Genomic DNA, 72,089 nt, shown 5'->3' on the forward strand with positions numbered 1-72,089 from the left:
TGCATTTTATCGAATGCCATTTCTGCATTTATTGATAAGATCATGTGGCTTTTGTTCTTTGTTTTGTTGATATGGTGTATTACATTAACCGTTTTACATATATTGAACCATCCTTGAGATTCTGGGATGAATCCTACTCGATCATGATGTATTATTTTTTTAATATGTTGTTGTATTCGATTTTCTAGTATTTTGTTTAGTATTTTAGCATCTGTATTCATTAGAGGTATTGTTCTGCAGTTCTTCTTTTTGTGCGATCTTTGCCTGGTTTCAGTATGAGGGTTATGTTGGCCTCATAAAATGTGTTTGGAAGTATTGCTTTTTTCTTCAATTTTTTGGAAGATTTTCAGTAGAATAGGAACCAAGTCTTCTTTGAATATTTGATAACATTCACTAGTATAGCCATCTGGACCTGGACTTTTATTTTTGGGGAGGTTTTTAATAGTTTTTTAAATTTCTTCTCTACTAATAGGTCTGTTTAGGCTTTCTGTTTCTTCTTGACTCAGTCTAGAAAGGTTGTATTCTTCTAGGAATTTATCCATTTCTTCTAGGTTGTTGAATTTAGTGGCATAAAGTTTTTCATAGTATTCTACAATAATTTTTTGTATATCTACGATGTCTGTGGTGATTTCTCTTTCATTTTGGATTTTGTTTATATGAGTTCTTTCTCTTTTTTCCTTGGGAAGTCTTGCTATGGGTTTGTCAATTTTGTTGATCTTTTCAAAGAACCAGCTTCTTGTTCTATTAATTTTTTCTATAGTTTTTCTGTTCTCTATTTCATTTATTTCTGCTCTGATTTTTATTTTCTCTTTTTTTTTGGCTGGTTTTGGGTTGTCTTTGTTCCTCTTTTTCCAGTTCCTTAAGGTGTGAAGTTAAGTGGTTCACTTGGGCTCTCTTTTGTTTGTTCATATAGGCCTGAAGTGGTATGAATTTCCCTCTTTTCACTGCTTTTACTGCATCCCATAGATTCTGATATGTCGTATTGTCATTTTCATTTGTCTGTATATATCTTTTGATCTCTGCACTTATTTCTTCTTTGACCCATTCATTTTTTAAAAATATGTTGTTTAGTTTCCACATATTTGTAGGGTATTTTTTCTTTTTTTTGTAGGTTAATTCTAGTTTCAAGGCTTTATGATCAGAAAATATGCTTGGTATGACTTCAATTTTTCAGAATTTGCTGATGTTGTTTTTGTGGCCCAACATATGGTCAATTCTTGAGAATGATCCATGTACACTGGAGAAAAATGTATACTCTTTCACTTTGGGATGAAATGTCCTGTAGATGTCTATCATATCCAGGTGCTCTAGTGTTTTGTTTAAGGCCACTATATCTTTATTGATTCTCTGTTTGGATGACCGATCTAGAGCCATCAGTGGTGTATTGAGGACTCCAAGTATGATTGTATTTTTGTCAGTTTTTGTTTTAAGGTCAATAATTAGCTGTCTTATGTATTTTGGTGCTCCTTGGTTTGGTACATATATATTAATAATTGTTATGTCTTCTTGATTCAGCATCACCTTAATCATTATGAAATGACTATTTTTGTCTCTGAGTACTTTTGCTGTCTTGTAGTCAGCATTATCAGATATGAGTATTGCTATGCCTGCTTTTTTTTGGATGTTATTTGCTTGGAGTATTGTTTTCCAGCCTTTCACTTTGAATTTGTTTTTATCCTTGTTGCTTAGATGAGTTTCTTGTAGGCAACATAGAGTTGGATTTTCCTTTTTAATCCATTCTGCTACTCTGTGTCTTTTTATTGGTGAGTTTAATCCGTTTATATTTAGTGTAATTATTGACACTTGTGAGGTCCCTATCGCCATTTTATAGATTGCTTTCTGTTAGTTTTGTGTCTTGTTTGATCCTTCTCTTTCGTTTTTCTATCTTTTGTTTTTATTTGGTTGTATTCCATACATCTTTTGTCTCTTGCTATCTATTTTAAATCATGTGCTTCTGTGGTGGTTTTTTCAATGGTGGTTACCATTAAGTAATGAAAAGGGTTCCTACCCTGTTCATTGTAGTGTACTATCTTGTGAGTACTTTTACACTCCATCGTCCTTTGCTACTGTTAATCTCCATCTTCTCCCCCCCCCCTTTTTTTGTTGTTGTCACAGTTTAAATTTTCTTTTATTGTGTTCTTCTTGGAGCTTTTACTTGTGGTTTTTTTTTTTTGTTCTTTGTATCTGATTGGAGAAACCTCTTTGGTAATTCCTGGAGTGGAGGTTTTCTGATGATAAATTTCCTCATCTTTTCTGTATCTGGGAATGTTTTTATTTCTCCTTCGTATTTGAAGAATAGCTTTGATGGGTATAGTATTCGTGGCTGAAAGTTCCTCTCTTTCAGGACTTTAAATATTGGGGTCCACTCTCTTCTAGCTTGTAGAGTTTCTGCTGAGAAATCTGATGATAATCTAATGGGCCTTCCTTTATATGTTGTATTCTTCTTTTCCCTGGCTGCCTTGAGAATTTTTTCATCGCCGTTGGTTTGTGCCAATTTTATTATGATGTGCCTTGGAGTAGGTTTGTTGGGGTTAAGAAAACTCGGAGTTCTGTTTACTTCTTGAATGTGAGGCTTTAATTTTTTCCACAGGCTTGGGAAGTTCTCATCTATTATTTGTTTGAATATGTTCTCCATTCCATTTTCTCTCTCTTCTCCCTCTGATATACCTATTATTCTTATGTTATTCTTTTTGATGGAGTCAGAGAATTCCTGTAGAGCTATCTCATTTTTTAAAATTTTTGATTCTGTTTCTTCTTCTCTTGTTGTGCCTCAAGTTCTTGTCTTCTATTTCACTAATTCTACCTTCTATCTTCACTGTTTTATTAGCTAAGCTTGTTACCTCTTTTTTCAGCTTGTGAATTGAGTTTTTCATCTCTGTTTGATTTGTTTTAATAGTTTAAATTTCCTTGGTAATATATTCTTTGTGGTCATTGAGTTGTTTTCTGAGCTCCCTAAATTGCCTTTCTGTGTTTTCTTGTATATCTCTGATTATTTTTAGGATTTCTATTTTAAATTCTCTGTTATTTAGCTCCAAGTTTTTTAATATATTAAATTTTTTCTCCATAGAGTTTTCCTTATCTATTTGTGCTACATCTTTGTCTTTTGTATCCATGATATTCAGTTTCCTCTTCCTTAATGGCATCTGAGGGTGGTTTTGTTGATCGTATTAATGAGAATTAATAAAGAATAAAAAGTTAAAAAAAAGAAAAAGAAAAAAGAAAAAAGAATTAAAAAAATAAAAATTAAAAAATAATTATTCCACCCCTCTTTTTTTTCTTCCCTCTGCTCTTCCTTCCTTCCTGGGAAAACCTTGTGGTGAACTGTGAATTATATTGTGCTAAATAGAACAAAAAATACCTATAATGGAGGGCCTGAGTTGGGTAGAATTAATAAAGGGGCAAAAAAAAAGGGTTTATGGACCCACAAAATGCAAATAAGGAAAAAATTTGGGTCAAGAATAAAATGATTTGTTTTTAGGTGTTGATTGACTAAGAGATATGATGAGAGGCATAAGAGGGAAACAGGAAAAAGGGAGCAAATTAAAAAATTACTATTGTATTTAGTGGAACAAGAACTAGATAAAATGGAGAGTCAGGGTTGGGAGCAGTGTGAGTGAGTTAAGAAAAAGCAAAGTAAAACCCCCCAAAATGCCACAAACATAAGTTTGAGTCCCAGATAAAATAATTTGTTGGTTATTGAGAATTGAATGAGAGGAGATGTAAAGGAGAAATAAAGAAACTAATATAGAGGGAGAAAAGAAAGAGAAAAAAAAGAGGGAATCAATAAAAGACAAAAAAAAAGGAGAGAGAGAGAGAGAGTTAAGGGTTTTGGAGTACAACCCTCATAGAGAGAAAGGAAGAAGAAAGAAAAGATAATGGGAGATGTAACACTTATGGGTAGTGTAGTTCAAAATAGGAGAGAGTAAGATCGGCAGAGAATTAAAGGACCAAATTGGAAGAGGAAAAAAATAATCAAGACATGAATATAAGCAAAACAAATGAACAAATATAGTAAAATGGGATAGGTTATAAAGTCTGCGGATTATTCTTGATTTTGAGAGGTTATCTTCTTGCTTTTTCTTTTCTCTCTCTCTTCTTGGTTGGTGACTCTGTACTCCGGGTTCTGCCCCTGTGGCATGCTTAGGTAGAGGTTTGCAGTTGATAAGTCCGTATGGTGATGTCATATATTGGGCTTCAGTCTCGTTGGCAGTTGAGGCTCATTAGCGTTTGTAGGCTCCAACAGTGAGAGTGTCCGTATTCCCGGAGCCTCTCTCCTAGTCTTTCCTTCCTGAATTAGTAGCCTGATGATGCAGCTATGGGGTTGCTGCTGCCTCTGCCTGGAGAGCAAGAGGTTCAAAGAGCTGGCAAATCCCCACTCTATTTCCACTCCACACAGGGTTCTGGGTAAGGCTCAATTAGTCAAAACTGCTAGCATATTCAGGCAGGGCTTCTGCCCACACAAAGACCTCTGACTCTGCCCCTCTGTTCGGTAACATGGGTGGGCACCCACTTCCAGGGTGCTCGGAGGAATCTCTTGCTTACTATCTGTGTGCACAGACCAGGATATGGAGCAGGCTTCCTCTCACTCTGAATGAGACCCCCGCCCACACGGAAAAGTTCCAGCGTTGGAATTAGCTCTTGGTCCCTCCTCATGCGTGGCTTTTTCAGGGCACTGGGGTGGCCCAAGATTCTGCTTTTGGCCCACACAAGGGCCCCTGACTCTGCCCCTATGTCCGGGAACATAGGCGCCCACTCCCAAGGTGCTCAGAGGAATCTCTTGCCCACTCTTTGTGCATGTGGACCAGGATATCAGGCCAGCTGCCTCTCACTCCTAGTGAGACCCCTGCCCACACAGAAAAGTTCCAGCATTGGAATTAGCTCTTGCTCCCTCCCCACACATGACTTTTTCAGGGTGTTGGGGCAGCCCCGAGATTCTGCTTTCGGCCCACACAAAGGCCTCTGCCTCTGCCCCTCTGTCCGGTAACACAGGCGCCCACTCCTGGGGCTCTAGGAGGAATCTCTCGCCCACTATCTGAGTGAGATGACCAGGAGATCAGGGCGGATGGTTGTCCCGAGTGCCTTTCTTTGTCTGGGTTTGGTGCAAGCGTTAGCTTGTATTGACTGGGTTGCCACAAGCACAGTTTTTCCTTGGCTTGGATCTCCGTGCCGTAGCCTGGTTCGGCCATTTGTGCTGTGGCCTGGGTGTATTCGCCCCCTTTGCCCGCCTTAGTTCCTATACTCTCAATTCCCAGTGAAAGCACCCCTTATTTAGGTTAGTGAGGAAGGCGGAGTGTTTCTTACTCCTTATTTCTTTCGTGGTTTGATTATATATTTAGCCAATTTTTCGCTCGACTGTACCTTCGGGTGTATTGCGGAACATCTGGAGACTCCAAGGATAGCTTTTTCTGTTTCTGGTTGAAGATCTTGTTGAGTTTTTGGGGAGATTTATTGGTATCGCTCCTTACAGTGCCATTACTCTGACGTCATTCTGCTGAGAGTTTTCATCATGAATGGGTGCTGGACTTTATCAAATGCTTTTTCTGCATCTACTGAAATTATCATGTGGTTTTTCTCCTTCCTTTTGTTTATGTGATGAATCACATGATTGATTTGCAAATATTGTACCAGCCTTGCCTCCCAAGAATAAACCCCACTTGATCATGGTGTATGATTTTTTTCATATATTGCTGGATCCGGTTTGCTAATATTTTGTTGAGGATTTTAGCATCTAAATTTATCAGGGATATTGGCCTATAATTTTTTTTCTTTGTGTTGACTTTGCCTGGTTTTGGAATCAGAATTATGCTCACCTCATAAAAGAAGCTTGGAAATCTTCCTTCCTCTTGAATTTTTTGAAATATCTTGAGAAGGATAGGAGTTAATTCTTCTTTGAATATTTGGTAGAATTTATTTGTGAAACCATCTGGCCCAGTACTTTTCTTTTTTGGGAGCTTTTTGATAACTGTTTCAATCTCATTTGTTGTAATTGGTCTGTTTAGGTTTTCTGATTCTTCCAGGTTAATTTTTGGAAGATTCTATGTTTCAAGGAATTTGCCCAATTCATCTAGGTTGTCTAGTTTTTTGGCATACAGTTCTTCATAGTATTTTCTTACAATATTTTGTATTTCTGTTGTGTCAGCTGTTATTTCTCCACTCTCGTTTCTAATTTTATTTATTTGAGTCCTCTTTCTTTTTTTCTTGGTGAGTCTGGTTAAAGGTTCATCGATCTTGTTTACCTTTTCAAAGAACCAGCTCCTGGTTTCATGGATCCTCTGTATTGTTTCTTTAGCCTCTATGTCATTTATTTCTGCTCTGATTATTATTTCCTTCCTTCTACTACATTTGGGCTTTACTTGCTGTTCTTTTTCTAGTTCTTTTAGATTTAGGCTCAAGTTGTTTATTTGAGCTTTTTCTAGCTTCTTGAGGTATGCCTGTAATGCTATGAACTTCCTTGTCAAGAATGCTTTTGCTGTGTCCCATAAATTTTGAGTTGATGTATGCTCATTATCGTTCATTTCTAAAATTTTTTTTATTTCTTCTTTGATCTCATTGTTTACCCATTTGTTATTTAATAATGTTCTATTTAGTTTCCACGTGTTTGAGTATTTTTCAGTTTTTCTGTTGTGGTTGATTTCTAGTTTTATGCCAGTGTGATCAGAGAAAGTGCTTGATATGATTTCAATCTTCTTAAATTTGTTGAGACTGCTTTTTTGTCCTAATATATGGTCTATTCTAGAGAATGTACCATGTGCACTTGAAAAGAATGTATATTCTGCTGCTTTAAGGTGAAAGGTTCTGAATATATCTATTAAATCAAGTTGATCTAGTATGTCCTTTAAGTCTGCTGTTTCTTTGTTAATTTTCTTTCTTGAGGATCTATCTAGTGATGTTAGTGGTGTATTAAAATCCCCTACTATTATAGTATTGCTGTTGATCTCTCCCTTTAAGTCTATCAACGTCTGCTTTATATATTTAGGTGCTCCTATATTAGGTGCATAAATATTTATAATAGTTATATCGTCCTGTTGGATTGCTCCCTGTATCATTATATAGTGACCTTCTTTATCTCTTACTATAGCCTTTGTTTTAAAGTCCATTTTGTCTGATATAAGTATTGCTACCCCAGCTTTTTTTTCATTTCTATTTGTGTGAAATATTTTTCCCATTCTTTTATCTTCAGTCTATGTGCATCTTTTGTTTTTTTCGTCTGTGTTTTTTTTTGTATTTTTCTGAAGCTGGAAATGGCGAGAGACAGTCAGACAGACTCCTGCATGCGACCGACCGGGATTCACCCAGTACGCCCACCAGGGGGTGACTCTCTACCCACCAGGGGGCGATGCTCTGCCCTTCCAGGGCATTGCTCTGTTGCGACCAGAGCCACTCTAGCGCCTGGGTCAGAGGCCAAACAGCCATCCCCAGGCCTGGGCCATCTTTGCTCCAATGGAGCCTCGCTGCGGGAGGGGAAGAGAGAGACAGAGAGGAAGGAGAGGGAGAGGGGTGGAGAAGCAGATGGGCGATTCTCCTGTGTGCCCTGGCCGGGAATTGAACCTGGGTCTTCTTCACGCCAGGCCAACGCTCTACTACTGAGGCAACTGGCCAGGGCCTGTGAATCTTTTGTTTTAAGGAGTGTCTCTTGTAAACAGCATATGTATGGGTCCTCTTTTCTTATCCACGCAGCTATCTTATGTCTTTTGATCAGATCATTTAATCCATTTACATTTAAGGTTATCATTGATATGTAATTGTTTATTGCCATTTTATTTTTAAAAATTTTATTCCTCCTTTGCTCTATTTTTTCTCCTTTGATCTGTTTACAACAGGCCCCTTAGCATTTCTTGCAGCCTTAGTTTGGTTGTAGTGAATTCCTTGAGTTTTTTTTGTCTGCAAAGCTTTTTATTTCTCCTTCAATTTTAAACAATACCCTTGCTGGATTAAGTAGTCTTGGTTATAGGCTCTTGTTCTGCATTACTTTGAATATTTCTTGCTATTCCCTTCTTGCCTCAAGTGTTTCTGTTGAAAAGTTGGAAGTCATCCTTATGGATGCTCCTTTGTAGGTGTTAGTTTTTTTTTCTCTAGCAGCTTTTAATATTTTCTCTTTATCACTTAGCTTTGGTATTTTAATTATGATGTGTCTTGGTGCTGATTTCTTTGGGTTTCTCTTTAATGGAATTCTCTGTGCTTTCTGAACATGTGAATTGTTTTCCTGCCTTAATTGAGGGAAGTTTTCAGCTATGATATGCTTGAACAAAGTCTCTATCCCTTGTTCTTTCTCTTCTTATTCATGAACCCCTAAGATGCAGTGTTATTTCTCTTCATGTTGTCACAGAGCTCTCTTAGAGTTTCCTCAGACTTTTTAAGTTTCTTTTCTTTTTTCTGCTCTGCTTTTGTGCTTTTATTTATTGTGTCCTCTAACTTGCTGATTCTATTCTCAGCTTTACCCATCCTGCTTTTAATTCCTTCCATTGTGTTCTTCATTTCTGATATTGTATTTGTCATTTCTGACTGATTCTTTTTTATTATTTCAATGTCCGTTTTTATATCTGCTATCTATTTAGGTGTTCGTAATGACCATCTATTGTTGTTCTAATATCTTCGAGCATCCTAATAATTGTTATTTTAAACTCTGCATCTTGTAATTTGGTAATATCTGATTCATGCAGGTTCTTTTCTGGGGATTTCTCTTGACTCATTTGTGTTGCATTTCTCTGTCTTCTCATCTTCTCTGTGGAAAAAAAGGTCTTGGCCACTGGAGTCCACTGGGTATGTCCTCTGTTCCCTAGGTGTGGTCTGTCTGCAGGCCCACCACCCCTTCTGCTGTTCCTGCCTAGGGCATTTGGGTATAGGTGTTGCTGGTGCCTTCCCACTTGGGCTGTTGCTGTGGTTTCTGCCTTTCCTGAACAGGGTGGCTGTGATCACATGCTCAGGTACACAAGCCTTGGTGGCTTTGATTTTTGCCCTACCCCCATGTGTGGTGTTATGCTTGGCCCTGAGGACAGTGGCGAGCACCTTTCTTCAACTGTGGGTCTCTGCCTGTTTTGGTGCTTTTGCCCTGCCCTTGTAGGAGGAGCCCACTCGTGGAACTGCTGCAAGCCTTGGCTTCACAGGCTGAGTGGGACTGCGTGCCCACGCTCAGTAGCAGGTCTCCACCTGTTCTGGGCTTTTGGCTCTACCCCTGTGGGAGGAGCCAGCTCCCAAGTCAGGCCACAAGCCTCAGTTCCCGAGCAGGGCAAGGCTGTGCTCCTGCACCCTTGCTCAAGGTCCGGTCTCCACCCCTTCCAGGGTTCCCGCCTTTCTCCTGCACGCTGGATTATAGGCGGCCCACAGCTGGGCTTGACCACTTTTGTACATCCCCTCCTCCCCAGCCAGGCAAGACTGAGCTCACACCTGAGCCCAGTGGTGGCCACCTGGCTTCCGCCCTTGCTGACAGAACCACACTTCCGCGTTCCACCACCTCCCACCCTCCGGCGACACTCAGCTGTGTGTGTGCGGGCGCTGCAGCTCAGACCCTAAGATTCACTACTGTCTTCCTGCTACTCTGGTCCTCTCCTCTCTCCCCATCCCCTGGAGCCCCAGGTGAGTGGTTGTGAGATAGGTTTTCTGCGTGTTCCCTTTAAGAAGAATCCTGGGCCTGAGAAACCAGTCTCTTTCTCACAAACAGTATCCTGACTTGTTTCCAGCTAAATACTCTCCATATGCCTCTTCTAGGCTCTGGGGCTGCAGGCTGGGGCTTTGTTCCTGGGATTCAGGACCCTCCCCTCTCTGCTAAACTCACTTCCTGCCACATGAGTCTCTCCCGGCTGCTGTTCTCTCCGGGGAGCTGGGCAGCCCTCTCCGCGTTTCCGCTTTTCCTACCAGTCTCAGTGTGGCTTCCTTGGTTGAAGAGTCTTGCCCATAGCTATTGATTTGTTAATCCTATTGCTGTAGTTTGTACTGTTTCTGCTTATGCAATGTACCCCACTCCTTGCACAGTGACCATCAAGGAAGATACCTGTGGTTTAGATTGCAAAGCAAGCAAAAGGGATGAACTGTTGATAAAATAAGTTTTTAAATATGACATATATGTTTGCTCACTTTGGGTGTGAGAGATAGGTTGTAAGCTGGCAAAATCATTATAGCCTAAGGCTTAGTTTTAAAACTAAGTTCTTGCCCAAACCCTTGACTGTTGCATGATAGCGGATGGTACACTTTTATGAGGAATCCCACTTATGCCTCACATAAGTGACTTTGTATCAGAGACTTCCTTATTTGCATATTAGATTAAAGAGTTTTTTTTTTTTTTTTTTACAGGGACAGAGAGAGAGTCAGAGAGAGGGATAGATAGGGACAGACACACAGGAATGAAGAGAGATGAGAAGCATCAATCATCAGTTTTTTGTTGCGACACCTTAGTTGTTCATTGATTGCTTTCTCATATGTGCCTTGACCATGGGCCTTCAGCAGACCGAGTAACCCCTTCCTCAAGCCAGCAACCTTGGGTCCAAGCTGGTGAGCTTTGCTCAAACCAGATGAGCCTGTGCTCAAGCTGGTGACCTCAGGGTCTCAAACCTGTGTCCTCGACATCCCAGTCCGATGCTCTATCCAGTGGATTAAAGGTTTTGATTTCTACAGTATAAAGTGGGGATAGACTGGGGGATTGCTCTCTCGGTTCCTGCTATCACCATTGCAGGGGCCTCCCTGATCCCTTGCCCTCTATGAGAAAAGTAGGTTTTCTGCTTTTCCCTTGGCTTTTTTTGTGGCTTGCCTGTCTTGGTGAGACACCAGTAAACAGAATGGCCCACCGTCCTTCGACTCTGCCGTTTGTTTTTCGTCTGGCTGAATTTAATGAGAACCTGCATGTGAATGACCACAATGGAGGCCCCTGGCCTTACACCACTGCTTTAGCCACAATGATCAAGAATTTTAAGCAAGAGTTCTCAGGGGATTACAAAGTTACTATGTCCCTGTCGAGAGTGAGAACCTTGTGTGAACTAGAATAGTCCACTTTTGGGATAAGATAGTCAGCAGAAGAAAGCTTGGATAAGTCTGTTGCATAGAAGGTGTGCAGATGGGTGGGGGTCTGTGGTAGAGGCCCTCCTGCACCAGGAAGCTTTTTATTCAGTTGTAGAGAAGCTCCAAGGACATTTTTTGTTGTGGGCAAAGTGTTCAGAGAAAGACAATGTGAAGGGCACCTTTGTAATTGTTGAAATTGTATGACTTGCACTGTTACTGTAATTTGTTTGTATAATGTTCCTCATTCCTTGGACAGGAATGCCTGTAGTCTTGATTGCAAAGTGAGCAAAAGGAATGGAATGTTGGTCAAGTAGGTTTGTAGAATGTGAGTTTTGTGTTTGTTGCTTATACAGTGGAACCTTGACCCACGAATTTAATTTGTTTCATGACTGAGCTTATGACTCAATCTGCTCATGTGTTAAATTGAATTCCCCATTTAAATAAATAAAAATGCAATTAATCCATCCCGGCCCCCAAAAACCACATGAATTTTTTGTTTTGTATGCTTTTAAATAAGAAAATGTACTTTAAAATAACAAATACATTCACACACACACATATATACATAATAAGAGAGAATAAAAAGAAACAAACTGGTTTATGAAGTGTATTTGTCTTCAAGGTCAGGCGAAGATGCTGGCAGAGGGGGAGGAGACTGGTGGAGGAGGTTTTCATTTTGTGCACTATTGCTTAACTTACTCTCTACACGCAACACTACATTTAATTGCACTTATTCTGTGTTGTTTTGTTGATGAGTGCCGTTCTGACTGGTGTGATGTGATATCTCATTGTGGTTTTAATTTGCATTTCTCTAATGCAGGCATCCCCAAACTGCAGACCACATGCGCCCACCTGAAGCCATTTATCCAGCCCCCTGCTGCATTTCCAGAAGGGGCACCTCTTTCATTGGTGGTCAGTGAGAGGAGCACTGTATGTGGTGGCCCTCCAACAGTCTGAGGGACAGTGAACTGGCCCCCTGTGTAAAAAGATTGAGGACCTCTGTGTAATGATTAGTGATGTTCAGCATTTTTTCATATGCCTATTGGCCATCTGTATGTCCTCCTTGGAGAAGTGTCTATTCATTTGTTTTGCCCATTTTTTAAAAAATTAATTTTAATTGGGTGACATTGATAAATCAGGGTACATATGTTCAGAGAAAACATCTCTAGGTTATTTTGACATTTGATTATGATGCATTCCCATCAACCAAAGTCAAATTGTCTTCCGTCACCTTCTAACTGGTTTTCTTTGTGCCCCTTTCCCCCAACCCTCTCCCTCTCCTCCCCCCACCTTGTAACCCCCACACTCTTGTCCATGTCTCTGAGTCTCATTTTTATGTCCCACCTATGTATGGAATCATATAGTTCTTAGTTTTTTCTGATTTACTTATGTAGCTCAGTATAATTTTATCAAGGTCCATCCATATTGTTGTAAATGATCCAATCTCATCATTTCTTATGGCTGAGTAGTATTCCATAGTATATATATATATATACCAAAGCTTTTTAATTCATTCATCCACGAACAGACACTTAGGCTGTTTCCAGATCTTTTCTATTGTGAACAATGCTGCCATAAACATGAAGGTGCATTTCTTCTTTTCAAACAGTGCTATGGTGTTCTTGGGGTGTATTCCTAACAATGGTATAGCTGGGTCAAAAGGCGGCTTGATTTTTAATTTCTTGAGGAATCTCCATACTGTTTTCCACAGTGGCTGCACAGGTCTGCATTCCCACCAGCAGGAGGGTTTCCTTTTCTCCACATCCTCTCCAGCACTTATTCTGTGTTGTTTTGTTGATGAGCACCATTCTGACTGGTGTGAAGTGATATCTCATTGTGGTTTTAATTTGCATTTCTCTAATGATTAGTGATGTTGAGCATTTTTTCATATGCCTACTGTCTTTGATAGGATGCCCATTTTTTGATTGGATTGTTTATCTTCCTTGTGTTGAGTTTTACAAGCTCTTTATAAATTTTAGTTATTAACCCCTTATCAGACATATTGTCAAATATGTTCTTCCATTGTGTAGTTTGTTTTTTATTCTGTTCTTATCGTCTTTAGCTATGTGAAAGCTTTTTAGTTTGATATAATCCCATTTGTTTATCCTCTTTTATTTCACTTGCCCTTGGAGATAAATCAGCAAATATATTGCTGCGAAGATGTTGGAGAGTTTACTGCCTATGTTTTCTTCTAAGATGATTTGGTTTCACAACTTATATTTAAGTCTTTTATCCATATTGAGTTTATTTTTGTGAATGGTGTATGTTGGTGGTCTAGTTTTATTTTTCTGCAGGTAGTTGTCCAATTTTTCCAACACCATTTATTACAGAGGCTGTCTTTACTCCATTGTTTGCTCTTACATCCTTTGTCAAATATCAGTTGTCCATAGAGCTGTGGGTTTATTTCTGGGTTCTCTGTTCTGTTCCATTGATCTATGCCTGTTTTTATGCCAGTACCAGGCTGTTTTGAGTACAATGGCCTTGTAGTATAACTTGATATTAGGAAGTGTGATATTTTCCCAATTTATTCTTCTTTTTTAAGATTGCTGAGGGTATTCATGTTTCCTTTTGGATTGATATAATTTTTTGGAATATGTTATCTATATCTTTAAAGTATGTCATTGGTATTTTAATTGGTATTACATTAAATTTATAAATTGCTTTGGGTAATATAGACATTTTAATGATGTTTATTCTTCCTAACCATGAGCACGGTATATGCTTCCACTTGTTTTATCTTTCTTGATTTCTTTTATCAATGTTTTATAATTTTCCGAGTACAAGTCTTTAGTCTCCTTGGTTAAATGCACTCCTAGGTACTTTATTTCTTTGGTTGTAATAGTGAAGGGGATTGTTTCCTTAATTTCTTTTTCTGATTGTTCATTGTTGATATATAAAAATGCCTTTAATTTCTGAGTATTAATTTTATATCCTGCCACTTTGCTGAATTCATTTATCAGGTCCAGTAGTTTTTTCAATGAGACTTTAGGGTTTTCTATATACCATATCATATCATCTGTGAATAATGATAGTTTTACTTCTTCTTTTCCAACTTGAATGCTTTTATTTCTTCTTGTTGTCTGATTGATGTGACTAGGACTTTCAGGAGTATGTTGAATAAGAGTGGTGGAAGGGGGTACCCCTGCCTTGTTCCTGATCTTAAGAGGATTTCTTTTCATTTTTGCCCATTGAGTATGGTGTCGGCTGTGGGTTTGTCATAGATGGCCTTTATCATGTTGAGGTATGTTCCCTGTATTCCCACTTTGTTGAGAGTTTTGATCATGAATGGGTGCTGGATTTTATCAAATGCGTTTTCTGCATCTATTGAAATTATCATATGGTTTTTCTCCTTCATTTAGTTTATGTGATGAATGACATTGATTGATTTAAAAATATTGTACTAGCCTTGCCCCTTCAGAATAAATCCCGCTTGATCATGGTATATAATTTTTCCATATATTGTTGGATCCGGTTTGCTAATAATTTGTTTAGAATTTTAGCATGTATATTCATCAGAGATATTGGCTTATAATTTTCTTTATTTGTGTTGTCTTTGCCTGGTTTTGGAATCAGAATTATGCTCGCCTCAAAAAATCAGCTTGGAAATTTTCCTTCCTCTTGAATATTTTGAAATAGCTTGAGAAGGATAGGAGTCAGTTCATCTTTGAATATTTGTAGAATTCACTTGTGAAGCCATCTGGCCCACGACTTTTCTTTTTTGGAAGTTTTTTGATAACTGTTTTGTTTTCATTTGCCATAATCAGTCTGTTTAGGTTTTCTGATTCTTCCAAATTGATTTTTGGAAGATTGTACATTTCAATGAATTTGTCCATTTTATCTAGGTTGTCTTGTTTTTTGGCATACAGTTCTTCATAATATTTTTTTTACAGTATTTTGTATTTCTGTTGTGTTAGTTGTTATTTCTCTACTCTCATTTTTAATTTTATTTATTTGAGTCTTCTTTCTTTTTTTCTTGGCGAGTCTAGATAAAGGTTCATCGATCTTGTTTACCTTTTCAAAGAACCAGCTCCTAGTTTCATTGATCCTCTGTATTGTTTCTTTAGCCTCTATGTCTTTTATTTCTGCTCTGATCTTTATTATTTTCTTCTTTCTACTACATTTGGGCTTTACTTGCTGTTCTTTTTCTAGTTCTCTTAGATGCAGGGTTAAATTATTTATTTGAGCTTTTTCTAGCTTTCTAAAGTGTGCCTGCAGTGCTTTGAACTTCCCTCTCTGCACTGCTTTTGCTGTGTTCCATAAATTTTGAGATGTTGTATGCTCATTATCATTCATTTCTAGGAATTTTTGTATTTCTTTTTTGATCTCATTCTTAATCCATTCTGTATTTAACAACCAGCTATTTAGTTTCCATGTGTTTGAGAATTTTTGAGCTTTTCTGTTGTGGTTGATTTCTAGTTTCATGCCATTGTGATCAGAGAAAGTGTTTGATATGATTTCAATCTTCTTAAATTTGTTGAGAACACTTTTGTGCCCTAACATGTGGTCTATCCTAGAGAATGTACCATGAGCACTTGAAAAGAATTTATGTTCTGCTGCTTCCGGGTGAAAGGTTCTGAAGATATCTATTAAATCGAGTTGATCTAGTGTGTCCAATAAGTATGCTGTTTCTTTGTTAATTTTCTTTCTTGAGGATCTATCTAGTGATGTTATTGGGGTTTTAAAATCCTTTACTATTATAGCGTTGCTGTTGATCTCGCCCTTTATATCCATCGAAGTCTCCTTTATATATTTAGGTGCTCCTATATTAGGTGAATAGATATTTATAATAGTTATATTTTTCTGTTGGATTGCTCCCTTTATCATTACGTAGTGGCCTTTTTTATCTCTTACTATATTTTTTTGTTTTAAAGTCCATTTTGTCTGATATAAGTATTGCTACCCCAGCTATTTTTTCATTTCCATCTGCATGAAATGTTTTTTTCCATCCTTTTACCTTCAGTCTATGTGCATCTTTTGTTTTAAGGTGTGTTTCTTGTAGACAGCATATGTATGGGCCCTGTTTTCTTATCTATACTGCTACCCTATGTCTTTTGATTGGATCATATATCCATTTACATTTAAGGTTATTATTGATATGTAATTGTTTATTGCCATTTTATTCTTTAAAGCTGTATTTTTTTTTTTTTTTTTTGCTATATTCTTTTCCCACTTTGATCTGTTTACACCATGCCCCTTAACATTTCTTGCAACCTTGGTTTGGTTGTAATGAATTCCTTGAGGGTTTTTTTGTCTGGGACGCTTTTTATTTCTCTTTCAATTTTAAATGATAGCCTTGCTGGATAAAGTAGTCTTGGTTTTAGGTTCTTGTTCTGCATTACTTTGAATATTTCTTGCCATTCCCTTCTGGCCTCAAGTGTTTATGTTGAGAAGTTGGATGTCATCTTTATGGTGGCTCTTTTGTAGGTGATAGTATTTTTTTCTCTAGCAGCTTTTAACATTTTCTCTTTATCACTTAGCTTTGGTATTTTAATTATAATGTGTCTTGATGTAGGTTTCTTTGGGGTTCTCTTTAATGAAGTTCTCTGTGCTTCTTAAACTTGTGAGAGTTTCTCCTACATTAATTTAGGGAAGTTATCAGCTATGATATGATTGAACAAAATCTCTATTCCTTGTTGTTTCTTTTCTTTTTCAGAAACCCCTATGATGGGGATATTATTTCTCCTTATGTTGTCACAGAGCTGTCTAAGAGTTTCCTCAGACTTTTTGAGTCTCTTTTCTTTTTTCTTCTCTGCTTTCATGCCTTCATTCAAGTTGTTCTCCAACTCGCTGATTTAATTCTCGGCTTTATGCATCCTGTTTTTAATATCTTTTATTGTGGTCTTTATTTCTGATATTGTATTTGTCATCTCTGACTGATTCTTTTTTAATATTTCAATATCCTTTTTTATAGTTGTTATTTCTTTAGGTGTTCATAATGACCATTCATTGTTGTTCTGAGATCCCTAAGCAACCTTACAATCATTATTTTGAACTCCGCATCCAGAAGTTTGGTTATTTTCATATCACTCAGTCCATACCATGGATGTTTCTCTTGTGGTTTCATTTGGATTGCACTTCTCTGTCTTGTCATTATATCTGTGTGTTTGGGTGTTTTGTTTGTAGAGCTGGTTGAGTCTAGGCTTGGTGTTGTCTGCCTCCAGTTTTTCAATTGTGTGATCTATATGTCTTCTTGAGTTGGCATCAGCTATTATTTGTAATCCACTTTTGGAGTGGGCTTCTTTGAAGTCTTGGGTTGTTTGTTTTCTTTTACTTTTTTTTTTGTAATAATTTTATTTTTTTAATGGGGTGACATCAATAAATCAGGATACATATATTCAAAGATAACAAGTCCAGGTTATCTTGTCGTTCAATTATGTTGCATACCCACCACCCAAAGTCAGATTGTCCTCTGTCACCTTCTATCTTGTTTTCTTTCTGACCCTCCCAACCCCCTTTCCCTCTCCCATTCCCCCCTCCCCCCTGTAACCACCACACTCTTATCAATGTCTCTTAGTTTCACTATTATGTCCCACCTACGTATGGAATAATACAGTTCCTGTTTTTTTCTGATTTACTTATTTCGCTTCGTATCATGTTATCAAGATCCCACCATTTTGCTGTAAATGTTCCGATGTCATCATTTCTTATGGCTGAGTAGTATTCCATAGTGTATATGTGCCACATCTTCTTTATCCAGTCATCTATTGATGGGCTTTTTGGTTGTTTCCATGTCCTGGCCACTGTGAACAATGCTGCAATAAACATGGGGCTGCATGTGTCTTGACGTAACAATGTTTCTGAGTTTTTGGGATATATACCCAGTAGAGGGATTGCTGGGTCATAAGGTAGTTCTATTTTCAGTTTTTTGAGGAACCACCATACTTTCTTCCATAATGGTTGTACTACTTTACATTCCCACCAACAGTGTATGAGGGTTCCTTTTTCTCCACAGCCTCTCCAACATTTGCTATTACCTGTCTTGCTAATGACAGCTAATCTAACAGGTGTGAGGTGGTATCTCATTGCAGTTGTGATTTGCATTTCTCTAATAGCTAAAGAAGATGAGCATCTTTTCATATATCTGTTGGCCTTTTGTATTTCTTCCTGGGAGAAGTGTCTGTTCATATCCTCTTCCCATTTTTTTTATTGGATTGTTTGTTTGTTTGTTGTTGAGTTTTATGAGTACTTTGTATATTTTGGATATTAGGCCCTTATCTGAGCTGTTGTTTGAAAATATCATTTCCCATTTAGTTGGCTTTCTGTTTATTTAGTTATCAGTTTCTCTTGCTGAGCAAAAACTTCTTAGTCTGATGTAGTCCCATTCATTAATTTTTGACTTCACTTCTCTTGCCTGTGGAGTCAAATTCATAAAATGCTCTTTAAAACCCAGGTCCATGAGTTGAGTACCTATGTCTTCTTCTATGTACTTAATTGTTTCAGGTCTTATGTTTAGATCTTTGATCCATTTTGAGTTAATTTTTGTACAGGGGGAGAGACTGTAGTCCAGTTTCATTCTTTTGCATGTGGCTTTCCAGTTTTCCCAGCACCATTTATTGAAGAGGCTTTCTTTTCTCCATTGTGTGTTGTTGTCCCCTTTATCAAAAATTATTTGACTATATATATGTGGTTTTATTTCTGGACTTTCTATTCTGTTCCATTGGTCTGATTGTCTATTTTTCTGCCAATACCATGCTGTTTTGATTGTCGTGGCCCTATAATATAGTTTGAAGTCAGGTATTGTAATGCCCCCAGCTTCATTCCTTTTCTTTAGGATTGCATTGGCTATTCGGGGTTTTTTATAGTTCCATATAAATCTGATGATTTTTTGCTCTATTTCTTTAAAAAACGTCATTGGAAGTTTGAAGGGAATTGCATTAAATTTGTATATTGCTTTGGGTAATATAGCCATCTTGATTATATTTATTCTTCCTAGCCAAGAACAAGGTATATTCTTCCATCTCATTATATGTTTTTTGATTTCCCTTAACAATGGTTTATAGTTTTCATTATATAAGTCCTTTATATTCTTTGTTATGCTTATTCCTAAGTATTTTATTTTTTTTGTTGCAATCGTAAAGGGGATTATTCTTTTGAGTTCCTTCTCAGTTGTTTCATTGTTGGAATATAGAAAGGCTATTGAATTCTGTATGTTAATTTTGTATCCTGCGACCTTACTGTATTGGCTTACTGTTTCTAGTAGTCTTTTTGTGGATTCTTTGGGGTTTTCGATGTATAGGATCATATCATCTGCAAAAAGTAATACCTTTACTTCCTCTTTTCCGATATGGATGCATTTTATTTCTTTGTCTTGTCTGATAGCTCTGGCTAGAACCTCTAGTACCACATTAAATAAGAGTGGAGAGAGTGGAAAACCCTGTCTTGTTCCTGATTTAAGGGGGAAAGCCTTCAGTTTAGTGCCATTTAATATGATGTTAGCTGATGGTTTATCATATATGGCCTTTATCATGTTGAGATACTTTCCTTCTATACCCATTTTGTTGAGAGTCTTAAACATAAAATTGTGTTGTATTTTATCGAAAGCCTTTTCTGCGTCTATTGATAAGATCATGTGGTTTTTGTTCTTTGTTTTGTTGATATGGTGTATTACATTAACCGTTTTCGTATGTTGAATCATCCTTGAGATTCTGGGATGAATCCCACTTGATCATGATGTATTATTTTTTTAATATGTTGTTGTATTCGATTTGCTAGTATTTTGTTTAGTATTTTAGCATCTGTATTCATTAGAGATATTGGTCTGTAGTTTTCTTTTTTTGTGCCATCCTTGCCTGGTTTTGGTATGAGGGTTATGTTGGCCTCATAAAATGTGTTTGGAAGTATTGCTTCTTCTTCAATTTTTTGGAAGACTTTCAGTAGAATAGGAACCAAGTCTTCTTTGAATGTTTGATAAAATTCGCTGTTATAGCCGTCAGGGCCTGGACTTTTATTTTTGGGGAGGTTTTTAATGTTTTTTTCTATTTCTTCTCTACTGATAGGTCTGTTTAGGCTTTCTGCTTCTTCTTGACTCAGTCTAGGAAGGTTGTATTGTTCTAGGAATTTATCCATTTCTTCTAGGTTGTTGAATTTAGTGGCATCAAGTTTTTCATAGTATTCTACAATAATTCTTTGTATATCTATAGTGTCCGTGGTGATTTCTCCTCTTTCATTTTGGATTTTGTTTATATGAGTTCTTTCTCTTTTTTCCTTGGTAAGTCCTGCCAAAGGTTTGTCAATTTTGTTGATCTTTTCAAAGAACCAGCTCCTTGTTCTATTAATTTTTTCTATAGTTTTTCTCCTCTCTAATTCATTTATTTCTGCTCTGATTTTTATTATCTCCTTTCCTCGGCTGGTTTTGGGTTGTCTTTGTTCTTCTTTTTCTAGTTCCTTAAGGTGGGAAGTTAAGTGGTTCATTTGGGCTCTCTCTTGTTTGTTCATATATGCCTGAAGTGATATGAACTTCCCTCTTATCACTGCTTTTGCTGCATCCCATAGATTCTGATATGTCGTATTGTCATTTTCATTAGTCTGTATATATCTTTTGATCTCTGCACTTATTTTTTCTTTGACACATTCATTTTTTAAAAGTATGTTGTTTAGTTTCCACATTTTTGTGGGATTTTTTCCTCTTTTTTGCAGTTGAATTCTAGTTTCAAGGCTTTATGATCAGAAAATATGCTTAGTACAACTTCAATTTTTCTGAATTTGCTGACTTTGTTTATGTGGCCCAACATAAGGTCAATTCTTGAGAATGATCCATGTACACTGGAGAAAAATGTATACTCAGTCACTTTGGGATGAAATGTCCTGTAGATGTCTATCATATCCAGGTCCTCTAGTGTTTTGTTTAAGGCCACTATGTCTTTATTGATTCTCTGTTTGGATGAGTGATCTAGAGCCATCAGCGGTGTATTGAGGTCTCCAAGTATGATTGTGTTTTTGTCAGTTTTTGTTTTAAGATCAATAAGTAGCTGTCTTATATATTTTGGTGCTCCTTGGTTTGGTGCATATATATTAAGAATTGTTATGTCTTCTTGATTCAGTGTCCCCTTAGCCATTATGAAATGGCCATTTTTGTCTCTGAGTACTCTTCCTGTTTTGTATTCAGCATTATCCGATATGAGTATTGCTACAACTGCTTTTTTTTATGTTATTTGCTTGTAGTATTGTTTTCCAGCCTTTCACTTTGAATTTGTTTTTATCCTTGTTACCTTAGATGAGTTTCCTGTAGGCAGCATACAATTGGATTTTCTTTTTTAATCCATTCTGCAACTCTGTGCCTTTTTATTTGTGAGTGTAATCCGTTTACATTTAGTGTAATTATTAATACTTGTGAGTTCCCTATTGCCATTTTTTATCTTGCTTTCTGTTAGTTTTGTGTCTTGTTTGATCCTTCTCTTTCGTTTTTCTATCTTTTGTTTTTATTTGGTTGTATTCCATACATCTTTCCTCTGTTGCTATCTTTTTTATCTCATGTGCTTCTGTGGTGGTTTTTTCAATGGTGGTTACCTTTGAGTAATGAAAAGGGTCCCTACCCTGTTCATTGTAGCGAACTATTTTGTGAGTACTTTTGCACTCCATCGTCCTTTGCTACTGTTAATCTCCATCTTCTCCCCCTCCTTCTTTTTGTTGTTGTCACAGTTTAAATTTGGTTTTATTGTGTTCTTCTTGGAGGTTTTACTTGTGGCTCTGTTTTTTTTTTTTGTTCTTTGTATCTGATTTGAGAACCCCCTTTAGTAATTCCTGGAGTGGGGGTTTTCTGATGATAAATTCCCTCATCTTTTCTGTATCTGTGAATGTTTTTATTTCTCCTTCATATTTGAAGGATAGCTTTGATGGGTATAGTATTCGTGGCTGAAAGTTCCTCTCTTTCAGGACTTTAAATATTGGGGTCCACTCTCTTCTAGCTTGTAGACTTTCTGCTGAGAAATCTGATGATAATCTAATGGGCCTTCCTTTATATGTTGTATTCTTCTTTTCCCTGGCTGCCTTGAGAATTTTTTCTTTGCTGTTGGTTTGTGTCAATTTCATTATGATATGCCTTGGAGTAGGTTTGTTGGGGTTAAGAAAACTCGGAGTTCTGTTTGCTTCTTGAGCTTGAGGTTTTAGTTCTTTCCACAGGCTTGGCAAGTTCTCATCTATTATTTGTTTGAGTATGTTCTCCATTCCATTTTCTCTCTCTTCTCCCTCTGATATACCTATTATTTTTATGTTATTCTTTTTGATGGAGTCAGATAATTGTTTTAGGGCTATCTCATTTTTTAAAATTTTTGAGTCTCTTTCTTCTTCTCTCTGTTGTGCCTCAAGTTGCTTGTCTTCTATTTCACTAATCCTCTCTTCTATCTGACCTGTTCTATTAGCTAAGCTTGTTACTTCGTTTTTCAGCTTGTGAATTGAGTTTTTCATCTCTGTTTGATTTGTTTTTATAATTTCAATTTCCTTGGACATATATTCTTTGTGTTCATTAAGTTGTTTTCTGAGCTCCCTAAATTGCCTTTCTGTGTTTTCTTGTATATCTCGGAGGATTTTTGGATTTCTATCTTGAATTCTCTGTCATTTAGCTCCAAGGTTTCCAATATATTAAATTTTTTCTCCATAGATTTTCCCTCATCTGGCTGTGTTACCTCTCTTTCTTTTGTATCCATGATATTCGATTTTCTCTTCCTTAATGGCATCTGAGGGTGGTTTTGTTGATAGTATTAATGAGATTTAATAAAGAATAAAAAGTTTAAAAAAATAATAAAAAAATCAAAAATTTTTTAAAAAAAAAATTAATAATGAATTAAAAAAATAAAATAAATTAAAAATTTAAAAAAAAGGAAATTATTCCCCCCCTCCTTTTTTCCTCTCTTCTCCTCTCCCCTCTTTCTTGAGAAAATCTTGTGGTGAAATGTGAATTATAACAAACAATGCCTGTGATGGAGGGCCTGAATTTGGGAAAAGTAATAAAGGGGCAAAAAAAAAAAAAAAAAAAAGGAAAAAAAGAAAAAAGAAAAAAGAAAAAAAAAGAGCGTATGGACCCACAAAAAGCAAATAAGAAAAAAATTTGGGTCAAGAATTAAATGATTTGCTTTTAGGTGTTGGTCGTCTAAGAGTTATGATGAGAGGAATAAGAGGAAAATGGAAAAATGGGGGTACAAATTAAAAAATTACTATTGTATTTAGTGGAACAAGAACTAGATAAAATGGAGAGCCAGGGATGGGAGCACTGCTAGTGAGTTTAAAAAGTGAAGTAAAAACCCCTCAAAATGCCAGAAACATATGTTTGAGTCCCAGATAAGATAATTTGTTTGTTATTGAAGTTTGAATGAGAGGAGATGTAAAGGAGAAAGAAAGAAACTAATATAGAGGGATAAAAGAAAGAGAGAGTGAGAAAAAAAGAGGGAACCACAAAAAGAAGTAAAAAGAAAGGAGAGAGAGAGAGAGAATTAAGGGTTTTGTAGTGCAACCCTCATAGAGAGAAAGGAAGAGAAGAGAAAAGATAATGGGAGATGTAACACTTATCGGTAGTGTAGTTCAAGGAGAGGAGAGAGTAAGACCAGCAGAGAGTTAATCGGCCAAATTGCAGGAGGAAAAAAAGTATCAAGAATGAAGATAAGAGAAACAAATGAACAAATATAATAAAATGGGATAGGTTATAAAGTCTTCAGATTATTCTTAATTTTGAGAGGTTATCTTCTTGCTTTTTCTTTTCTCTCCCTCTTCCTGGTCGGTGACTCTGTACCCCGGGTTCTGCCCCTTTGGCATGCTCAGGTAGAGGTTTGCAGTTGATAAGTCTCTATGGCAGTGTCATGTATTGTGCTTCAGTCTCATTGGCAGTCGAGGCTCATTAGCATTTATAGGCTTTGACAGTGAGAGAGTCTGTGTTCCTGGAGCCTTTCTCGTAGTCTTTCCTTCCTCAATTAGTAGCCTGATAATCCAGCTATGGGGTTGCTGCTGCCTCTGCCTGGATAGTAAGAGGCTCAAAGAGTTGGAAACTCCCCACTCTATTTCCACTCAGCACAGTGCTCTGGGTAAGGCTCAGTCAGTCAGAGCTGCTAGCATAATCAGGCGGGCTTTCCGCCCACTCAAAGACCTCTGGCTCTGCCACTCTGTCCGGTAACACAGGCGGGCGCCCACTTCCAGGATGCTTGGAGGAAACACTCACTGTCTGAGCACGCAGACCAGGATATCTGGCCAGCAGTCTCACGCTCTGAGTGAAATCCCCAACCACAGGGAAAAGTTGCAGCGTTGGAATTGAGTCTCGCTCTGTCCCTGTGCGCGGCTTTTGCAAGGCGCTGGGGCGGCCCGAGTTTTCGCTTTGGCCCACACAAAGGCCCCTGACTCTACCCCTCTGTGCGATAACACAGGTGCGCCCTGCCGAGGCACTCGGAGTAATCTCTCATTCAGTATCTGCGCGCGCAGACCAGGATATGAGGCCGGCCACATTTCCCTCTGAGTGAAACCCCCTCCAGCACGGAAAATCTCCACTGTTGGAATTAGTTCTCACTCCCTCCCGTGTGTGGCTTTCCCAGGGCACTGGGGCTGCCCAGAGACTCTTCCCTCGGCCCACAGAAAGGCCTTTGACCCTGCCTCTCCATGGGGCAACACGCGCACCCACTCTCAGGGCCTAGGAAGAAATCTCTCGCCCACTAACTGCGCGCACGCTGACCAGGAGACCAGGTAAAATGGCCGCCCCGCTTGTCTTTCTTTGTTTGGGTTTGGCGCGAGTGTTAGCTTGTATTGCCCAGGTTGCCACAGGATCAGTTTTTCCTCGGCTTGGATCTCCCTGCCACAGCCTGTTTCGGCCGTTTGTGCCGCGGCCTGGATCTATTCACCCCCTTTGCCCGCCTCAGTTTCTATATTCACAGTTACCAGAGAAAGCTGCCCTGTTTAGGTTAGTGAGGAAGGCGGAGCATTTCTTACTCCCTATTTCCTTCGGGGTTTGGTTATATATTTAGCCAATTTTTCACTCGACCATACCTTTGGGTGTATTGTGAAGCATCTGGAGGCTCCAAGTGTAGGTTTTTCTGTTTCTGGTTGAAGATCTTGTTGAGTTTTGGGGGAGATTTATCAGTACCGCTTCCTACTCCGCCATTACTCTGACGTCATCCTTGTTTGTTTTCTTAACAGGTGATTGTCTTGTTTGCTGATCTCAGCAGGGGGCTCATTTGAAACTGTATCCAGGAATGTGGTGGGTGTTACCTGAGCTCTGCCAATTAATTTCTCTGGGGGCGGTTTGCTTTCTCAGCTTCAGTAGGAGGAGGTGTATCTCAAATTTTCATGGAGAGCTCCCTTCCTCCCCACTGCTTTTTTTCAGCTGTGTCTTGTGCTGATTGGATCTGGAGAGATGTTTGGACATCTGTGACCTGGATGCATTTTGTATTTTGTTTTGTTGAAAGATCAGCCTCTCCCCCAGCTATGGCCCCTTCAAGCACTGAATGAATCAGCTTTTTAGGTTGTACCCTGCATTCCTATGCCCCTCATCGTCTGTCTCTCTCTTTCCCCTTTCATTTTGGAAGACAAGCCAGCCCATTCAACACACCTCATTCCCTGGTTGCGAGGCCAGTGGCTTTGAGCAATATTTACTGCTCTTTTCCTTGGAGTAAGATTCCATCTGGGCTCTCAGCCTCACCCCCTCTCTGTTCCTGTAAGCTGGGGAGAATCAGGTGCTCCCTACCAAGTTTGCTGTGGCTTTTTCTTTGCACCTTGGTTTTTGAGAGCTGTTTTTGTAGTCCAGATTCGATTTTTCATGCTGATTGTTCATAAATTAGTTTGAAATCCAGTTCTGTGGTGTGAGGTGGGAGTCTGTGTGTCTGCCTACTCCACTGCCATTTTCAGGTCTCTGCTGACTGATTGTTTTTTAATATTTCAATGTTTTTTTTATACTTTCTATTTCTTTATTTAGGTGTTTGTAATGACCATCCATTGTTGTTCTAAAATCCCTAAGCATTCTTAAAATCATTATTTTGAACTTTGCATCCCAAAGTTTGGTTATTTCCATATCACTCAGTTTATTTCCTGGAGGTTTCTTTTTGGTTTTATTTGGATTGCACTTCTCTGTCTTCTTATTATATCTGTGTGTTTTGGTGTATTGTTTGTAGAGCTGGTTGAGGCTAGGGTTGATGTTTTCTGCCTCCAGTTTTCAATTGTATTATTTCTAGGTCTTCTTGGGTTGGCCTCAGCTATTATTTGTAATCCACTTTTGGATTTGTGTCGCTTTGAAGTCTTGAGTTGTTTGTTTTCTTAACAGGTGATAGTGTTGTTTTCTCATCTCAGCAGGGAGCTTATTTAAAACTGTATCCTGGAATGCAGTGGTTGTAACCTGAGACTCTGAAGGCCTCATCTTCCAGTCACTCTTTCTGGAGGCAGGGTGTTTTCTCAGCTTCAGTAGGTGGAGGTATATCTCAGGTCTCCATGGAGACCTAAATTACTGCCACTTTTTTTCACTTCTTGTTTTCTGCTGTGTCTTGTTGCACTGATTAGACCTGGAGAGATGTCAGGAGATTGTGACCCAGAAGCATTTTAGTCTTTTGTTTTGTGGAAGGATCAGCCCCTCACCCAACTATGGCCACCTTCAGCACTGGATGAGTCAGCTTCTAAGGTCATCCCATGCATTCCTCTGCCCCTCACCATCTGTCTCTCTCTCTCCCTTTTTTTTTGAAAGACAAGTCAGGCCTTTCAACACACCTCATTTCCTAGTCACCAGGCAAGTGGCTGTGAGAAATATCTTCTGCTCTTTTCCTTAAAGTGAGATCCCTTCTGAGCTCTCAGCCTCACCTCCTCTCTTTTCCTGTAAGCAGGAAAGATTCAGGCACTCCTCACCAGGTTTGGTGTGTCTTCTTCTTTGCTCTTTGGATTTTCTGAGCTTTTCTTGTAGTCCAGATTTGGGTTTTCACACTGATTGTTCCTAAATTAATTTGTAATCCAGTTTGGTGGTGTGAGCTGGGAGTCTGTGCATCTGCCTACTCCGCTGACATCTTCAAGTCTCTCATCTTATTCTTTTCTTTTCATCTTGAACTTCATTGCCCATAGGTGTTACATTTACCATTTTTTTTCACTTTATTTCTCATTCAACCATCATTTAGAAGCAAATTATTTTATTCTTGATCCAATTTTTTTTCTTGTAGTATTATATGGGTCTTTACCTCCTTTTTTGTGTTCTTGTCACTTCTCCCCAATGTAGGCCCTCCATTCTAGGTAGTTTTTCTTCCATTTAGCACAATAAAATTCTCAGTTTTTCACGGTATTTTCTCAAAAATAATAACAATAATAATTTTTTCAAATAATTTATCAATTCTTATTAGTGTTATTAACAAAACCACCTTCAGATGTCATTAAAGAAAAGGAAATCAAATATCATGGATACAAAAGACAGAGGTATAGCACAGATAGATGAAAAATCTATAGAAAAAAATTTTAATAGATTGTAAACCTTGGGTTTAAATGACAGAATTTAAAATAGAAATCCTAAAATTATTCAGAGATATATAATAAAGCACAGAAAAGCAATTTAGGGAGCCAAAAACAACCCAACAAACAGAAAGAATATATTACCAAGAAAATTGAAACTATAAAAATGAATGAAACAGAGGTGAAAAACTCAATTTATGAACAGAAAAACGAGGTAACAAGCTTAGCTAAGAGAACAGGCCATACAGAAGAGAGAATTAGTGACATAGAAGACAGGCAACCAGAGGCACAACAGAGAGAAGAAGAGAGAGAGAGACTCATGAATTAAAAAAAATGAGAAAGCCCTACAGGAATTGTCTGACTTCATGAAAAAGAGCAACATAAGAATAATAGGTATATCAGGAGAAGAGAGAGAAAATAGAATGAAAAACATATTCAAACAAATAATAGACAAGAACTTCCCATGCCTTTGGAAAGAACTAAAGCCTTGAATTCAAGAAGTAAACAGAACACAAGTTATCTTAACCCCAACAAACCTACTCCAAGGCACATCATAATAAAATTGGCACAAAACAATGACAAAAAAAATTTCCAAGGCAGCCACGGAAAAAAATAAAACAACATATAAAGAAAGGCCTATTAGATTATCATCAGATTTCTCATCAGAAACTCTACAAGCTAGAAGAGAATGGACCCCAATATTTAAAGTTCTGAAGGAGAGGAACTTCCAGCCTAGAATACTATACCCATCAAAGCTATCCTTCAAGTATGAATGAGAAATAAAAATATTCACAGATACAGAAAAGATAAGAAAATTTATCACCAGAAAATCCCCACTTCAGGGAATACTAAAAGGGGTTTTCCAACCAGATACAAAGAACAAAACAAAACAAAACCACAAGTAAAAACTCCACCAAGAACACAGTAGACTCAAATTTAAACTGTGACAACAAAAACAAAAAAGGGGACAGGACAAAGATTAACAGTAGCAATGGAGGATGGAGTGTAGAAGCACCCCTGAGATAGTGTACTACAATGAACATGGCAGGTACGCTTTCTATTACTTAATGGTAACCACCACAGAAGCACATGACTTTAAAAAAGAAGTAACAGAGGAAAGAAGTATGGATTACAACCAAACAAAAACAAATGATAGAAAAACAAAAGAAAAGAACCAAACAAGATACAAAACTAACAAAAACCAAAATATAAAATGGCAATAAGAAACCCTCAAATGTCAATAATTACACCAAATGTAAATGAATTGAAGTCACCAATAAAAAGACACAGAGTAGTAGAATGGATTTAAAAAGAAAATCCAACTGTATGTTATTTACAAGAAACACATCTAAGCAACAAGAATAAAAACAAATTCAAAGTGAAAGGCTGGAAAACAATACTCCAAACTAATAACATCCCAAAGGTGTAGGTGCTGCACCCCAGGTATAGCAGTACTCATGTCTAACAATGCTGACTACAAGACAGCAAAGGTAATCAGAGACAAAAATGGTCATTTCATAATAATTAAGGGGACACTGAAGTAGGAATACATAACACTTCTTAATATATATGCACCAAACCAAGGAGCACCAAAATATATAAGACAGCTACTGACTGACCTAAAAATAAAAACTGATAAAAATACAATCATACTTGGAGACCTCAATACACTGTCGATGGCTTTATATAGTTCATCCAAACAAAAAATCAATAAAGAAATATTGGCTTTAAACGATACACCTTCTAGTGTTGGATATGATAGACATCTACAGGAAATTTTATCCCAAAGTGCCAGAGTATACATTTTTCTCTAGTGTACTTGAAACATTCTCAAAAATTGACCATATGTTTGGCCACAAAAATAACATCAGCAAATTCAAAAAAATTGAAATTATACCAAGCATATTTTCTGATCATAAAGCCTTGAAACTAGAATTCAACTGCAAAAAAGAGGTAAAAAACCCCACAATAATGTGGAAACTAAACAACATACTTTTAAAAAATGAATGGGTCAAAGAAGAAATAAGTGCAGAGATCAAAAGATACATACAGACCAACAAAAATTACAATACGACATATCAGAATCTCTGGGATGCAGCAAAAGCAGTAATAAGAGGGAAGTTCATATCATTACAGGCCTATATGAACAAACAAGAGAGAGCCCAAGTAAACCACTTAAGTTCACATCTTAAGGAACTAGAAAAAAGAACAAAGATAACCCAAAACCAGCAGAAGAAAGGAAATGATGAAAATCAGACCAGAGACATCACGGAAATGGTGCCGTGAGCAGAGCGTCCGACCGATCTCCCCAAAATTTCAACAAATTTATCAACTAGAAACAGAAAAATCTATCCTTGGAGCATTTGGGAGTTCCACACACACTGAAGGTGAAAGGGCTGCTTTCACTTGGAACTGAGAGTCGGGAGGGAGCTGAGGGTGTGGAGGAAGCTAACACAGACGTTTGTTCAAGCCGAGGACAGTGTGCTTGTGGTGAGTCAACCCACGCAAGCAACTGCCCACCCACACTCGGGGAGCAACAGCCCGCGTGCTGTGAGAAACTGCGTGTGCCCCGTGCCGCAGTTCGGTGCGCTGCGAGCATCCCCAGCGGCCTGCACACTGCGAGTGTCCCCAGCCGCCAGCGTGCACAGAGCACCCCATTTGCCCATGCGCCCAGAGCATCCCACTGGCCCGCGCGCCCAGAGCACCCCACTTGCCTGCGCACCCAGAGCACCCCATTCTCCCACATGCCCAGTGCACCCCAGCCACCAGTGGCAAGCGGGAAAGGTGCCAAAGTGATCTTCCCTACGCCTGAGCTTCTCTTCGTGGGCGGGGCACCTCCCCCAGCCATTCAAGTTAACAATCAAGCATTGGGGGAGGGGCACGTGGGCAGCTTGCATTCTTTTCTGGAGCACATCTGTGGATCCAAACACTGAAATTAGCTTAACCCACAGTCTGCACACCTCCCAACTGACCCATGGGGCTCTAATTGATAAGATCTCTCTCAGTTCAGCAATCCAAGACAAAAGATGTGATATTTTTTAGTGCCTCTTGCTAAAGGGGCGAGGGCAACTTCTGATTGACAGAGCTTTCATACTCAGGGATACACTCTAACAAGAGGGACTTGGCAGATGTTAAGACCTGTACTGCAAGCTGCGACTAGTGCATCTTTTTCCCAGCCAAAACAGGCTTCAAAGTGCGGAAAGCCTGGAGAGAGTGGTCCCACTGAGTGCTAGGTGCTGAACAAGCCTAAAGGCTTATTGAAAGTCACCTTGAGAACAATTGGCTCCCAGCCCCGCCTGATTACGCTGGTGGCTCTGACTGCCAGAGCCTTACCCAGAGCCCTGTGCTGAGTGGGGATAGAGTGGGGATTTCCCAGCTCTTTGAGCCTCTTATTCCCCAGGCAGAGGCAGTGGCAGCCTCATAGCTGGATCACCAGGCTGCTAATTCAGGAAGGGGAGACTAGGAGAGAGGGTCCGGGAAAGCAAACTTTCTCATTGTTGGATCCTGCAAACGCTAACAAGCCTTGCCTACCAACGAGACTGAAGCCAATTATATGACATTGCCATAGAATCTCATTGACTGCAAATTCCTACCTAAGCATGACACAGGGGCAGAGCCTGGGGTACAGAGTCACCAACCAGGAAGAGGGAGAGGAAAGAAAAAGGAAGAAGTTAACCTCTCAAAATAAAAAAAAATCCACGGACTTGATAACTTGTTCCACTATTTTTTTTGTTTATTTTATCTTCTTGCCTTTATTATTATTTCTATTTCCTCCACCTTGGTCCTTTTATTCTCTGCCCATCTTACTCTTCCCTTTTCTTGAACTACACTACCCATGAGTGTTACATTTTATTTCTTTCCTTCGTCTTTACTCTCCATGAGGGTTACACTCCAAAACCCTTAACTCTCTCTCTCCTTTTGTTTTTTTTCTTTTCCTTTTTTTCTTCCTTTGTTTTTTCCCTTTTTCTTATTTCTCCCTTTCTATTCGTTTCTTTTTTTCTCCTTTTACTTTTCCTCCCATTCAATCCTCAATCAAGAACAAATTATTTAATTTGGGAATCAAGTTTGTTGGTTTTTTTTGTGGCATTTTGGGTGCTTTTAATTTTTCTTTTTAACTCATTAGCATTCCTCCCAACCCAGGGTCTCCATTGTACTTAGTCTTTGCTCCACTTAATACAACAGATTTATTTTTCTCCATTTTTCTGTTTCCCTCTTATCCTTCTCATTAGATCTCTTAGTCGACCATCACTGACAAGCAAATCATTTTATACTTGACCAAAATTTTCTCCTTTTTTTGCATCTTGTAGGTCCCTACTCCCTTTTTGCCCCTTAAACAGTTCCCCCCATCTCAGGCCCTCTGTTATAGGCAGTTTTTGTTCCATTTAGCATAATATAATTCACAAGTCATCAAGATATTTCCCTAAGGAGGAGAGGAGAGAAGAGGAAGAGAAGAAAGAAAAGGGGGGGGGGAATAATAAATTATTACTGGGTTTTTTTGTGGGGTTTTTTTCTTTTCCCAAAAATTTTTTCCATTTTTTTTTACTTCTTTTACTTTTTTTAACTTTTTATTCTTTATTAATTCTCATTAGTGCTATCAACAAGACCACCCTCAGATGCCATTAAGAAAAAGGAAATAGAATATTATGGATACAAAAGATAGAGAAGTAACACAGATAGATGTGGAAAATTCTATGGGGAAAAAATTTAATATATTGGAAAACTTGGAGCTAAATGACAGAGAATTTAAAATAGAAATCCTAAAAATACTGAGATATACAAGAAAACACAGAAAGGCAATTTAGGGAGCTCAGAAAACAACTCAATGATCACAAAGAATATATTATCAAGGAAATTGAAATTATAAAAACAAATTAAACAGAAAGAAAAAACTCAATTCACAAGCTGAAAAACGAGGTAATAACCTTAGCTAATAGAACAGGCCAGATATAAGAGAGGATTAGTGAAATAGAAGACAAGCAACTTGAGGCACAACAGAGAGAAGAAGAAAGAGACTCAAAAATAAAGAAAACCGAGAAAGCCTTACAAAAATTGTCTGACTCCATCAAAAAGAATAACATAAAAATAATAGGTATATCAAAGGGAGAAGAGAGAAAATGGAATGTAGAATATACTCAAACAAATAATAGGTGAGAACTTCCCAAGCCTGTGGAAAGAACTAAAGCCTCAAATTCAAGAAGCAAACAGAACACCGAGTTTTCTTAACCACAACAAACCTACTCCAAGGCAAATCATAATGAAGATGGCACAAACCAACGACAAAGAAAAAATTCTCAAGGCAGCCAGGGAAAAGAAGAGTACAACATATAAAGGAAGGCCTATATATTACCATCAGATTTCTCAGCAGAAACTCTACAAGCTAGAAGAGAGTGGACCCCAATATTTAAAGCCCTGAAAGAGAGGAACTTTCAGCCAAGAATCCTATACACATCAAAGCTATCCTTCAAGTACGAAGGAGATATAAAAATATTCACAAATACAGAAAAGATGAGGGAACTTATCATCAGAAAGCCCCCACTCCAGGAAATACTAAAGGGGGTTTTCCAACCAGATTCAAAGAACAAAACAAAACAAAACCACAAGTAACAGCTCCACCAAGAACACAATAAAACCAAATTTAAACTGTGACAACAAAAGAAAATAAAGGGGGGGGGGAGGAGAGGATGGAGATTAACAGTAGCAAAGGATGATGGAGTGCAAAAGTATTCACAAAATAGTGCGCTACAATGAACAGGGTAGGAACCCTTTTCATTACTTAAAGGTAACCACCATTGAAAAAACCAGCACAGAAACAAATGACTTAAAAAAGGTAGCAAAAGAAGAAAGAAGTATGGAATACAAACAAACAAAAACAAATGATAGAAAAACAAAAGAGAAGAATCAAACAAGATACAAAACTAACAGAAAGCAACTTATAAAATGGCAATAGGGAACCCAAAATGTCAATAATTACACTAAATGTAAATGGATTAAACTTACCAATAAAAAGACACAGAGTAGCAGAATGGATTAAAAAAGAAAATCCAACTGTATGCTGCCTACAAGAAACACATCTAAGCAACAAGGATAAAAACAAATTCAGAGTGAAAGGCTGGAAAACAATACTCCAAGCCAATAACATCCAAAAAAAAGCAGGTGTAGTAATACTTGTATCTAATAATGCTGATTACAAGACAGCAAAAGTACTCAGAGACAAAAATGGTCATTTCATAATGATTAAGGGGACACTGAATCAAGAAGACATAACAATTCTTAATATATATGCACCAAACCAAGGAGCACCAAAATATGTAAGACAGCTATTTATTGACCTAAAAACAAAAACTGACAAAAATACAATTATACTTGGAGACCTCAATACACTGCTGATGGCTCTACATTGGTCATCCAAACAGAGAATCAATAAAGATATATTGGCCTTAAACGAAACACTAGAACACCTGGATATGATAGACATCTACAGGACACTTCATCCCAAAGCGACAGAGTATACATTTTTCTCTAGTGTACATGAAACATTCTCAAGAATTGACCATATGTTGGACCACAAAGACAATATCAGCAAATTCAGAAAAATTGAAATTGTACCAAGCATATTTTCTGATCATAAAGCCTTGAAACTAAAATTCAACTGCAAAAAAGAGGGGAAAAAACCCACAAAAATGTGGAAACTAAACAACATACTTTTAAAAAATGAATGGGTCAAAGAAGAAATAAGTGCAGAGATCAAAAGATATATACAGACAAATGAAAATGACAATACGACATATCAGAATCTCTGGGATGCAGCAAAAGCAGTAATAAGAGGAAAGTTCATATCACTTCAGGCCTATATGAACAAAGAAGAGAGAGCCCAAGTGAACCACTTAACTTCACACCTTAAGGAACTAGAAGAAGAAGAACAAAGACAACCCAAAACCAGCCGAAGAAAGGAGAAAATAAAAATCAGAGCAGAAATAAATGAAATAGAGAACAGAATAACTATAGAAAAAATTAATAAAACAAGGAGCTGGTTCTTTGAAAAGATCAACAAAATTGACAAACCCTTGGCATGACTCACCAAGGAAAAAAGGCACAGGACTCATATAAATTAAAATCCAAAGTGAAAGAGGAGAAATCACCACATACATCATAAATATACAAAGAATCATTGTAGAATACTATGAAAAACTATATGCCACCAAATTCACCAAATTCAACAATCTAGAAGAAATGGATAAATTCCTAGAACAATACAACCTTCCTAGACTGAGTCATGATAATCAAAACAGCATGGTATTGGAAGAAAAATATACACTCAGTCCAATGAAACAGAATAGAAAGCCCAGAAATAAAACCACATATATATGGTCAAATAATTTTTGATAAAGGGGCCAAGAACACACAATGGAGAAAAGAAAGCCTCTTCAACAAATGGTGTTGGGAAAACTGGAAAGCCACATGCAAAAAGAATAAAACTCGACTACAGCTTGTCCCCTTGTACTAAAATTAATTCAAAATGGATCAAAGACCTAAACATAAGACCTGAAACAATAAAGTACATAGAAGAAGACATAGGTACTAAACTCATGGACCTGGATTTTAAAGAACATTTTATGAACTTGACTCCAAAGGCAAGAGAAGTGAAGGCAAATATAAATGAATGGGACAACATCAGACTAAAAAGTTTTTGCTCAGCAAGAGAAACTGATATCAAAATAAACAGTCAACTAAATGGCAAATGTTATTTTCAAACAACAGCTCAGATAAGCACCTAATATCCAAAATTTACAAAGAACTCATAAAACTGAACAACAAACAAACAAACAATCCAATAAAAAAATGGGAAGAGGACATGAACAGACACTTCTCCCAGGAAGAAATACAAATGGCCAACAGATACATGAAAAGATGCTCATCTTCATTAGTTATTAGAGAAATGCAAATCAAAACTACAATGAGATACCACCTCACACCTGTTAGATTAGCTATTATCAACAAGACAGGTAATAACAAGTTGGAGAGGCTGTGGAGAAAAAGGAACCCTCATCCACTGTTGGTGGGACTGTAAAGTGGTACAACCATTATGGAAGAAAGTATGGTTGTTCCTCAAAAAACTGAAAATAGAACTACCTTATGACCCAGCAATCCCTCTACTGGGTATATACCCCAAAACCTCAGAAACATTGATACATAAAGACACATGTAGCCCCATGTTCATTGCAGCACTGTTCACAGTGGCCAAGACATGGAAACAACGAAAAAGCCCTTCAATAGAAGACTGGATAAAGAAGATGTGGCACATATACAGTATGGAATACTAGTCAGCCATAAGAAATGATGACTTCGGATCATTTACAACAAAATGGTGGGATCTTGATAATATTATACGGAGTGAAATAAGTAAATCAGAAAAAACCAAGAACTACATGATTCCATACATTGGTGGGACATAAAAATGAGACTAAGAGACATGGAGAAAAGTGAGGTGGTTACCAGGGGTGGGGGGAGGGAGAACGTGGGAGGGAAGGAGTGAGAGGGGGAGGGGGAGGGGGAGGGGCATGAAGAAAACTAGATAGAGGGTGATGGAGGACAATCTGACTCTGGGCGATGGGTATGCAACATAATTGAATGAGAAGATAACCTGGACATGTTTTTTATGAATATATGTACCCTGATTTATTAATGTCACCCCATTAACATTAATAAAAATTTATTAAAAAAAAAAGAAAAAAAATCAGACCAGAAATAAATGAAATAGAGAACAGAAAATGTATAGAAAAAAATTAATGAAACAAGGAGCTGATTCTTTGAAAAGATCAACAAAATTGACAAACCCTTGGCAAGACTCACCAAGGAAAAATAAAAAAGAACTCATATAAACAAAATTCAAAATGAAAGAGGAGAAATCACCACAGATATAATAGATATACAAAGAATTATTGTAGAATACTATGAAAAACTATATGCCACCAAATTTAACAATCTAGAAGATATGGATAAATTCCTAGAACAATACAATCTTTCTGGCCTGAGTTATGAAGAAGTAGAAAGCCTGAACAGACCCATAAGGAGGGAGGAAATAGAAACAATTATCAAAAATCTCCCCCAAAATAAAAGTCCAGGGCCTGATGGCTATACTAGTTAATCCTATCATACATTCAAAAAAGACTTGGTTCATATTCAAAGTCTTCCAAAATATTGAAGAAAAAGCAATACTTTTAAACATATTTTATGAGGCCAACATAACCCTCATACTGAAATTTGGCAAGGACGGCATAAAAAAAGAAAACTGCAGACCAATATCTCTAATGAATACGAATACTAAACAAAATACTACAAACCGAATACAACAACATATTAAAAAAATAATACATCCCTGAATCACAAGGATTGCTCAACATATGTAAAACAGTGAATGTAATATACCATATCAACAAAACAAAGAACAAAAACCACATGATCTTATCAATTGATGCAGAAAGGGCATTCGATAAGATACAACATAATTTTATGTTTAAAACACTGAAAAAATGGATATAGAAGGAAAATATCTCAACATGATAAAGGCCATTTATGATAAACCATCAGCTAACATTATATTAAATGGCATAAAACTGAGGACTTTCCCTTTAAATCAGGAACAAGACAGGGTTGTCCACTATCTCCACTCTTATTTAATGTGGTACTGTTAGTTCTAGCCAGAGCAATCAGACAAGAAAAGGAAATAAAAGGCATTCGTATTGGAAAAGAAGAAGTAAAGGTTTCCCTTTTTGCAGATGATATAATTTTATACATTGACTACTCCAAAAACTCCACAAAAAGATTACTAGAAACAATAAACCAATACAGTAAGGTCGCAGAGTCAAAATTAATATACAAAAGTCCATTGCCTTCCTATATGCCAACAATGAAACATCAGAAAACAAACTAAAAAATATAATCCCCTTCATGGTTGCAAGCACAACTACAAAATAAAATACCTAGGAATTAACATAACAAAGAATGTAAAGGACCTATATAATAAAAACTACAAAGCATTTTTAAGGGAAATCGAAAAAGATACAATGAAATGGAAAGATATTTTTGTTCTTGGATAGGAAGAATAAATATAGTCAAAATGACAATATTACCCAAAGCAATATAGAAATTCAATGCAATTCTCATCAAAATTCCAATGGCATTTTTTAAAGAAATAAAACAAAAAATAATCAGATTTATATGGAACTATAAAAACCCCAAATTGCCAAAGAATCCTAAGGAAAAAGAACAAAGCTGGGGGCTTTATAATACCTGACTTCAAATTATATTATAGAGCCATGACAATCAAAACAGCATGGTATTGGCAGAAAAATAGACACTCAGACCAATGGATCAGAATAGAAAACCCAGAAATAAAACCACATATAAATGGTCAATTAATTTTTGATAAAGGGGCCAACAACACAAAATGGAGAAAAGAAAGCCTCTTCAACAAATGGTGCTGGGAAAACTGGAAAGCCACATGCAAAAGAATGAAACTCGACTATAGCTTGTCCCCTTGTACTAAAATTAATTCAAAATAGATCAAAGACCTAACTATAAGACCGGAAACAATAAAGTATATAGAAGAAAACATAGGTCCTAAACTAATGGACCTTGGTTATAAAGAGCACTTTATAAATTTGACTCCAAGGGCAAGGGAAGTGAAGGCAAAGATAAATGAATGGGACCACATCAGACTAAGAAGTTTCTGCCCAGCAAGGGAAATTGACAACAAAACAAAGAGCCAACTAAATGGAAGATGATATTTTCAAACGACAACTCAGATAAGGGATTGTATCCAAAATATACAAAGAACTCTTTAAATTCAACAACAAAAAACAATCCAATAACAAAATGGAAAGAGGACATGAACAGACACTTCTCCCAGGAAGAAATACAAATGGACAATAGATACATGAAAAGATGCTCATCTTCATTAGTTATTAGAGAAATGCAAATCAAAACTACAATAAGATACCACCTCATGCCTGTTAGATTAGCTATTATCAACAAGACAGGTAATAACAAGTTGGAGAGGCTATGGAGAAAAAGGAACCCTCATCCACTGTTGGTGGGAATGAAAAGTAGTATAACCATTATGGAAGAAATTATGGTGCTACCTCAAAAAACTAAAAATAGATCTACCATATGATCCAGCAATCCCTTTACTGGGTATATACCCCCAAAACTCAAAAACATTGGTACATCAAGACACATGCAGCCCCATGTTCATTGCAGCATTGTTCACAGGTGCCAAAACATGGAAACAACCAAAAAGCCCTTCAGTAGATGACTGGAGAAAGAAGAAATGGTACATATATACTATGGAATACTACTCAGCCATAAGAAATGATAACATTGGATAATTTACAACAACATGGATGGACCTTGATAACATTATACTGAGTGAAATAAGTAAGTCAGAAAAAACTATGAATTGTATGATTCCATACATAGGTGGGACATAAAAATGAGACTAAGAGACATGGACAAGAGTGTGGTGGTTATCGGGGTGGGGGGGGAGGGAGGAGAGGGAGTGAGTGGGGGGAGGGGAGGGGCACAAAGAAAACCAGATAGAAGGTGACGAAAGACAATTTGACTTTGGGTGATGGGTATGCAACATAATTAAATGTCAAAATAACCTGGAGATGTTTTCTCTCTGAACATATGTACCCTGATTTATCAATGTCACCCATTAAAATTAATAATAAAAACATAAATAAAATAAACAGAAAGAATTGTGATTGATTAGAAGGGAATTGTGCGGCCTGACCTGTGGTGGCGCAGTGGATAAATTGTCGACCTGGAAATGCTGAGGTCGCTGGTTCAAAACCCTGGGCTTGCCTGGTCAAGGCACATATGGGAGTTGATGCTTCCTGCTCCTCCCCCCCTTCTCTCTCTGTCTCTCTCCTCTCTCTCTCTCCCTCTTTCTGTCCTTTCTAAAATGAATAAAAAAATAAAAAAAAAGAAGGGAATTATGTAATTTTGATAATAGCGGTATAAGGTGTAGAAGTACTTTTAAAAGGAAAAGGGAAAAGTAAGTTGTTGTAAAAGCTAGTTATATATAAATAGTAAAGAAAGTTCATAAGAGTTAAAGGTTTGTATAAATTGCAGAACATTTGTGCAGGTTAGAGAAGGTTTGTTCAGTAGTAAAAAAATAATAATAAGGTGAGACTCCAGTATAATAAAAATTCTAAAGGTCTCAAATGGGGGGGGGATATAGAAGAAGAATTCAGATCCCCCTATTTCTCCTCCATGGAGGAGGAAGAAACAAGAAGAATGCAGAGGAGAGGAGGTCTGCAATGTCTGGAGTCCTACACTCATGTCCATGACCTCAGTGTTCAGCACTGAGGAGCAAGGGAAAACAGAAAAATTTGAAAAATAACAAACCACTGCTTTGGACCTTGCTTGTTAACAGTTCCTTGAAATGAACTTGCAGCTCCAGTAAGAAGAATGAGTGATAGGATTATCGAGGACAGACCCTCCCATCACCTCTCCCCTTCCTCTCTCTAAGACAGGGGTCCCCAAACTATGACCCACAGGCTGCATGCCTCCCCTTGAGGCCATTTATCTGGCCCCCACCGCACTTTCAGAAGGGGCACCTCTTTCATTGGTGGTCGGTGAGAGGAGCACATTAACCATCTCATTAGTCAAAAGCAGGCCCATAGTTCCCATTGAAATACTGGTCAGTTTGTTGATTTAAATTTACTTATTCTTTATTTTAAATATTGTATTTGTTCTCATTTTGTTTTTTTACTTTAAAATAAGATATGTGTAGTGTGCATAGGGATTTGTTCATAGTTTTTTTTATAGTCCGGCCCTCCTATGGTCTGAGGGATAGTGAACTGGCCCCCTGTGTAAAATGTTTGGGGACCCCTGCCCTAAGACATGAAAGTCACATAGGCCTGCAAACAAAGAAGTAATAGAAATCAGGCATTTGTCATATATAAGCTAAAGCTGTAAAGGTATATAAGATGTAGGAAATCTGAATTCAGGAAGCTTGTGTTTTCTTGACTCTGTTAGGGTTACGCAGATCTGTTGGCTAAATAAACCTTACTTCCTTCATCAAGTTGTCTGGGCGCTTATGTCTTCCTTTGACTCCTGCAATATTTTCACTTGATTATTTTTTGTTGCCACAAAATAGGACATTTAAGAATTTTTGATGAATCATTAAATATGATTACAGAGCTTATTTGGAATGTTTACATTTGGTACCTCAATTTTGAAGAATGCTATAATATACAGACCATTTTTTTCATCCTGTTATATCACAGACACCTAATACAACCTCTGGAATTTTATATGTGCTATATAAAGATTTGATGAAATAATGAAAACCGTACTAAAGACAGCAGCTTGTCTCCAGTTTCTAATTAATATTTTGGCACTCAAAAGAAATGGATTTTCGCAAATGGTCTTAATGTTGGTATAACACAAATAAAGATAAGTTGTAGCCTGCTATTTATCACATCACTAGAGATCATTTTTTTTGTGACAGTCAAAATAGGCAATAAAATTATAAGTTAATTTCTATTAACTACTACTCATACACCATTCTATTTAAGTCAATGGAAAATTATTCTTCTTGCTTGAAATGACTTAAGTGTTCAACAATGCACTCATTTATTGTTGTTCACAAAATTACTATCTCAACATGCTATTTTTTTTTAGTATGCATGAGAGAGAGAGAAAAAAACAAAGAGAGAGAGAGAGAGACAGGAAGGGACAGAGAGGAGAAGCAGTAACTCATAGTTGCAGCACTTTAGTTGTTCACTGATTGCTTCTCATACGTGCCTTGACTGAGGGGCTCCAGTCAAGTCAGTGACCCCTTGCTCAAGCCAGTGACCTTGGGCTTCAAGCCAGTGACATTTGAGCTCAAGCCAGTAACCATGAGGTCATGCCAGCGACCTTGGGCTTCAAGCCAGCAACCTTTGAGCTCAAGCCAGCAACCACAGGGTAATAATGTCTATGATCCCATCCTCAAGCTGGTGACCCCATGCTTAAGATGGTGAGCCCATGCTCAAGCTGGTAAGCCCCTGCTCAAGGCAGTGATCTCAGGGTTTCAAACCTGTGTCCTCAGCATCCCAGGCTAATGCTCTATCCATTGCACCACTGCCTGGTCTAATTCAACATGGTTTTTATTTCATGGAGACTCCTAACTGCCTCACTGACCACCAGATATGGGATTTAGTTTCATTTTATCCTCTTAATTATGATTTTAGTATAATTCCTTCTGGTCTTTTATCTACACATATCTTTGTGGAGTAGATATAACATTATGTACACAAATTACCTATCATTGTTTTTGAAATTTAAATTTAGAATGCAAATATTTTCCTATACTATTAAAAACTTTTGTAAATCACATTTTAATAGTATATACTAGTCAATTAGATATATTTAGTAAATTCTTTGTATGTACTTCCTAATTATTAGGTCTACTAGGCTACTTGTTTTAAGTCATTATGTATAATATTGTGATGCACATATGTACATATATCATGGTTTTAGGCATTTCAGATTTTTTTTAGGTGAGATTTCATAAGTGCAATTATTGGGCCAAATAATAGGAAAATTTTGAGAAATTATGTTCAAATTCCAAAATTATCATTCAATAAAGTTCCTGGCATACAATTCTCCCACTATTTCACATTTGAGTAATAAATAGCCTCCTTTCCACCTCACCAGCCTTGATCTTGGTCTTATTTTAAAGGAGATGGTTAATTTGTAAGATGGAAAATAACATTATTATTGCTGTAAATATGTATTTCTTTTATTACTAGTGAAATTGAATTATTTGTCTTGATGATTAATTGTATATAGAGACTGTTCAATCTCTGATTATCTAATTTCCAAATGCCATTTCTTCAAATTAAAATATTTAGGTTTTGTTCAGTTGCTTTTTTATCTGGTGTAAGAAATCTTATTTCCTTCCATTTAGTGAAAATTTAGTAGTTAAATACAATGTATCTCTATTGTTGTAAAGTGACCAGTGAGTTCCAAAGAGCCACCAGAGTTACAGGAAAATTTCAAGAGGAGATTTAATAAATGTTAAACCAGCTGGCTGCACAGGGGTCGAATCATGCAGCAGGCTTGAGGGGTCTGAGTCTGAGGTTTATAAAGGCAAAAGCTATAAGCAGGCAGCTTACAAAAGCAGAACTTGCTTGGTTTATCAGGAAGACCTTGCTGACAGTTGGAAACTTCTTGCTGATGGCACAAATAGTGGTTTAGCTCAGTTTGCAAGTATGCACTTACAGAAATACAAAACTTTTAATATGGTAGTTACAAAAAGATTACAAGAGGCATACAAAATGGTTTTGCTAACAGTTTTACAGTTTCTTGGCACCTTGACACATTCCCCACTGGTTTTTATACTATGTATCAAATCCTTGACTCATTTTCTCTACAGGGATGGGGGTGTAAATACTTTGGAGGATCATTAAGTTTACTGTATTTATTGTTAGATGAGGTGCATAAGGCTGTTGAGCAAATGGGGGCCTATTGTTAGGCCCAGGATTAGTAAGAGTAAGGGTCCTGCAATGGGTGAGAGTAAAGTAGTTAGCCATGGGGACCAGTTGTACATACTTTGGAACCACTTTTGGGATTTTTCCCTTTCTAACTTTCTTCTATCTAAGTTTTTTCTAGACTAGTTCTAGGCTTTCTCAAATTACTCCTGAATTGTTGGCATAGAAGCAGCTTTCTTCCCCAAGGGCTACACAAAGCCCTCCTTGTTTTAGAAACAGCAAATTTAGTCCTTTTCTATTTTGTAAAACTACTTCTGCTAAAGAGTCATGTTGCCTCTTGAGCTGGGAAACGGAGCTTTTTAAATGTTGTATGGCAGAATCTACTTGGTTGCTTAACTCTTTGAGGTTTATATTACCTTTGACTAAAGCTGTGGTGCTGAGGGCAGCTGATCCAACAATCCCTAGCGCTGCTATTAGGGGTATTAGGATGAGGGATCGCTTTTGATGATGAGAGTGGTCTGAGGTTGGATATATAGTAGTTCTCCCTGCTTCCCTATTATAGAGAGAGACCTGGGGTAGAATATAAACTAGGATACAAAGGAGGTCTTTCTCAGACTTGAATAGGTCAGAAGAAGCACATTTAGTCAAACCATTGGTGCATGCCAGCCATGAGTACTCAGGGGCTAAATAATAAGTGGAAGTTCTATTACTTTCAAAGTGGGTGGCAATACAAAAGAGGATTTGCTTAAGGGGTAATTTGGGGAGAGAATACAAGTCTTTTTTCCCTGTATGTCCCTGAGGGTGAGCGTAGGTTGGTCCCAATTATAGGCAGAGGAATTGGTTATCAAGGGGATGGCATCAGATAGTCCCATACCTACATCATATGTGGGTTTTGCATTTAGGCATAGCCAACAGTCCCTTCCTAGGTCTGGTTGGGAGGTGTTTATAGAGCAGTGTACAGCTTTAAGAACAGAAAGAAGTGGAGGCGGCTAGCAGAGGTGAAAGTGGCTCTGGGCTATTTGGGTTTTTGTGGCTTTCTGGAAACTGGGTCGGTCTAGTTTTAACTGGGATGGGTGTGTTTTCTCTTATGCAGTGATTTTCAACCTTTTTTTTTCATGACACAAACACACACTAATTACTAAGGTCAGTGCCCCTGACTAAATACAACCATTTTCATCTCATGGCACAAATAAATTAGTTACTAAAGAAGAAGAGGTCAGGGCCCCTTTTTCTTTAGTAATTAATTTATGAGTGTGTGAGAAACAAAGGTTGAAAATCGGAACTTTTTTCCAAATTTTAATGAAGGTCCCTAATTGTTTGCCAGTTTCTATTAGTTTTATTCCCTAAGTTTGTTCAGAGTCCCAGAACTTACTAGAGGGTGTTTTGACTTTAATACATATAGGGTTACATCTGCTGGGGTGCAGAATATTCTCCTTTTATGGTTGAACAGGCCATAGTAAATGGCAAGATTTAGGTATTGGTCTATGGCCCTTCCTGGGTAAGTTGACCATGTGACATAGGAGGCCTTTGGACCATAGTGGTTTGTACTGGAGTGGCAGGTTAAATCCGTTGGATTCAACCCTGGGCAGGTATTGAGGTACCTTTCTAAGTATCTATTTCTAATTCTTTCCTGGTCAATATCCCCGCAGGCTTATATCTTCCAAGATAGATAATTCTGTGCTGCTTGAGGGTACAGATGACTATAGTGAACCTTTATTTTTATTTGTTTCTATAAAGGATATGCCTATAGTGTATGTTTGGGACCAAGGGGGTTTGGCTCTATTTCCCAGTAGCTGGAAAGGACTTCCCCAGTGACACTAATTAGTTTCTATGTAATGTTAGGTTTTGGCTTATGGGAATTTCCTTGACCTTTAAGTACAGTACACATTATTAACAAGAAACCGAGTGGTGTGAAAGTCTTAGCTTTAGAGGGTCTTCTCCAGGGTGACACATCCATTCTTCTCTGTTGTGCTTAACTCTCAAATGGTGCAACCAGGATGAGATGTGGTCTACCTTGATGGTGGTGGGAGAAGTCAGGATCACGGTTTGTGGACCCATCCACGTAGGAGTCAGTCCTTGGGTGATGTACTTCTTTATCCAGACTGAGTCCCCAGGCTGGAAGGGATGTACTGGATCTGCTGGCAGTGCTGGAAGTACCTCTTGGACAGTCTTTGGACAGCCTGCTGAGTAATCTGCAGACCCTGTAAGTACTTAAGGAAGGAGTGGTTACTTAACTCAGCTTTTATTTCTTCCCTAAATTTTGGCAGTAAGGGAGGAGGTTTCCTGAACATTATTTTAAAAGGAGTAAATTCTTCCTTGTAGGGGGTACATCTTGCCCCAAGGAGGGCTAAGGCGAGTAATGTGGGACAGTTTTCACTGGTTTCAAGAACAAATTTGTTTAAAGTTTCTTTCAAGGTTTGATTCATGCATTCTACCTTTCCTGAACTTTGGGGCCTATAAGAACAATGTAATTTCCAAGTAGTATTTAAGGTTTTGGCTAAGTCCTGTGATATTTTGGCAACAAATGCCAGGCTATTATCAGAACCTATGGTGGTGGGGAGACTGTACTGGGGAATTATTTCATGGAGTAATTTCCTAAGTACTGGCGTAGCAGTTTCTGACTTAGTCAGGAAGGCTTCTATCTACCCGGAGAAAGTATCTATACAGACTAGGAGGTATTTGTACCCTGCATGGGGTGGCTTTATTTTAGTGAAATAAATTTCCTAATGTTCCCTTGGCATGGCTCTCTAACTTCTATGGGCATTTTCCTACCTTGTTTAGCATTTACCTATGCGCAAGACTGACAAGTCCTACTGTGCTGCTCAGTATCTGGTCCAGATGCGGCATGAGATACCTGGTTTAAAGCAATTTAGTCATTTTGGTGGGAAGCTTGATGTATTTGTAGTGTTAATGTTCATCCTAATGTCTCTGGGATTAAGATTCTTTCATCTGGTAGGACCCACTAGCCAGCAGCATTTTTTGTCGTCTTTTTCTTTTTTGCTAAGGCAATTTCTTCCTGAGTATAACAAGGGGTGTCGGGCAGTTCAGGCAAAGGCAAAGTCACTAAAACTTGGAGAGGCCCCAGTGGTTTTATGGCTACTGCCCGGGCCTCTAGTTTCGCTGCTCGGTTCTTTCATGTTTCTTTGGAATCTCCTCTTTGGTGCCCCTTACGTTGAATGATTGCCATGGCAGAGGGGAGTTGAATTGCTTCTAATAAGGCTAAGATTTCTTCCTTGTTTTTGATATTTTTTCCAGCCAAAGTAAGTAGTCCCTTTTCTTTATAAATGGCACTATGCACATGTGCCATGGCAAAAGCATACCTGCTGCCTGTGTAGATGGAGATTGCTTTTCTTTTTCCCCATCTAAGACCTGGATAAAGGCCATGAGTTCTGCCCTTTGTGCTGAAGTTCCCTGGCTTAGCGCTTGCGACTAGATGATCCAGTCCAGTCTTACTACTGCAGCCTCTGCATACCTGATGCCGTCTTGCACATAACTGCTCCTGTCTGTGTACAGAACCTCATTGGTGGCAGATAGCTCAGAGTCCATTAAGTCTGGTCGGGCTGTTTGTATGCTGTTGATTATTTCTGTACAGTCATGCAACGGGGTGGCTGCGTCATTGTCTGGATGCAAGCTCGCGGGGTTAATGGCTGCTGTTTTCTAGAACTCTATCCTTGGTTGATCTAGGAGTAGAGCTTGAAACTGGGGTACTTGAGTGTTTGACATATATCTTTCTGGAGTTCTCCTTAGGAGCTCCTCAACTGTGTGCGGTGCCATCAGAGTTAGCTCTTGACCCAATGTGAGCTTGTCAGCCTCTTTGACAAGGATTGCAGTAGCCACTATGGCTCACAGGCAGGCAGGCCATCCAGCCGCCACAGGAGCTAGCCGTTTTGACAGGTACACAACTGGCCATTTCCAAGGTTTTAAGGGCTGAGTCAAGACCCCTTTTGCAATTCCCCAAGCTTCATGGATGAACAACTGGAAAGGCTTGGAGACATCAGGCAGGGCAAGAGCAGGGGCCAATGTTAGGGCCTTCTTTAGGTCCTAAAAGGCTTTTTGCTTAGTCTCAGTTCATTCCAGTGGTTGTGACCCACCTGTGCAAGCATAGAGAGGCTTTTCTTACTCTGGAAAACCTTGAATCTATATATCCTACAGCCTTGAGGAATTCCCTTACTTGCCTTTTAGCTGTTGGAGTGGATCCAGAGGATGGCCTCGATGCAGTCATGGGATGGAGTCCTTTGTCCCTCTTTGAACCGGTAGCCTAAATAAGTAACCTCTGGAGTGCAGAGTTGTAACTTTTTGGCTGACACTCAGTACCCCAGTGCTTGCAGTGAGGCAAGGAGGTCTTGAGTATCCTCAAGGCAGTGCTCTTCTGCAGCTGCTGCCCGTAGTAGGTCATCTGTGTATTGGAACAGGGTATACAGTTTTGGTGTCCCTGACAGAAGGCAATCAGGTCTTCACTTAGGGCTTCATCAAAAATAGTGAGAGGGTTCTTGAAGCCTTGGGGCAGTCTGGTCCATGTTAGTTGGCCAGAGAGTTCTCCTATCGGGTCCACCCACTGAAAGCCAAAAATGGGCTGGCTTTTAGGGGCTAGTGGAATACTGAAAAAACCATCTTTGAGGTCTAAGACTGTATAGACCTTATGCTCAGGATGCAGGAGGCTGAGCAAGGTGTGGATTGGGGACTGTAGGGTGTATGGTCTCTACTCGTTTGTTAACTTCCTGAAGGTCCTGGACCAGCCAGTGGTCTTTTATTCCAGGCTTTAGAACTGGAAATAAGGGAGTGTTCCATGGGGATTGGCAGGGCAGTAAGATTCCTTCTTCCCTGAGATACCGTATGTAAACAGCTATTCCCTCCCTTGCTTCCCGACCCATTGGGTATTGCCTTACAGCTACTGGTGTTGCAGTGGAGAGCAATGGTATGACTACAGGTGGCCAATGGGTAGCCAGTCCAGGTGGGTTGGTTACAGCCCATACCCCTGGGAAACTCTCCTGAAACTTCTGAAGAAGGGACAGGCTGTTGGTGTCTCCTGGCTTAGCTGGTTTCTGTAAGAGATACTCCTTGGAGAGGGGGAAGGTTAGGAGTAGCTGCAATTCGACATCTGAAGTTTCCTTGTTGGGCCCTATGGTTATGATTGTATTTTCCCCTTTGAATAAAATTGAGGCCTGGAGCTTTTGTAACAAGCCTTGTCCTATTAGGGGGTAGGGGCACTCTGGAATAACCAAGAATGAATGGGTGACTGTTTCTTACCCTATATTGACTGTTCGCTGGGTGGTATATAGGTAGTATGCAGTTTTTCTGGTGGCCTCTGGTACTGGAGTTTTGTGTGTGGTGACAGGTCCAAGGGGTTCAGTTAAAACCAGTTTCTATTAGAACGTCTAGCATTTTACCCCCCTATTACTGTGGTTTCCATAGGCTCCTGGAGGCTCAGTCAAAAGGAGCCTTGGCCCCATCAGTCCTCGAGGTTCAAGACCTTTGAACTTGCCTTGGCCGCTTGTAATTTGGGACACTTATTTTTCCAATGTTCTTCCTTTTTGCAAAATGCACAAGAATTTTTCCTAATTGAGTCCTGGCCCCTCCTCTCAAGTTTCCTTTCTTTCCTCAATTTCTCCCTGGGGGCCCTTTTTCTTTATTTGAATTAACCCTTGTAGTGCTGCTACTAATACTTTGGCTATCTTTTTGTCCTCCTTTTCCTCAATTGTGTCTGTTATTGAAGACCTTCTGAGCTAATGCAACCAATTGGGATCGGTTCATGCCTTCGAACCGTTCTATCTTTTGGAGTTTCTTTTTAATGTCAGGGGTGGACTGCATCATGAAAGCCAAATAAATAACCATACTGTTCTCAGGTACATCTGGATTTATAGGGGTGCACACTGGTACACTTCACAGAAGCATTCAAGAAATGCCACAGGGGATTCCTGTGGACCTTGGACAATTTCAGAAACCTTAAGAGGTTGGTAGGCTTTCGGGCTGCAGCTTTTAGCTCCGATAAAAGATACCTAAAAGATACCGGTGAAAAGCGTCTAAAGAGGCCTTTCCCTCCTGGGAATTGTGATTCCACTGTGGTCTGGTGCAGGGGAAGGCTGCTCAATGCAGTCCCTATTTTCCTCCAGGGATCCTCCTCCTGGCCCCAGGATTGCTTTTCTTTTTCTTTCTTTCTTTTTTTTTTTTTTTTAATAATTTTATTTTTTTAATGGGGCGACATCAATAAATCAGGATACATATATTCAAAGATCAACAAGTTCAGGTTATCTTATCTTTCAATTATGTTGCATACCCATCACCCAAAGTCAGATTGTCCTCTGTCATCTTCTATCTAGTTTTCTTTATGCCCCTCCCCCTCCCCCTTTCCCTCTCCCTTTCCTCCCTCTGCCCGTAATCACCACCAGTCTTATCAATGTCTCTTAGTTTCACTTTTATGTCCCACCTACGTATGAAATAATGCAGTTACTGTTTTTTTTCTGATTTACTTATTTCACTTCGTATAATGTTATCAAGATCCCACCATTTTGCTGTAAATGATCCGATGTCATCATTTCTTATGGCTGATTAGTATTCCATAGTGTACATGTGCCACATCTTCTTTATCCAGTCATCTATTGATGGGCTTTTTGGTTGTTTCCATGTCCTGGCCACTGTGAACAATGCTGCAATGAACATGGGGTTGCATGTGTCTTTACGTATCAATGTTTCTGAGTTTTGGGGGTATATACCCAGTAGAGGGATTGCTGGGTCATAAGGTAGTTCTATTTTCAGTTTTTTGAGGAACAACCATACTTTCTTCCATAATGGTTGCACTACTTTACATTCCCACCAACAGTGTATGAGGGTTCCTTTTACTCCACAGCCTCTCCAACATTTGCTATTACCTGTCTTGTTAATAATAGCTAAGATAACAGGTGTGAGGTGGTATCTCATTGCAGTTTTGATTTGCATTTCTCTAATAACTAAAGAAGATGAGCATCTTTTCATATATCTGTTGGCCATTTGTACTTCCTTCTGGGAGAAGTGTCTGTTCATGTCCTCTTCCCATTTTTTTTATTGGATTGTTTGTTTGTTTGTTGTTGAGTTTTATGAGTTCTTTGTATATTTTGGATATTAGGCCCTTATCTGAGCTGTTGTTTGAAAATATCATTTCCCATTTAGTTGGCTTTCTGTTTATTTTGTTATCAGTTTCTCTTGCTGAGCAAAAATTTCTAAGTCTGATGTAGTCCCATTCATTAATTTTTGCCTTCACTTCTCTTGCCTGTGGAGTCAAATTCATAAAATGCTCTTTAAAACCCAGGTCCATGAGTTGAGTACCTATGTCTTCTTCTATGTACTTTATTGTTTCAGGTCTTATGTTTAGATCTTTGATCCATTTTGAATTAACTTTAGTACAGGGGGACAAACTGTAGTCCAGTTTCATTCTTTTGCATGTGGCTTTCCAGTTTTCCCAGCACCATTTATTGAAGAGGCTTTCTTTTCTCCACTGTGTGTTGTTGGCCCCTTTATCAAAAATTATTTGACTATATATATGTGGTCTTATTTCTGGACTTTCGATTCTGTTCCATTGGTCTGAGTGTCTACTTTTCTGCCAATACCATGCTGTTTTGATTGTCATGGACCTATAATACAGTTTGAAGTCAGGTATTGTAATGCCCCCAGCTTCATTCTTTTTCTTTAGGATTGCTTTGGCTATTCGGGGTTTTTTATAGTTCCATATAAATCTGATGATTTTTTGCTCTATTTCTTTAAAAAATGTCATTGGAATTTTGATGGGAATTGCATTAAATTTGTATATTGCTTTGGGTAATATAGCCATCTTGATTATATTTATTTTTCCTAACCAAGAACAAGGAATATTCTTCCATCTCATTATATCTTTTTTTATTTCTCTTAACAATGGTTTATAGTTTTCATTATATAAGTCCTTTACATTCTTTGTTATGTTTATTCCTAAGTATTTTATTTTTTTTGTTGCAATTGTGAAGGGGATTATTCTTTTGAGTTCATTCTCAGTTGTTTCATTGTTGGCATATAGAAAGGTTATTGACTTCTGTATGTTAATTTTGTATCCTGCGACCTTACTGTATTGGCTTATTGTTTCTGGTAGTCTTTTTGTGGATTCTTTGGGATTTTCGATGTATAGGATCATATCATCTGCAAAAAGTGATACCTTTACTTCTTCTTTTCGGATATGGATGCCTTTTATTTCTTTGTCTTGTCTGATTGCTCTGGGTAGAACCTCTAGTACCACATTAAATAAGAGTGAAGAGAGGGGACAACCCTGTCTTGTTCCTGATTTAAGGGGGAAAGCCTTCAGTTTAGTGCCATTTAATATGATGTTAGCTGATGGTTTATCATATATGGCCTTTATCATGTTGAGATATTTTCCTTCTATACCCATTTTGTTGAGAGTCTTAAACATAAAATTGTGTTGTATTTTATCAAAAGCCTTTTCTGTGTCTATTGATAAGATCATGTGGTTTTTGTTCTTTGTTTTGTTGATATGGTGTATAACGTTAACTGTTTTACGTATGTTGAACCATCCTTGAGATTCTGGGATGAATCCCACTTGATCATGATGTATTATTTTTTTAATATGTTGTTGTATTCGATTTGCTAGTATTTTGTTTAGTATTTTAGCATCTGTATTCATTAGAGATATTGGTCTGTAGTTTTCTTTTTTTGTGCCATCCTTGCCTGGTTTTGGTATAAGGGTTATGTTGGCCTCATAAAATGTGTTTGGAAGTATTGCTTCTTCTTCAATTTTTTGGAAGACTTTCAGTAGAATAGGAACCAAGTCTTCTTTGAATGTTTGATAAAATTCGCTGGTATATCCGTCAGGGCCTGGACTTTTATTTTTGGGGAGGTTTTTAATGTTTTTTTCTATTTCTTCTCTACTAATAGGTCTGTTTAGGCTTTCTGCTTCTTCTTGACTCAGTCTAAGAAGGTTGTATTGTTCTAGGAATTTATCCATTTCTTCTAGATTGTTGAATTTAGTGGCATCAAGTTTTTCATAGTATTCTACAATAATTCTTTGTATATCTACAGTGCCCGTGGTGATTTCTCCTCTTTCATTTTGGATTTTGTTTATATGAGTTCTTTCTCTTTTTTCCTTGGTAAGTCTTGCCAAGGGTTTGTCAATTTTGTTGATCTTTTCAAAGAACCAGCTCCTTGTTCTATTAATTTTTTCTGTAGTTTTACTGTTCTCTATTTCATTTATTTCTGCTCTGATTTTTATTATCTCCTTTCTTCGGCTGGTTTTGGGTTGCCTGTGTTCTTCTTTTTCTAGTTCCTTAAGGTGGGAAGTTAAGTGGTTCACTTGGGCTCTCTCCTGTTTGTTCATATATGCCTGAAGTGATATGAACTTCCCTCTTATCACTGCTTTTGCTGCATCCCATAGATTCTGATATGTCGTATTGTCATTTTCATTAGTCTGTATATATCTTTTGATCTCTGCACTTATTTCTTCTTTGACCCATTCATTTTTTAAAAGTATGTTGTTTAGTTTCCACATTTTTGTGGGATTTTTTTCCTCTTTTTTGCAGTTGAATTCTAGTTTCAAGGCTTTATGGTCAGAAAATATGCTTGGTACAAGTTCGATTTTTCTCAATTTGCTGATGTTGTTTTTGTGGCCCAACATATGGTCAATTCTTGAGAATAATCCATGTACACTGGAGAAAAATGTATACTCAGTCACTTTGGGATGAAATGTCCTGTAGATGTCTATTATATCCAGGTGCTCTAGTGTTTTGTTTAAGGCCACTATATCTTTGTTGATTCTCTGTTTGGATGACTGATCTAGAGCCGTCAGCGGTGTATTGAGGTCTCCAAGTATGATTGTATTTTTGTCAGTTTTTGTTTTAAGGTCAATAAGTAGCTGTCTTATATATTTTGGTGCTCCTTGGTTTGGTGCATATATATTAAGAATTGTTATGTCTTCTTGATTCAGTGTCCCCTTAGCCATTATGAAATGGCCATTTTTGTATCTGAGTACTTTTGTTGTCTTGTTGTCAGCATTATCAGATATGAGTATTGCTACGCCTGCTTTTTTTTGGATGTTATTTGCTTGAAGTATTGTTTTCCAGCCTTTCACTTTGAATTTGTTTTTATCCTTGTTACTTAGATGAGTTTCCTATAGGCAGCATACAGTTGGATTTTCTTTTTTTATCCATTCTGCTACTCTGTGTCTTTTTATTGGTGAGTTTAATCCATTTACATTTAGTGTAATTATTGACACTTGTCAGTTCCCTATTGCCATTTTATATCTTGCTTTCTGTTAGTTTTGTGTCTTGTTTGATCCTTCTCTTTCGTTTTTCTATCTTTTGTTTTTATTTGGTTGTATTCCATACATCTTTCCTCTGTTGCTATCTTTTTTATCTCATGTGCTTCTGTGGTGGTTTTTTCAATGGTGGTTACCTTTGAGTAATGAAAAGGGTCCCTACCCTGTTCATTGTAGCGAACTATTTTGTGAGTACTTTTGCACTCCATTGTCCTTTGCTACTGTTAATCTCCATCTTCTCCCCCTCCTTCTTTTTGTTGTTGTCACAGTTTAAATTTGGTTTTATTGTGTTCTTCTTGGAGGTTTTACTTGTGGCTCTGTTTTTTTTTTTTGTTCTTTGTATCTGATTTGAGAACCCCCTTTAGTAATTCCTGGAGTGGGGGTTTTCTGATGATAAATTCCCTCATCTTTTCTGTATCTGTGAATGTTTTTATTTCTCCTTCATATTTGAAGGATAGCTTTGATGGGTATAGTATTCGTGGCTGAAAGTTCCTCTCTTTCAGGACTTTAAATATTGGGGTCCACTCTCTTCTAGCTTGTAGACTTTCTGCTGAGAAATCTGATGATAATCTAATGGGCCTTCCTTTATATGTTGTATTCTTCTTTTCCCTGGCTGCCTTGAGAATTTTTTCTTTGCTGTTGGTTTGTGTCAATTTCATTATGATATGCCTTGGAGTAGGTTTGTTGGGGTTAAGAAAACTCGGAGTTCTGTTTGTTTCTTGAACTTGAGGCTTTAGTTCTTTCCACAGGCTTGGGAAGTTCTCATCTATTATTTGTTTGAGTATGTTCTCCATTCCATTTTTTCTCTCTTCTCCCTCTGATATACCTGTAATTCTTATGTTATTCTTTTTGATGGAGTCAGATAATTCTTGTAGGGCTATCTCATTTTTTTTAATTTTTGAGTCTCTTTCTTCTTCTCTCTGTTGTGCCTCAAGTTGCTTGTCTTCTATTTCACTAATCCTCTCTTCTATCTGACCTGTTCTATTAGCTATGCTTGTTACTTCGTTTTTCAGCTCGTGAATTGAGTTTTTCATCTCTGTTTGATTTGTTTTTATAGTTTCAATTTCCTTGGACATATATTCTTTGTGTTCATTAAGTTGTTTTCTGAGCTCCCTAAATTGCCTTTCTGTGTTTTCTTGTATATCTCGGAGGATTTTTGGATTTCTATCTTGAATTCTCTGTCATTTAGCTCCAAGGTTTCCAATATATATGAAATTTTTTCTCCATAGATTTTTCCTCATCTGGCTGTGTTACCTCTCTTTCTTTTTTATCCATGATATTTGATTTTCTCTCCCTTAATGGCATCTGAGGGTGGTTTTGTTGATAGTATTAATGAGATTTAATAAAGAATAAAAAGTTAAAAAATAAAAAATCGAAAAAAGTTTTGTGTTTTTAAATTAATAATGAAATAAATAAAAATAAAATAAAATAAAAAAAAAAAAAAAAGAAAATTATTCCCCCCCTCCTTTTTTCCTCTCTTCTCCGCTCTTTCTTGAGAAAATATTGTGGTGATCTGTGAATTATATTGTATTTAATAGAACAAACAATGCCTGTAATGGAGGGCCTGAATTGGGGAAAAGTAATAAAGGGGCAAGAAAAAAAAATAAAATAAAAAATATTAAAGGGGGGTATGGACCCACAAAAAGCAAATAAGGAAAAAATTTGGATCAAGAATAGAATGATTTGCGTTTAGGTGTTGGTTGACTAAGAGTTATGATGGGAGGAATAAGACGGAGACAGGAAAATGGGGGGACAAATTAAAAAGTTACTATTGTATTTAGTGGAACAAGAGCTTGATAAAATGGAGAGCCAGGAATGGGAGCACTACTAGTGAGTTAAAAAGGTGAAGTAAAAACCCCCCAAAATGCCACAAACATAAGTTTGAGTCCCAGATAAGATAATTTGTTCATTATTGAGGTTTGAATGAGAGGAGATGTAAAGGAGAAAGGAAGAAACTAATATAGAGGGAGAAAAGAAAGAGAGAGAGAGAAAAAAAAGAGGGAACCACTAAAAGAAGAAAAAAGAAAAAAGAGGAGAGAGAGAGAGAGAGAGTTAAGGGTTTTGGAGTGCAACCCTCATAGAGCGAAAGGAAGAGGAAAGAAAAGATAATGGGAGATGTAACACTTATGGGTAGTGTAGTTCAAGGAGAGGAGAGAGTAGACCGGTAGAGAGTTAAATGACCAAATTGGAGGAGGAAAAAAAAAAGGATGAAGATAAGAGAAACAAATAAACAAATATAATAAAGTGGGATTGGTTATAAAGTCTGCGGATTATTCTTGATTTTGAGAGGTTATCTTCTTGCTTTTTCTTTTCTCTCCCTCTTCCTGGTCAGTGACTCTGTACCCCAGGTTCTGCACCTTTGGCATGCTCAGGTAGAGGTTTGCAGTTGATAAGTCTCTATGGCGATATCATGTATTGTGCTTTAATCTCTTTGGCAGTGGAGGCTCATTAGCATTTATAGGCTCCGACAGTGAGAGAGTCTGTTCCTGGAGCCTCTCTCCTAGTCTTTCCTTCCTCAGTTAGTAGCCTGATAGTCCAGCTATGGGGTTGCTTCTGCCTCTGCCTGGATAGTAAGAGGCTCAAAGAGCTGGCAACTCCCCACTCTATTCCCACTCAACGCAGGGCTCTGGGTAAGGTTCAGTCAGTCAGAGCTGCTAGCATAATCAGGCGGGGCTTCCGCCCACTCAAAGACCTCTGTCTCTGCCACTCTGTCCAGTAACACGGGCGGGCACCCACTCCCGGGGTGCTTGGAGTAAACTCTCGCTCACTATCTGCACGCGCAGAGCAGGATGTCAGGCCGGAAGTCTCGCCCTCTGAGTGAAACCCCCCCGCCCGCACTGAAAAGTTCCAGCGTTGGAATTGGCTCTCACTCCATCCCCATGTGTGGCTTTTTCAAGGCACTAGGGTGACCTGAGATTCCACTTTCGGCCCACACAAAGGCCCCTGACTCTGCCCCTCTGTGGGATAACATGGGCTCCCACTCCTGAGGTGCTGGGAGGAGTCTCTTGCCCACTCTCCGTGCGTGGAGACCAGGATGTCAGGCCGGAAGTCTCACCCTCTGAGTGAAACCCTCTGCCCGCACTGAAAAATTCCAGCGTTGGAATTGGCTGTTGCTCCCTTCCCGTGCACGGCTCCCTCAGAGCGCTGGGGTGGCCCGAGATTCCGCTTTTTGACCCACACAAAGGCCCCTGACTCTGCCCCTCTGTGGGATAACATGGGCAGGCACTGCTGAGGCACTCGGAGGAATCTCTCGCTCACTATCTGCAAGCACAGACCAGGATATCAGACCATCGGTCTCACCCTTTGAGTGAAAACCCCGCCTGCACAGAAAAGTTCCAGCGTTGGAATTAGTTCTTGCTCCCTCCCCATGTGTGGCTCTCTCAGGGTGCTGGGGCGGCCCGGAGGCTTTCGGCCCTCACAAAGGCCTCTGACTCTGCCTCTCTGTGGGGTAACACAGGCGTACCCTCCCAGGGCTTTGGAAGGAATCTCTCGCCCACTATCTGCGCACGCTGACCAGGAGATCGGGTAAAATGGCTGCCCTGCTTGTCTTTCTTTGTCTGGGTTTGGCACGAGTGTTAGCTGTATTGCCTGGGTTGCCACAGGAACAGTTTTTCCTCGGCTTGGATCTCCGTGCTACAGCCTGGTTCGTCCGTTTGTGCCGCGGCCTGGATCTATTCACCCCCTTTGCCCGCCTTAGTTTCTATATTCTCAGTTCCCAGTGAAATCCGCCCTGTTTAGGTTAGTGAGGAAGGCGGAGCATTTCTTACTTTCTATTTCCTTTGGGGTTTGGTTATATATTTAGCTCAATTTTTCGCTCAATCATACCTTTGGGTATATTGCGAAACATCTGGAGGCTCCAAGGATAGGTTTTTCTGTTTCTGGTTGAAGATCTTGTTGAGTTTTGGGGGAGATTTATCGGTATCACTTCCTACCCCGCCATTACTCTGACGTCATGTCCAGTCAGGATTGCTTTTCTACCCTCTTGCCTAATTTTTTCTTTCTTCTGAAGTGAAAAGGGTATTTCAAAGTTGCTGGCAGTCCTCCCAAGTAGGTCTGTGAGTTTGTAGGACAGTTTCTATGAGCCCTATTAGGGCCTGAGACTTCTCCAAAAATGGAGGATTTTGGGCTTTCCGATTGTATAGATTACTGGTGGAGAATGGGACATACACGAGGAATAGCTAAGTCTTGGGGTCAGGGTCAGTTCCCAAAGGGGTGACTGTCTGAGTGGCAAGATAGTGTCCCTTTCTTGCCCATATTTAGACTGACTCTGGGTGTGGGGAGGAAATATAACAGTGGAGGTCACAGCCCTCTCCTGAAAGTCTTTTACAGCCTCAGAGGCTGTAGCTTGGGGACTATAAGAAGGAGGCACATCAATTTCCTCAGGGGGTCTAGAGGTTTTCCTTTTGTTCCCTTTCTCCTCTTCATGTAGGTCAGGCTGGACTAGGAAGACACAGCACCCTCTTTGTATTGATCATTTTTTAGCCATGGGGTGGTTGCAGAGTTAAATTGAGCTATTGATTAATGTAGGGGAACTGGTCAGGGTGGCCAGAATTCCTGGTTACAATACTCCAGACCACCCTAACTACCTGGGAATTAAAAGTCCTGGTGTCTGGCCACCCAACTCCAAATGTTGGCCATTCTAATGTACAGAGGGTGTGAAGTCTTCCTTTTGACCATTTAATCCCATACCCACTGTTGTCTTCATAGGCTTCTTTAAAGTGCCTCAGGAGACAACATAAGGGAGTCTTTTGTGTACTTGGCCCTCCACTCACGCTTAATTCCTAGGGCACTGGCAGTCTGAAAAATTAAAACCATCCAGGAGGACACAGAAATCAGCACATGAATAAAAGGGAAAGAAAGAGTAAACAGATAAGAACTAGTACCCAAAACAAGGATATTTAAGTACAGAGGTGTCAAACATCACACAAGAGCAGAGACAGGAGCTAACAGAAAAGGATAATTTTCTCTGGGGAAAAGTCAGACAGAGTACTTTGAGGCCAGAGGTCTTGGATCCAAGAAAAGAGGTCTAGCAGGTCTGAAGAAAGTGGCCTGAACTAAGGAATGAAATGTTATGAGAGATTTCTCAGATGAACAGAGAAAATCTACAGAACAGACAATTTACCATTTACATTTACACTTGATTTTTAGACACAGTTAAATGGACCAGGGAAGGGGGTGCCCCATGAGGAACCTCTCAGGTGCTTACATGGCCATGTCCCTCCTGGGAGCTTAGGAGCCTCTTAGCAATCGTTGGGCTGGTATAAAGCCCCAACTTGGATCATAGAGTGTCTGATACCATCCTAAGCCATATGAGGATCACCACAGAACCACAGGTTAGAGCCCAGTTAGGCTCTGTGGTTAGTCATCATGGAGCCACAAACTGGAAACTTAGGTGCAAGCACCAGAGATTCCTATTCACACACTAATCACTCAGGGGTTTTCAGACAGAACAATAAGAGCAAAGAATGAGATCTCGGCACAAAGGAGTCTCAGGAAACCCATGACAGGACTTAATTTGGTCCCCACTAATTGTTTTCTCTGGGAGCACAAACAAATGTGTCTCAGGAGCCCAAGGTAGGACTTAACTCTCCACCAATGTTTTGGCCCTGGACAGCCTATTGCATGAGTGTGATTGTGTCTGATCCTCCATTGCAGTGGTTCCAAATTTACTAGTCCCAAACAGAAAAGCAGAATTTAGCAAAGCAAGAGATTTAGTTTACTCACCTCTGGAGGTCAGAATCTGTACTCCTCAACTTTTGCCAAATGCTGGTGTAGGGGGTGTTTGCCAAGACGCTGTTCGAGACTCACAGGATAGCTGGAGCCCTGGAATGTCCCAGGGGGCACCTCTCTTAGAGATACAGTGGGGTTGGGCAACCCTCTGGAGAGGCCAACCAGCCCGGGTGTCTCTGCCCAGTGACACAGAGCACCAGGTATCTCGCTGGGGCCTCCAAAATACCACAAAGTTACCAGCAAGTTCCAAAGAGACACCAGAGTTACAAAAAAAATTTCAAGAGGAGATTTAATAAATGTTAAGCTGGCTGGCTGCACAGGGGCCTCAGTCCCAAATCATGTAGCAACTTTGAGGGGTCAGGGTCTGAGGTTTATAAAGGCAAAAGCTACAAGCAGGCAGCTTCAAAAGCAGAACTTGCATTTGGTTTATCAGGAAGTCACTGCTGACAGTTGGAAATGTCTTGCTGATGGCACAAATTGTGGTTTAGCTCAGATTGCAAGTTTGCACTTACAGAAATACAAAAATTTTAAAATTTGATTACAAGAGGCATACAAAATGGCTTTGCTCATGCTAACAGTTTTACAGTTTCTTGGCAACTTCACACTCTATTACCCTGACAACTGTGGCCAGGTCCCACTCTGGCCCTTCTCTGGCTGAACCTTTCTATACAAGGCAAGAAAGCCATGGGGGCAAGAGGACATAGTACTTGAAATCGTGTCCCCTTGCCACTACAGTCTAGTGCCCAGCACTCAGAATTGGCTATCTTAATGGCTCCAAGTCTAGTTCAGGCTTGCATGGCCCCTCCTATGACTGTGTCCTACACAGGACCTCTGTTTTTAGGCTTTCCCTAGAGAACTTCCAATGTTAGAAACAGGTCTAAAATAAACTCTTCCATATTTCACTTATTGAGTACAGGTGGGTCCTTGGGTTATGACAGTCTTGACATATGACATTTCGAGTTTACAATGCTCATTTCTATAAAAATTTAATAAAAATTTGAGATGTGAGTGTTCTGGTTTATGCCATTAGCATCATGCTTATGGACTACATGGGTGAACTAGTTCTGGAATAGCCTGGGACAGTTTTTTAAAGAAGATAGAAAGACCTAAAACAGATCCTGTACCCTCTACATCAGCTGCTTCTTGAAATGAAACACCTGTAGTACAGGTACAATCATCTCCAGTGTCTCCTGCATGTTCCCTAGGCAATCCTGATTTACCTGACCCAGTGTCTCCAGCACCTTCTGCAGAAATACAAAAATACTGCCTTTCCATCTTCCTTCTCCTAATAGGTCACTCTCTCCCACCTTGCAATGCCCCTTCCAGTGTGCAAGCCAACCACAGGAATAAATGTAAGAAATTTTTTTACACTCAGTTTTTGTTATTTTTTCTGTTTCTACAGCACAGTATATTTATGTCTTTTTCTTATTTCTGTGACTTAGTGTTTTTTTTTATGTTCTAGATTAAGATTTTATAATTGTGTTAAGATAGGTAAGTGACTTAGGCTAGGGTGTGTTTTGACTTCTACTAAAATTTGGATTATATCACTGTCATAGGAACAGAATTGTGTCGTAACTCAAGGACATGCTATATATTGTTTCTGAACTCAGGAACTTAATCCCTGAAACATATATATATATATATTTTAATTAATTAATTTCCTTATTTATTTTGTGACAGAGACAGAGAGAGAAACAGAGAGAGGGACAGACAAACAGGAAGGGAGAGAGATAAAAAGCATCAATTCTTTGTTGTGAAATCTTAGTTTTTCATTGACTGCTTTCTCATATGTTCCTTGGTGTGGGGGGGTGAACTACAGCAGAGTGACTGGCCCCTTGCTCAAGCTAGCGACCTTGGGCTCAAGCCTGCTATCATGGGATTATGTGTATGGACCCATGCTCAAACCAGTGACCCCCATGCAAAAGCTGGTGAGCCCACACTCAAGCCACATGAGCCTGCGCTCAAGTCAGTGACCTTGTGGTTTTGAACCTGGGTCCTCTGTGTCCCAGTCTGATGCTCTGTCCACTCTTCCACTGCCTGGTCAGGCTGAAACATTTTTATTTATGTTAGCAAGTTGTAGGATCAAGTCATTAAACACAAGGCATTTGGAGTCAGTATGGATTTGAATTCTGGCTCTGTACTTACTAATTTTGAGACTTTAAATAAGCACTTAACATCTCTAACTAACTTCATGAAACCTTAAATCTTGAACATAGGTACTTTCTCATATACAATTAGGAATAATATAATTATTTAATATCTATGGTATTTGGCATATAATACTTGATAATTTACAATCTTCAATATAAGAAAATATCATGAAATAGTAGAAAAAATTATGCACTCTCTTTATCTTTGGAGTATACATTTAGGCAGAAAGTGTGCTGTAAACTTGTGTTTATATATATACATGCAATCCTAATTTCTTTCTTTAATAAACAAAAATAACCTTTACAAAGGTATTTGATCATCTTTACTTCACATCTGTCTTGCCTTATCTCCCAAAATTGTTTCTCACGTTTCTCAAAAATAAGAGTGTTTTCATTACATGTCCTCATTTTAATAGTAATTTTGTTGGACATAAAGTTATAGATTAAAGTTTATTTCCTCTTATATACAATACTTTAATAATATTACTTCATTATCCTTTTAGTTTTTGAATTACTGGTGAGAATTTCAGAGCTAAATTTTTTTCCTTTGTAATTAGATGAGAAAAAAAAGAAAAAAAAAAGGAGAAGAAATGGGAAGAGAGAAGAAAGAGAAAAAAGAGGAACCAAAAAACAACAACAAAAAGAAGTAATGGTTTCTGAAATGAGACCCTCACAAAAATAAAGAATGAAAAATATAACAACTATGGATAATGATGTTCAAAAGGAAAAGGAAAAAAGACAAAGGAAAAAAGACAAAGGAAAGAAGAAAAAATGACCAAAATGACAAAAAGCATTATAAAAAATGTATTTTTTCCTGGTTTTGAGAGGTAACTTCTTTTTCTTTTGGCAGGTGGTACTGTACTACAAGATTTGCCTCTCTGGGGCTCTTGGGCATAGGTCTGCTGGTTTATTGCTGTGGCAATGATGTAGGCTGGGCCTCAATCCCATTGGTAAGCAGGGCTTGTTAGGGCTTTGAAATTTTATGGCTCTAGCAATGGCAGTCTCAGTTTTACAGGTGCCTCTTCTTACATTTCTCCCACCGGAGCTAGCAGCCTGGGTACTTAGCTGTGAGGTATGCCTCAGCAACTGTCTGCAGAGCAAGAGAATATATGTTTGCAGCCATGTCTTTCCTCCAGTACTGCTTAAAGCACAGTTCTAAACAAGGCAGTGCTAATGAGAATCACCAGCAAGAGCAGGCAAGGCTGGGAGCAGATTGCAGATTAAGCACCTTTCTGCTACACACAGGCAAAATTCTATAGGCTGGCAGGCAGATCTAGCATGCCTCAGTGCACCATAGGTCTAAACTCCATGGGTTTCTCCCTCATGCACTGTTTCATAGCCCACAGTAAGCCACGTGTGTGTCCAGCTGCCAGGTCTCTAGCAATGCACACAGAGGCCTGTACCCACCCACTCAGGAGCCCAGAATCTGTGATCTTAGTCAGAGCTGGGAATGCACTCAGGCTTGTATTGGCCCATGGAGGAGCCCTGTGCAGGCAGTCTCAGGCTAAGGATTTTGGCCTGTGTGCATGCCCTGCACTGGTGATTGTGGAGCTGGGAATGCCCAAAGATGCTGGCAACAGCCCATGCAGGTGCCTAATGCTGATAGTCTCAGACTAAGCACTCTGGCCTGCACATTCAGCACCAGTGATACTAGGTGGAGCCACTCACACAGCGCCAGTGATTGTGGAGCCGGGAATGCACAAAGACTATGCACTGGCCTATGTGGGCACCCTGCACTGTAATTTTAGGTGAAGCCCACCGGCCATGTGCATGCCCAGCATCCACAATCTCAGGCAGAGCTGGTGTGTTCTTTCTTTTGTTTGAGCACCTACCCTAACTCAGCTCCTTCTCCTCTATCTCAGTCTCTTCACTTCACTCGGCTTCAAACAAAAGCTCCCCTTCTTCAGGTCAATGAGGAAAGCAAAATACCCTGTTCTCCACCTTATTTCCTTCAGAGTGGATTATATATTCAGCCACCTTTTCACTCAATCATACCTTTGACTGTTGTGTGTATATTTCAGGTGCTCCTGAGGTTTTTTCTCTGTGTTTAGTTGTCGAATTTGTTGAAATTTCAAGGGAAGAGATCGGGAGTATCCTTCATGGCACCATTTCTCTGACATCACCCCTTAAGATAACTTTATGACTTCCTTTGATGCTCTATGACTCTATTACATCTGAAGCTATTTTTTTTTAAATTCTAGAAAATATTCTATTGATTTTGTTTTGTTTCTTTGGAGAACCTTGACTAATACACTAATAAAGGTTGAGAGTCATGGACTTTCACTAGTAAATGGACATATGTTTAAGTAAAATACTTAGATACAATCAGTTGAGATTGCTGTCTCTCTGTGCTCTATTTCCATTTCCATCTTATTATATATGACTTAGAGTAACTTCTCAACATAGTTATTGCTAGCTGTACCGAGTGGAGAAAGGGCTCCTGGGGATACCTTAGTGCACTGTGACAGCTACTCCTGCAGCATGGCAGTGAAAGATCACACTGCAACATGAAAGTGTCTGAGGTGTAGTCCAGCACTGAGGATATGAAGCAAGTTGTTGGGAATACACAGAGCCAGAAAATAGTATGCAAAAAGTGAGTCCAGTCATCAGAAATGGAAATTTGTTTTATGATTCTTCTTTTCCAAGTGAGAGGAGAGGAGATAGAGAGACAGACTCCCGCATGTACCCCAACCAGGATCTACCTGGCAACCCCTGTCTGGGCTGATGCTCTGCCCATCTAGGGCCATGCTTGCAACTGAACTTCTTTTAGTGCCTGAGGCGAAGGTTCCACAGAGCCATCCTCAGCGCTCAGGCTGATGTGCTCAAACCCATCGAGGCCTGGCTTCGGGAAGGGAAGAGAGGGTAAAAGAAGGAAAGAGAGAGACAGAGATAGAGAGAGAAGGGGGAGGAAAGGTGTGGAGAAGTAGATGGTTGCTTTTACTGTGTACTCTGGCCAGGAATTGAACCTGGGACTTCCACACACCAGACTGGTGTTCTAATGCAGCCAGGGTCAGATATGGAAATTTATAATAGGAGAATTTGTTTTTCATTGACTCCTAGTCAAAATGGAAGTTTTCTGCTTTTAGGAATATATTCCAAAATCAAAAATATATAATTCCAAATGGCTCATATAAATTTTCTTTTTTTGTTATAAATCTTGCAAAATAGGATTGATCAGCTTCCCTGTGATTATAAAGCACAAAACTATAGCAGTATTTACAATGTGTAAGTGTGTAAAGGTGTGTGTTGTATGCAACCTGGTTAATTATATTACATAAAAGAGTAAAGTATCTCTCTTGTTTTAAATTGTAAAAATCTTCAGTAATACAACTGTCCACAGATGAAGAGGTGATCAAGAGAATAGAGCCCCCCCCAAAAACAAAATTTTTATAAAGATATGTCAGCTGTTAAGTAATAAAAATATTTTTTCTACTTTTACTGAAGTTTGTGATAACTGTCTGTTTTTTAAAAAATGTGTATTTTGCTTGACCAGATGGTGGCACAGTGGACAGAGCGTCGGACTGGGATGTGGAGGACCCAAGTTTGAAACCCCAAGGTTGCCAGCTTGAGCACAGGCTCATCTGGTTTGAGCAAGGCTCACCAACTTGAGCCCAAGGTCGCTGGCTCAAGCAAGGGGTCACTTAGTCTGCTGTAACCCCCTGGTCAAGGCACATATGAGAAATCAATTAATGAACAACTAAGGAACTGCAATGAAAAATTGCTGCTTCTCATCTCTCTCCCTTCCTGTCCATCTGTCCTTATTTGTCCCTCTCTCTGTTTCTCTCTGTCCCTGTCACAAAAAATGTGTATTTTATTGTGATTTCTTGTTTAATCTTAAACAAATAGTTATTTTTATACTTGATTTTTGTATTGGTGTTTTTTTTCTTTTTTATACGATATAAAGTTATATAATTTTGAAGCCTCACAGTTCTGGATCCAGCCCCTCTGAAAGGTCTTTTTCTCCAACAGTTGGTGCCACTGGCTGAGCCACAGAACCCCTCACAATCTCTGGGGGGTGAGACGGGGCCGTGGCTACCAGAAGCAACCTGCAATGCTAGGGACCTGGTTGTCCCTCACCCAGATTCCCTTTCCAGCAGAAGGACAGTAGGCTCCAGGGTGGGAGGAGCTCCACTGGTGGGGGTGCTCTAGCCTGGGGGAGGGGCACTGCAAAAGGTGGTGGCTGGTTTCTTACCTTTCTAATGTGGTTGGTCTTGGTCTCTATAGTGTGGTGGTGGTGGTGGTGGTGGTGGTGCTTCCACCCTGCCCTCATGGTTTAGGACTCTCAGTGATGTCTTGTTCATGAATAGTTGTTAGTTGTTCTGTTTGTGAGTAGGAGCAATTCAGGAATTTCCTGTCACCATCTTGGCGATGTCACTCTTAGTCAGTTTTATTCTGTCTGGTGACCCCACATTCTTTGGAAGGTGTTGGCTATTCTGCCTGGTCAATATTAAGCACTGACTTGGATCAGTCTGGTGTGTGGAGAAGGTGGGGATGAGCCCCCTGGATAGAGTGTCTCAGGCTGCACAGTATCCTTGGTGACCTTTGGCTGACCCTTCAGCAGGCAGCTCCAATCGGGGATTCTTTAAAGCCTCTGGTGACTCAACAAGGCAGGTGCCCTCCACTCTCTAGGCTGTAACAGGAGGGCTTCAGTGGAGAAATAAACAATGAAGAATAGCTGGTTAGTCTATCACTCTTTTAGGAACTCCTAGCAGAGCAGAACTTTTCTGCACTGCTGCAACACTCCTGCACTGACAATGCGCCCTCCTCTTTGCTGCAGGGAGAAGCAGGTGTCTGCCATAAAGTGTGTAGGCCATGATGGTCCCAAAGTAAAACAAGAAAAAGCAAGTGAGGCTTACACCCTTTCTCTTCTCAAACTTCAGCGAGTATCAGAATAACCAGGAAGTCCTGTATAAACAGACTGCTAAGCCCTACTCTAAATTTCTGATTTAGTAGGTCTGGGATTAGCCAATAATTTGCATTTCTAGTAAGTTCTAAAATGATACTGATGTTACTGGTTTGAGGACCTCATTCTGAGAACCACTGTTCTAACCCATTCTCCCATTAGCTAGCTGCCTGTGGCTTTCCCAGGCCCCAGCTACTCCCCAACTATTCTGCACTAACCAGTTCTCAGATGGTCTTCCATCTGGGAAGAAGATAGGGAGGGTGCAGGGGTCTCCTTTGTTAGTTCTTAAACCCCCAGTTCTCTTCTGCTTCTATAATTTCCCCAGGCTTCATTTTGGAGAATAGAGCCTAAAACTTGTGTTATTTCACCATCTTGGCAAAACTAGAACTCATACCTCCTTCAACCTCCTCTGTCTTCTTAGTTTAATATTTATCTAAAACCTTGGTAATCTGTTATTCTGTTTTTCTAGATTAAAATTAATTTATATAAATAATTTCTTGTTAAACTGACTATTCTTGTTCAATTAAAGTAACAACATAAATTTCACCAATACTGTGAAAGTGTCATCTGAAATCAAGTCTAACAATAGATTGCCTCTATCTTTGCAAATTCTTTCTGGAAAACTCATTAAAATGAAAGGTCAGCTTGATAAAGAAGGAAGAGGTAAAAGATCATGGAAAGAAAACAGAACACTGCCAAATGTTTCTAAACCCAGGGAGTGTGGGACCAGTTACAGTTCTATGAATTTTAGAAATAGAATTTTCAAACTGTTCATGGTTTTCTTTATTTTGGAAATAAAAATCTTCAGAATCTTGATTATAAAGAATCTTGATTATTTTAATTATATATGTACATTTTTTAAACTATTGCCATTTAAATAACATGTAAACTAACTTATAATAAAATAAATAGTTTAGGCCCTGGCTGGTTGGCTCAGTGGTAGAGTGTCAGTCTGGTTTATGGAATTCCTGGGTTTAATTGCCTGCCAGGGCACACAGCAGAAGCACTTATCTGCTTCTCCACCCTTCTCTCTCTTCTTTTTCTCTATCTTTTTTCCTCCTGCCAAGGCTCTATTGGAGCAAAGTTGGCTCTGGTACTGAGGATGGCTCCATGGCCTCCGCCTCAGGTGCTAGAATGGCTCCAGTTGCAATGAAGTAATGCCCCAGATGGACAGAGCATCACCCCCTAGCAGGCTTACCAGGTGGATCCCAATCGGGTTCATGTCTGTCTCTCATATTTTTCTGAAGTGAGAAGTGGGGAGGCCACTTCTCACTTCAGAAAAATACAAAAGTAAATAAATAAATGGTTTACATCTAATAACTTATCATGAAGTGGGAAATTGAACATTTTTTAAATGAAGGAGAACAAAAGAATTATAGAAGAAAAAGTATATATTAAGTACATTCTACAGTGAGAACATGATCATGTCAAAGGCAAACTTTATTTTTACCTGACTCTCCTTCCCTCCCTCTGTAATGCTGGTGGTTGAGGCCAAGCAGGGTCACATTGAATTCATGTAGACAGTAGAGGAACTGCAGAGCCAGAAAACATTGGGCCATTTCCATTTATTGGAGCCTCTCAGAGATGAGTGAGTGAATAAGCAAAGAAAAACTGCTTTTTGCTCTGGAGGGCAAGGTATCAGGATTCCACATCTCATGGTAGAGGCTGAGGGAATCAGGGAACCACACCTCATAGTGGCAGGAGAGCAATCTGGGATAATTGCCCTTGAGGGAAATAATCCATAGCTTTTCATAGAGACACACATGTGGTTTTCTGCCATGTGCTCATGTACTAATTGTGCAAAGTGCTTGCAGCTGGGAAAGCGGCAAGCAAACCTAACACAGCTGTTTTCCCCACACTCTTTTCCCCTCCCTTCCTTTCTCCCTCTCTCTTTCTTTCTCCTTCTCTCTCTCTTTCTCTCTCTCTCTCTCTCTCTCTCTCTCTCACACACACACACACACACACACACACACACACACACACACACACACACACACACTATAGTTCTGTGTCTCTTGCTTTCAGGTGGATTCTTTTGATGATCCTAAGCATACCTGCTATAGGAATGAGACTAAACTGTAGAGTTGTATCTAAAATAAAAAAAACTAAAGAAGTGATTTTAAGCTATTAGAAAAGTTATTCATACATTACATAATATAAATGCAATTTCCAGTGGAATTATTCTCCTGGAACCCCTCCCCTACACCACTACTCCAAAACAGAGAAGAACAGAGCACACAGAACAAAAACCCTGCATAGGTGATGGAAAATATTTAAAATCAACAATGCAGCAGATTTAAAAGGAGGTCTTCTTCTTTAAATTAGGAAGAGTTGAGTGCCGTGGACCAGCATGGCTGGTAATTCTCCAGGCCCTGAGTGAGAATGATGTGGAATGAAGAAATAAACTCAGAGAACAAAAGTATGGTATAGCGAGGTCTCTGCAAGCTGATAGCAAGCCAGAGTGGAGCAAAGCCCCCAGTCTGCTTAATTATATAGTGCAGAGCCCTATGCAAAATAATAAAGTCTCCAATACAAAGTCACACATCTGAAGCATAAACAGGAATTTTCCCACCATGCATGACTGAAACCAACAGTTGAACAAACAAAGGGTGAGAGGAAGGGCATGTAAATTGCCTCTAGCAACTTAATCAAACAAGTGAGGTGGGGGAATGGGCAGTAAGGACCCTGTCAGCTTACTTCCAGTCCCTCACACCTCTGTTCCCCAAAAATCTAAACTGCAAGGACCTCATCAGCTTGCAGTCTTCCACAGTTGAGGATAATTTCACAGTCTCAGAGGCAGCTGTCAAGCCTGAGCCTGAACCCAGCTGCCTCACCCCATGCTGGTCTCCACAGGAAGCCCAGGCCACTCTTACCCCTGAAGAATGGCTCTGAAAAACGGGTGTCAAATTACACTAATTTAGACTCTTAAACAATTTTCTTTTAGCAGAAAATAATTCACATTCATCTTGGAGTAAAGTTAACAATTCAATCACATTTTGATTATGAAGGAATCTTACGCTGCTGAAATCTGTAAAAAAATAAAAAATTGTGTCTATATATATATTGTTTTTGCAGTGTTGTTGGTGCACATAGTTTCTAAGAAAAGCATTATTTCAGCAAGTCCTTTGCTTACTATGTAAATTATTCCACCTCAGTGGTTCAAGAAACATGAGCCTGGGATGCTATAGTGCAAATTCTGTAATGCAGACTTGGTACAGCAGAATCTGCCCCTGTGGTCTTCTTAATCATGATGAAAATTTCCTCTGTGTATGTCAGATGTTCTTTGAGACATTTCATTGATCAAGAAATGCCTCTGGCTACCCAAAACGCCTACCAGAAAGGCCTCAGCTCCATAGTGAGTAGCTCTCCTCTGACAGAATTGATTTTTTTAAAAGATTTTATTTATTGATTTTAGAGAGAGAGGGACTATGAATTGAGAAGCATCAATTCATAGTTGCTTCACTTTTGTTGTTCATTGATTGATTCTCATATTTGCCTTGACCCGGCAAGCCCAGGGTTTTGAACCTATGACCTCAGTGTTCCAGGTTAACACTTTATCCACTGCACCATGACAGGTTAGGCAACAGGGTTGGTTATTATTAGGTATACTGATTGGGATCCACCTGGAATGCCCGCCAGGGGTTGATATTCTGCTCATCTAGGCTGTTGCTCTGCTGCAACTGGAGCCATTCTAGCACCTGAGGCAGTGGCCATGGAGAGACAGAGAGGAAGGAGAAGGGGAGAAGCAGATGGGTGCTTCTCCTGTGTGCTCTGGCAATGAATTGAACCTGGGACTTCCACAAGTCGGGCCGACACTCTACAGCTGAGTCAACTGGCCAGGGCCAGGGCTGCAGTCTTTAGCCACAATAGTAAAAAGAAAGACAACTTCAGAGGTGCAGCAGAGGTTGGGAAGTGTGAGGGTGCCAGAGAAAATTATTTACCTCACACCTTTCTGTGCCCACCTGCAATTTACAGGGCTCTGGGCCTTGGAGAGAAATGTTCTTTGTGGACTCATTTCAGAGTTTTCTCTGAATACAAATGCTCCAGCTCCCCATGGTGTCAAGAGAGAGACAGAATAAATTGTACCTTCACCTGTATAGATGCTGAAAACAACAACAAAATGTTTTTGATGCAAACACCAAATAGTACAATTTCTGCACTTAAGATGCTACCATTCTCTAAAGCAGGGGTCCCCAAACTTTTTACACAGGGGGCCAGTTCACTGTCCCTCAGACTGTTGGAGGGCCGGACTATAAAAAAAAACTATGAAAAAATCCCTATGCACAATGCACATATCTTATTTTAAAGTAAAAAAAAACCCAAAAACAAAACGGGAACAAATACAATATTTAAAATAAACAACAAATAAATTTAAATCAACAAACTGACCAGTATTTCAATGGGTACTCTGCTCCTCTCATTGACCACCAATGAAAGAGGTGCCCCTTCCAGAAGTGCGGCGGGGCCGGATAAATGGCCTCAGGGGGCCGCATGCGGCCCGCGGGCTATAGTTTGGGGACCCCTACTCTAAAGTATGATGTTCTGCATGCTCAAGAACAATTTTTGTAATACAAAGAACCTACTAACTGAGAAAGCAATGGCAGATACATTTTCCCCCAAGATAGGAAAACTGTGAGTAAAAGGGACAGAATGGACTGGAGTGTGCCCCTGTTTTCTTCTGGAACAGAGACACAGCCCTGTGATAGAAATACAAGCCCTGAGAAAAACAAACTGTCATGCTGTTCCCTGGGGGAAACATACCCATGTGAGATTTCTGAATGTACCGTCATTCAAAATAGTTTTCAGTGTTGGTCTTTCTAGTGTTGTGAGAAATCAATAGGGAAGAAGATTTGTGGGAAGGAACAGAACGTAATACTTAAAAGTCTTAAGGTTTTGCTATCAGAGTGACTTTGGGTTACAATTCCAGAAAGGCAACTGACATTCTTGAGCTAATTGTTTTATTATCTGAGAATCATGTTCCTTGTCTATGAAATGAGGATCGACAAAATTTTCTCTTAGATTCATTTAAGTTTGAACATGGTATCTATGAAATCTTTCTTTAGAAACACATAAAAGATCACTGTAATCACACATAATGCCATTTTTTTTCCTGTCTTTGGATCAAGGTTGAGGCAGCATTTTGGTAGAGATCAGATCTGAGTCAGGCATATGTGTGTTTAAATATTGGTACTTCCACCTACTAGCTGCACAATCCTCGGAAAGTTGTCTAGTCTAAGCCTTAGTTTCCCCACCTGAAAAATGGAAAGGAAAATAATTTATCTTATAGCCCTGGCTGTAAGGATTAAATGTGTTAATCCAGGTGATGACTTGCAAAATACCACAAGCATGTAAATGTTCAAACAGAATAATCTAAAATATTTTTCATTATATTTTACTCTTAGAAATTTATTTACTCTCAAGCAGACCACAGACACTGGCCCCACCATTTCTACCTTTGGCTCTCGACATTGACCCTCAGCTTCTCAGATGCCTGTAATCATTTCAGTTTACATATTGTCAGCAGTGAGAATTGATTCTGTTCCATGAAATTTTTCTCACTACTGTTGCTTGAGATCTTTGTTTTTGTCACCTTCACATTGAAATAACATGGCATATATTATTGACTTTCACCCATTTTGGTGAAACCAGATAGATTTTTTGCTTTTATTAGGTATCCTTCATTTTATTTTTATTTTTTTAATTATATTTTTTCAATTACAATTTATAGTCAATATTATTTTGAATTAACATAGTGAGTAGTTTGATAATAATATCCTTTATAAACTACTCCCCCCTGATATTTCCAGTACCCACCTGGCCCCATACATAATTATTACAATATTATTGTCTCTATGCCCTATACTGTACTTTACATCTTCATGACTATTTTGCAATTACCAAATCCCTTCATGTTTTTACCCAGTCCCCCAATCCTCTTCTATCTGGCAACATCGTCTGTTTTCTGTGTCTAGGCATCCTTCATTTAAAAAATAACTTGTTCAGCATGTTGTTAATTCTTTTCAGGTTTCTAAGCTTCTTTATATGCTGCCAAGTTTTTGTTAATTGAGAAGAAAGTGGAGAAACATTTTTATTAAAAAAATTTTTTTTCCACCAAGAAAAGGAGTGGTACAAATACGTTGGAGCTAAGTGGTGTATCGGAACAGCAAGATAAGATGTCT

The sequence above is a fragment of the Saccopteryx leptura genome, chromosome 6, assembly GCF_036850995.1.
Source record: "Saccopteryx leptura isolate mSacLep1 chromosome 6, mSacLep1_pri_phased_curated, whole genome shotgun sequence".
NCBI lineage: Eukaryota > Metazoa > Chordata > Mammalia > Chiroptera > Emballonuridae > Saccopteryx > Saccopteryx leptura.